The 72,089-nt window shown below is 41.9% G+C and overlaps 3 protein-coding genes across 8 annotated transcripts in view; all 3 read right to left on the reverse strand.

The window, feature by feature from the left end:
- Positions 1–6,248: 6,248 nt before the first annotated feature.
- ERICH2 (glutamate rich 2) lies at positions 6,249–44,569 on the reverse strand. Of its 6 annotated transcripts, none has more exons than XM_075070127.1 (8): positions 44,341–44,569; positions 44,205–44,253; positions 40,377–40,423; positions 36,945–36,981; positions 33,493–33,526; positions 33,161–33,209; positions 29,324–29,413; positions 28,963–29,210 (listed from the first exon to the last, which is right to left on the reverse strand). In XM_075070127.1, the coding sequence occupies exons 1-8, from the start codon at positions 44,346–44,348 to the stop codon at positions 29,012–29,014; spliced, it is 513 nt and encodes a 170-aa protein (XP_074926228.1). In that variant the 5' UTR covers positions 44,349–44,569; the 3' UTR covers positions 28,963–29,011. The 6 variants fall into 6 exon arrangements, with proteins under 6 accessions (XP_074926227.1, XP_074926226.1, XP_074926228.1 ...); XM_075070128.1 differs by having other exon boundaries at positions 29,107–29,210; positions 40,390–40,423; XM_032771066.2 differs by lacking the exon at positions 28,963–29,210 and having other exon boundaries at positions 29,220–29,413; positions 40,390–40,423.
- Positions 44,570–56,146: 11,577 nt separating this feature from the next.
- On the reverse strand, positions 56,147–59,911 carry SP5 (Sp5 transcription factor). The gene is made up of 2 exons (XM_032771081.2): positions 59,568–59,911; positions 56,147–58,849 (listed from the first exon to the last, which is right to left on the reverse strand). Exons 1-2 carry the CDS (start codon positions 59,616–59,618, stop codon positions 57,800–57,802), a joined length of 1,101 nt encoding a protein of 366 aa, XP_032626972.1. The 5' UTR covers positions 59,619–59,911; the 3' UTR covers positions 56,147–57,799.
- A 3,074-nt stretch (positions 59,912–62,985) lies between these two features.
- The window catches only part of MYO3B (myosin IIIB), a 297,957-nt gene continuing 288,853 nt past the window's right edge, over positions 62,986–72,089 (reverse strand). The window contains exon 34 of the mRNA XM_032771086.2: positions 62,986–63,550. The gene's annotated coding sequence lies outside the window, so the exon portion shown is untranslated. The remainder of the gene's footprint in view (positions 63,551–72,089) is intronic.

The raw sequence follows: 72,089 nt of genomic DNA on the forward strand, positions 1-72,089 counted from the left end.
GACTGACACAGGCTCCTGACTGACTCACCAAATCCATAGTAAGAATAGGATTGTTAGGGCTTAAATCAAATGATTAATATTTAATTAATGGCCCTTTAATTACATTTTTACTGCATCAACCCAAGATGATTTTTAGTGATGTGTAGTAAAATTTCCTCTGCACCAACATTAATTTATACTATGTGCCTATATGCATGTGTTATTATTGGTCACCTCCAACCCCTCTCTAACAGGATAGGACAAGTTTTTCCTGGCAAGTAGTCCTGCCCAGCTATTCTGTTAAAGAAAGAAAAAGAAAAAAATGACTTAGAAAAAGAAAAAAGACTTGTTGTTTGACTTGCTGGGTTTGTGGAGTTTTAGAGTGTCAGTCAGTCAGGAACTGCAGTTTGGCAAATCAGGTAATGTCTTCTGGCTCAGGTACCATCATACTAGCTGGTACTGTCTTTCAGTTAACTGGCTGTGTTTTTGTTTCCACTTCCTTGGGACCAGCCCAAGGGAAATAGAAGCATTAGACATCCAATTGTATTAGGGCCAGGGCATGGGCAGCCTGGCCTACGAGTTACAGCAGGAATGGGCTGAGGATCCAGGTGCCAATTACCATGAACCAGGCTGGGTCAGAACTACAGGAGATCAGAGACTAGTGACAAGCCAGAGGATCAGAACCATGAGACAGGTGTGAAGAGGCAGGCTGAGTCAGGTTAGCAGGAGGTCAGGATCACTCAAGATAGCAGGAACCAGGAGGCAGTTACCAAGAGTAGGGCTTAGGCAGGATACCAGGAAGTCAGGAACAGGAAAACGCCAGGGAGGAAGTTCATAGAAGGGTGAAGACCAACTGTTCAGACAACTTTTTGCCACCTCTTCTGGCATCAATATGGTCTGCAGCCCAATCAGGAGTCTTGGAGCTCTCCAAATCAGAGCACGGAGCAGAGCTTAGGTCCCATTTGGACTTTATGGACTGCAGTCCAAACTGCTGTCTGTGATCCGATGAATGGAGGATTGGGGTTTGATGACACCCTGGACCTGGGTTCAAGGCCTGTGGTGACCTCAAGAGGAACACATTTCTTCCTCATTTTTCTGGTCTTTTAAGGTTGTGATTAAAGTTGGTAACATCTCACAGGGCATTCCCACAGAGAACCTGTGAGCAAATCCGGGATTACAGCTTTCGCACCCCAGCTGCATTGTCCAATCCTGGTCAAGTGTGGTCAGTCTGACCCTTGGTCTATACTTCAGGCCCTCCTTTCCAGGGGACTGTTTCTTTGTCATGTCCATACATTCACATGTTTATCTCATGCAAGCAATAATAGGTGAATAACAGGAGTGGATGTTGTTAACCAAAATTGTTTCAACTCCCCTTATTTGGGGGAACATTTAGGGCTCATAAATGGCTTCTTAACCATTGGGGACTAGCAAGTCTCCTAGTCTTCACTTATGATCCATTGTCATTTGAAATAGAAAAGTTGTCATTGTTTCTTATTCATTAACACATCTGATGCTTACACTTTTTCAAGACCTGAGAGACCTCATGTGAGAGAGCATAGTAAGAAATTACAGAACTGTTAGTGCAGTTGGGAAACTGGAGAACTGTGTGCAAGGTTATTTCACTGTATCAAAGCCCAAAGCCAAGCTGCTTCAAGAATACTTGCTGAATCCCATTAACACAAACCTATTAAAATATGTACCTTATAGTGCTTAGTGTGGAAAACAATGCCACAGCTTTATAATACGGATTTAGGGCACCATTACTTCTCTCAGGCCAAGAGACAGCCTTGGGGATTCAGCTAGAATTACCTCTCCCAATGAGCAAGTCTGACCCTAAGCATTACGGGCATAACTGAGACACATTCAGATCTATTTGTGCAATTCAGGCCTAGTCTACATTATGTGTTTATACTGATTTTAGCAGCGTTAAATCGATTTAATGCTGCACCCGTCCACACGAGGCCCTTTATATCGATATAAAGGGCTCTTTAAACTGGTTTCTGTACTTCTCCCCGACGAGAGGAGTAGCACTGAAATTGGTATTACTATATCGGATTAGGGTTAGTGTGGCTGTAAATCGATGGTGTTGGCCTCTGGGCGGTATCCCACAGTGCACCACTGTGACCGCTCTGGAAAGCAATCTGAACTTGGATGCACTGGCCAGGTAGACAGGAAAAGCCCCGCGAACTTTTGAATTGGATTTCCTGTTTGCCCAGCGTGGAGTTTTGATCGGCACAGATGGTGATGCAGTCCCAAACCCAAAGAGAGCTCCAGCATGGACCATACGGGAGATACTGGATCTGATTGCTGGATTGGGGAGACAAATCTGTTCTATCAGAGCTCCGTTACAGAAGACGAAATGCCAAAGCATTTGAAAAAAATCTCTAGGCTATGAACAGAATCCACAGCACAGTGCTGTGTGACAAGTGAAGGGAAGCAAAGAATCAAATGGATAATCATGGAGGAAGGGAGGGGGACTGAGGACTCCAGCTATCCCACAGTCCCGCAGTCGCCGAAAAGCATTTGCATTCTTGGCTGAGCTCCAATGCCTGTAGGGTAAACACTTGTCCGGGGTGGTTCACGGCATATCTGTCAATTTACTCCCCCTCACCCCTGTGAAAGACAGGGAAAAAATCTGTTCTTGACTTTTTCAATGTCACCATTTCTACTACACTGCCTGTAGAGCATGGTGTGAGGCACTGAACAGCAGCATCCTCTCCCCCCTTCCCCGGTGCAGACAGTAGTGCAGGGACTGGTAGCCGTCCGTGTCATCATCCCGTGAGTGCTCTTGCTGGCCTCAGGTGAGGTCGGCCGGGGGCGCCTGGGTAAAATAGGAATGACTCCGGTATTCCCAGCATGGTACAGAACGCTGGTATGTCCTCGCATGCAACTGCAGCTGAACTCCATCACCCCTCCTTTCAGGTCAAGAAAGATTCTGTACTGCCTGGACTATCAATAGCAGCGGTGATGCTGGATCCTCTCCCCGCACCATTTAATGTCCTGTCTGGACTATCACAGCAGCTGGAGGCTGCCTCCTCTCATTTATCTCACTAAAAAGTCAGTGTTTCTTATCCTGCATTCTTTATTACTTCATCACACAAATGGGAGGACCCTGCAACAGTAGCCCAGGAGGGTTGTGGTGAGGAGGAAGCACGGGTGGGTGTTGCAGGGGCACCCCTAGAATGGCATGCAGCTCATCATTTCTGTGGGATTGACACGAGCAGCTGTGCTCTCGGTACACTGTCTCTAGTACATTGCCCCATATTCTAGGCAGGACTTCTATTTTAATATCCAATAAGGAGGAATGACCGGTGTCATCCCATTTTTGTCTTTGCACCCAGCCGACTTTATTGAGGTCAGCCAGGAGCACCCATAGACAGCAGCAGATGGTACAGAACGACTGATAACGCCTCATCTCATCGCCAAATTTACAATGGCACGCAGACGGTACAGAACAACTGGTAACGTTCTCTGCTACCTTGCAAAGGCAAATGAATGCTGCTGTGTAGCTGCTGCACGTACTGCCTCTGTCAGAGGCATCCAGTACACATATGGTGACAGTGACAAAAGGCAAAACGGGCTCCATGGTTGCCATGCTATAGTGTCTGCCAGTGTAATTCAGGGAAAAAGGCACGAAATGATTGTCTGCCGTTGCTTTCACGGAGGAAGGAATGAGTGACGATATTTACCCAGAATCACCCGCGACACTGTTTTTGCACCATCGTGCATTGGGATCTCAACCCAGAATTCCAATGGGCGGGGGTGACTGCGGGAACTATGGGATAGCTACCCACAGTGCAACGCTCCAGAATTCGATCCTAGCCTCGGTACATGGACGCACACCACCGAATTATTGTGCTTTGTGTGGCCGCGTGCACTCGATTTCATACAATCTGTTTTACAAAACCAGTTTATGTAAAATCGAAATAATCCTGTAGATGTACCCTCACTCTTGGTCCCTGCTTTGGTCTTTCAAAATAGCTGAGCAAACCCTCACTCATCCAAAACTACTGCATTCAGTTTATGTGAAGTTTTATGATACACAGACATCTAAGATATGAAAGCATGTTAGATGCATTAGAATAAGAAACACCCAGGAAAGAAAATAATCTCTTGATCGAAACTGGGACATTTAAGGACAAAGCTGGAAATGGTAGAAGGAATCACTTTATTCTCATTGAACACTTGTAAAGGAGATTAAATCCAGCCCAGTCATCTCCAACACTTGGCACGTCAACACCATAAGAAAGAATGTCTTCATATTTTAGAGACCCCCCCCCTGCAAAATTAGATTTAATCTCCATGTAACATGAGGAGCTTGGAGGGCCAGATTGCCTAGTGGTTAGTGTACCTGGCTTCCCGCCCCTGCCTCTGTACTTCAGAGTTCAATAAAAATGTACAATTAATTGACTTTGCCCTTGCCCTCCAGAATAGAGCAGCTACAGACCATATTTTAGGACTTCTCGTGCTGTATCTGGCCCTTCTGCCCTACCTCAGCATTAAGGAATGAACAGATTTCCTCTTCATGAAATATTCTTTGCTATACAATCAGGCCATACAAGCATGTTCTTAAGGAGAAACAATATCAAAACTCAGATCAACAAACATTTGATCAAAACCTTAAGTGCCTACTTCATCCTTGCTGGGGCGTGTACAGAGGCATCCTTCTCTTCCAAGGTTACCCCCTTTTTATGGTTATTAAGTAATATATGCAACTGAATGATAATGAGAGGTGGTAAACTGGGCAGTTGTAGTGCAAACTTCCTCATGTTACCCCATCAATAAGCTCCAAACCTAAATTAGGGAAAAACTTCTAGAGAAGAGAGGGTAGTTCAGACTTAATGTCCATTCAGTCTTTTACCTCCTTTTGAGTGGTCCAAAATGGGTGTGAAGTAGGGACACATGAGTTTTTGTGATATGGGCAACCTTATCCTGTTCACAAGGAATAACTGACACCACTACTTGATTTCACAAAGGCCAAGAAAGAATGTGATAATTTGCAATCAACATTTTCTACAAGGCTTTGATAACTAAAAACAACATGAAATTTTGTAGCTAGTTCTATCACAGCCTTAGGTAAAGATGACTAGGTCATGGTAGACAATCCAAGAGATCTTTGTAATATTAATTGTTCACCACTTTGAAATTTGGTTCTTCTCTGAAACACGACTGTAAAAATGGCATCATGGGGTTCCACATTTATTGTCTCTCAATAAATTCCTTATCACAAGTGTGCTCAAGGCAGTTTAAATGCCAAAAGTTTCCAAATAAAAATCTGTTCTGTCAGACATGCAGACTCAGCCTGGATTCTGAGAAACAAGCAGAATTCTCTTCTTCTGTATCAGCACCAATGAAAAGAAATAAAATAAAATTCCGCAGGACAAAACTTTACTCTAAATCAGTAGAGCTTAGTAAACAATTCTGTTGGTATACAAAGAATAGAATTCCACTCCCTTTCTCTTTGCTGCATTAGTTCTGCAAGGCTAACAGGAATACATAGTTATTTCAGCCACTGAAGTTAATGGATCTAATTCTCAACACATAGCAAGCAGATCTCCTGGGTAAGAAAGTGCCATTCTTAAAGTCATTTTTCAGAGTAAAACCCCACTTACAGGCTACGCCCTATGCTTTGCTGAACAGCTGATATGTGCTTGGCATCAGTCCAGACATGAGGACAAAGATGTCTAGTGACTTTCCAGGCCTGGGACCAGTGGGCACCAGTTCTGTCCAGAGTCTGAAGGCTGCTATCTTAGGCCAGCTACAAACAGACTCCAGGAGGTGTAGGGACACCCTGGCAATGCTCCCTCTCCCCTTGGTACTAGTAGCACCAAAAGCCGCGATGGGAGCGCTGTAGGAGCTGCTAAGCTATCCCTATGCCATGGGAAGGTTTTCCTATGCAGAGAAAATCCTCCCAGGTTCATTTAAGTTTGGGTTACAGCTCCTTTGTGCTTCCCCTTTGTGCTTTCAAATCAATACAAAACATCCAAAGAAGCCTACAAATATCTACAAGAATCACAAATATTTGACAAGTATCTTCTATATCTTATTTGCCAAAACATATTTTCATAAGGAAATGCTTAAGAAAAAGAACTTACAAAAGAAATAAAACAACACCAACAGTAACAGATATTATGCATGTATACTTATCTACATACACAGGTAAAATGTCTTACCCAACTGAGTTCTCTCACTTATCAGACATTACTTGTAAGAGGTGATGCTCCCATAATGATTTGAACACATGTACCAAAATAAACAAGCAAAACATTTATTCTGTTATATTTAATAACTTCATTAACCAACACATTTGTTACACTGAAGAGAAAGCAAGTAGCAATTAGGCACTACAACAAGAACCATGGTGTCATATAGCTACTGACATTAACAAGAGGTCCTGAAATGTTAGGAGTGAAAAAGCAACACTATATGTAAGTATACTGGTGCATGAAACAAAAGATGGTTACATGTTTACTGTGACATGTCTTCTGCACACCAGAATACTGTATTAAAAATATGAATGTTTTTCATGATTAGACTACAGAAAACATAAAATAGTGTTCAGTCCAAGTCTTGAATGCATTTTTTCACACCATGCTGTCTGCTTTTCCTGCTGCATTCCATGCCACTTGAATGTGTTTGTTATCCTCACTTTGCACACCCGCTCAATGCCAAATTGGTACAAGTAACTCTACTTTATTACTTACATACATTTTCTGGCTAACTTTATACCTGACAAATCTTAAACAGTAATATAAGTTTTGTCTCCAAATCTGGCCAAGAAACTTCCACTGAAGTTGCACCTCCCTTATGTCAGGGTTACTGTAATTATTTAAGTTAAATTGTGGGGGAGTGGAAGGGAAGTGAGGTGGGAGGAGACAGGCTGCATGAACAGAATTTTAGCAGGTATTTCCAAAGATATGGTTTAATGACAACATTTTGTAACACAAAACATTTGTTTGAAAACCTGTTTGTTTGATTTCTTCCAAGAAGCTGTATATTTATCTTTAAATTTTAAAGAGGCTTTTTACTCCATTCAGAGTTTTACCAGCATTGTATGAAATCATTTGCTCTGCACAATCATTTAGGAAGATTTTATTCCCCTGCTGAACTGGTGTCAATGAATTTTAAAAGCACCAGATTCCTCAATAAAAATTCATGTCTTTGCTCAACTGATGACAGGTACCCTAGCTTTTCATCTATCTTATTGCTCCAACAGGAACATTTTATAGGCGTTACGTCTAAGGAGATCAATTCTGTCTATACCATCAATTGGGCTATGGAACAAGGTTAGGCTGGTGCAGTGGTTCTCAACCTTTCCAGACTACTGTACCCTTTCAGGAGTCGGATTTGTCTTGCTTACCCTCACTTGTTTTACCTCACTTAAAAAACTATTTGCTAACATAATCACATAAAAATACAAAAGTGTCACAGCACACTATTACTGCAAAATTACTTGCTCTCTCATTTTGTCTTTATGAAATTTTACTTTGCACTGACTTCGCCAGTGCTTTTTATATAGCCTGTTGTAAAATTAAGCAAGTATCTAGATGAGTTGATGTACCCCGTAGAAAACCTCTGCGTACTCCCGGGGCTACATGTACCCTTGGTTGAGAACCACTGGTATGCTGGACTATGTGTGAGTGGGGAGGCAATCTAAATGCAAAAGAATGCAGCAGTTTAAGAGGGAGAAAAGTTATAATGATTAAACAGTACATTTTAATATGGTGTTTAAAAAGTGACTGTACAGAAGAATCAAAATAATCAACCTATAGGGAGTATAGAAGAATTACCAAACTGCTATAGGTTTTCATCAGAATCATCAGAACTTTCTTCTCCTTCATCGTCACTGCTATCTGAACTGCTAGTATCCTCTTCACTGTCCTCACTGCTTCCTTCATCCGTTTCTTCACCCTCTTCATCACCAAAATTCTGTGTACTTTCTAAGACATACATGTACAAAATATATATTTTAGGTAAGTCTTAAGTTTTGGTTAGTAAAAAACTGACTACTTCAGGCATATGATAAATACATAATATTTGATATTATATTCCAAATAAACTCAAATTACATATTCAAAATGAATAGGTTGTACAAGGTGTTTTGGGGTATTTTTCTGAAAAAATAATTGTATTCTAAATTGTCATTGTATTTTGCTTTGTACAGAGGGGGATTAATACTGTACAATTGTTTTGCTTACTAGTGCTAATTTTCAAAGAAACATCTAAACAAATATTTTCCCCTTTCTAGTACAGGAAGAAAATTATGCAATGGTTGTGTGTGTTTTTCCTGAGAATTTAGTAAACCGTCCATATATTCACAAATATTCCAAATATGTATCTTGTTTGAGATGTGCAGCTTTTGGAAACTTTCAGCAACTGTCTTATAGTAATAGAAGGAATATTTTTGTCAGTTACACCAATTTTTTGTCTATATAGTCAACACCCATTTTACAAACTTTTCCAAAATATTTATTTTATAAAATATGCAGTTTTTCAACAACATGAAGGTGAATGGGAGTTCTCATGTGAGTAAAACTACTCATATTTGTTTTTACAGGATTGATAGCCAGCTTGGAAGAGCAAGAGCATGTTAAATCATAAAAATGATACTGCTGAAATTGATCTCGTCTGCAAGGAAAACAAGAGTCTCCAACCTGTACTACTATGGGAAGATGGAACTTGACTGAAATTTCCCATTTCAAACCCAAATTTAAAAGTAAAGAAAAAATGAATATATGCTAGTAATATTTTAGGTTCTTAGCCACAGAAGAGTATTTTTAAAATAGGAATATTCTCATAATACAATAACATACTTAAATTAAACACTGACTTAAGGTAATTATCCATTTTGAAATAATAAGCTACAGGGCTAACGTTGTGAAGCTGGCCTAGATCTCTATGCTGTGATCACTTGGCTCTCAATACGGAAAACGGGAGAGATTCCAGAAGACTGGAAAAGGGCAAATACAGTGCCAGTCTGTAAAAAGGGAAATAAGGACAACCCAAGGAGTTACAGACCAGTCAGGTTAACTTCTGTACCCAGAATGATAATGGAGCTAATAATTAAGCAATCAATTTGCAAACATCTGAAAGATAATAAGCTGATAAGTAACAGCTTATTCAGGCCACTCAAACTAATGTTGGGGGCTGGCACAGCTGAATTAGCACTTGGGTAGGACAATGACAGGTTAAAGCAATCTCTGCAACTCCTTTCCTCCAAGTTCTTCTGTATTCTCCTATGCCTCGGCAGAGGATTTTGTACAATGGGGTTATCATTTTTCAGGCTAGTATGCATTTTCTGAGCAAATGTGATTCCCAGACATGACTCTAAGGCAACTCAAATGTCTACAGTAAGGATATCTTAATATACTGAAAGACGGGATTAGTGCTTGAAATTGAACATTGACGATTAGGAAATGTTTGCTTAAGGTGATTTTATAGCCTAAATGCAGGGGTTCTCAACCTTTTTATTTCTGACCACCCCCCCACACACCATGCTATAAAAACTCTACAGCTCATCTGTACCATAACAACTGTTTTTCTGCACATAAAAGCCAGGACACACATTAGTGGGCAGCAAGCAGGGCAATTCCCCAGGGCCCCATGTCACAGGAGGACCCACAAAGCTAAGTTGTTAAGGCTTTGGCTTCAGTCCCGGATGGTGGGGCTCGGGGCCCTGGGTTTCAGCCCCATGCAGTGAGGCTTCAGCTTTCTGCCCTGACTTCTATTGAGTCTAACACCAGCCATGCTTGGCAGACCCCCTGAAACCTGCTTGCAGCCCCCCCCAGAGGGCCCTGGACCCCTGTTTGAGAACCACTGGCCTAATGTATCATACTTAAAACACATTAAACACAAAAGTGATAAAACTATTTCTCACCCTATAGTTTTTAAAAATAAAATAGGATCCACATAGGTATATCAGTCCCAAATATTGTTCACTTCTTAAAAGCATGAACGCTTCTACAACATATAATAGTTACTGATCTCAAACTTACCTATCAGCAACTTTTCTTCAAGAAGTGGAAGAAACTGCTTAGCCTCAGTATTTTCTGGTTCATAGATTAGAACTGAAATTTGACAACAGGATATGTTGATAATTCTATATGGTGACAATAGCAACTCACAGACTGCAGAACAATTTCAAGGCATATTGTTAAAGTGCATGCTGTCAGATAGTGGCATAATTTTCATTTCAGAGACTTACAATGCAAATAATGATTTCTCAGTTATTTGTATTTATAGTTCCTCAATGTTAACTCTATATTAAGCTAGAGTTAACATTGAGAGTACATATCAGTAAATATGTAACTTACAAAAATTTATTAATGATACAAGACATAGGCATAACAAACCCAAGAAATTCAGATACAACGTTAAACATAAAATAAACCCAAACATGTTCAGGCATGAAGATGCTGAGTTAATGTTGTTTGGATGTTTGGATCTATTGAAAAATTAGTGAAATCTAATCTGGAACCACATATACACAGTTACTATATGGAAAACTACAGGAAACGTTTATTCACTGATCCCTGTTACAACTGCACTTTGACAAACTATACTACATTCAGTCATATCAGTACTATTAGCCCCTTACTTTTCTGGGCACTAAATTCATTCACAATTCAAAAATAAATAGGTAAACACAGGAAATCATTATTCAGTTGCCTTTTGCAGACAAAATAGTGGACGTGTGCACACTGCAATGCTCCTTCTGCCGACAAAACTCTCTTGCTTTGCAAACAAAATAAAACCACCTCAATGCGAGAGAGCTTTTGGGGGCAAAGTTATCTCGTCAGTGTAGACACCATGGTTGGTTATGTCACTATAACTGGCCTTCATGAGGTATCCCACAATGCCCATCCTGATGGCTCTGGTCAGCAGTTCAAACTCCGCTGCCTTGCACCCAGATATGCAGGCATCCGCTCCTACAGGCCCAGGAATTTTTGAAATTCCACTTCCTGTTTGCTCAGCGTGGACAGCTGACCATGGCGGTGCCACACAGCAAACGCTCTCCTGCTTGGACCACCTGAGTTGTTGGATTTGCTGGCAGTGTGGGGAAAAGAGGCTGTGCAGTCCAAACTCCACTCCAGCCATAGGACCTTCGATACCTATGGGCCAGATTTCTTGTGGCTTGTTGGAGAAGGGCTACAAACAGGACATGCAGCATTGCTGAGCGAAGATAAAGGAGATGAGGCAGGCATCCAAAAGGCAAGAGAGGCAAATTGTCGCTCTGGTGTTGCGCCGCAGTCCTGCTGCTTCTATAAGGAAATGGATACCATTCTCGGCGGTGACCCCCCCCCCCTCCACTGCCAACAGCCCTGTGGATACTTCAGTGAGGCTGGAGGCAGCGGACAGGGAACTCGACCCTGTGGACAAAGTTATGGACGAGGTGGTCGAGATGGAGGACGACGTGGAGCACACACCAGGGTTGTCCAGTGGTGTAGCACGTCAGGACGTCTTTTCCACTCCTGAGGGGTCTAGCCAGGGCCGTCTCCAGACACCAGCGCAAGCAGGTGCTTGCGGCGGCCAATGGGAAGGGGCAGCACGTCCGAGTCTTCGGTGGCAATTCAGTGGCGGGTCCCTCAGTCCTCTCCAAGTGAAGGACCTGCCACCGAATTGCTGCCAAGGAATGAAGCGGTGCAGCAGAGCTGCCACCAAAGTGTTGCCGATCACAGCTTTCCCCTGCTGCCCCCCCGCTTTGCTGCTTGGGGAGGCAAAAAAGCCTGAGCCGGTCCTGGGTCTAGCCAGTCCCAACAGCCAGTTTCTGGTGCGCATGGTGCAGTAGAGGATAGCCTTGGTAAGTGATCTTTTTGAGTTGATGCTGCTCAGTTATATGAGGTAGAGCTGTCCTTTGCTCTGAATATTATAAAAGTGCGTGAAGGGATAGAAATGTACAAGACTAGCTGTGTTTGCGTGTGCTCCACATAGCCTTGTGCAGCTAAGTAGTGCAGTGGAACAGTGTATGCACACTGAGATTTCATGGGAATCCTCCTGCGAGATCTCTAGGGGCTTGGCTACACTTGCGAGTTACAGCGCAATAAAGAAGCCTCGCATGCACTAGCTCACTCCCCATCCACACTGGCAAGGCACGTATTGCGCTCTGACTCTGCGGCTACAGCACTGCTGGTACTCCACCTCGGCAAGAGGAATAACGTTTGCTGCGCCCTGGCTACAATGTTTGGGCGTAAGTGTGAACGAGGCGTTGAGTTACTGCACTCTGATCGGCCTCCGGAAACATCCTATAATCCCCTTAAGACAAGTGGCCACTCTTGTCACTGTTTTGAACTCCTGTAGGAATGCGGAAATGCCCTTTAAAAGCTCTGTTTCTGACAGCTGGCGTGCAAGCCATTAGTGTGGAATGCTGTGAGTGAGAGAGAGAGAGGTGGGTGGGGAAATGGGGGGCTGCTGCTGTCCAAACTTACAAGACAGCATGCTGACATGATCTCAGCCCCCCAAAACCCCACTCTCTCTCCCCCCACAACACACAACACGCTCCTTGTCACACTCCACCGTCCCCCCTCCCCCATTTGAGAAGTACGTTGCAGTCACTTGCATGCTGGGATAGCTGCCCATAATGCAGCACCCCCTAATATTTCCCCATGGGTGCTCCAGCCACGGAGCACCCACGGAGTCAGTGCCTATGACTCTGCACCTGTTCAGCCTATTGTTGAAGCACTCCTTGTTGCTGTCCAGGTGTCCTGTGTAAGGTTTCATGAGCTATGGGAGTAAGGAGTACACTGGGTCTCACAGGATCACTATAGGCATCTCAACATCCCCCACTTGAATCTTCTGGTCTGGAAAGAAAGTCCTTGCTTGCAGCTTTCTGTATAGGCCAGTGTTCCTGAAGATGCGTGTATAATACGTCTTCCTGGACCACCCCGTGTTGACGTTAGTGAAACCCATTGTGCTCAGGGTGATTCACAAGCACCTGCAGAGAAGTACCCCTTTCTACTGGTGTACTCCATTGGCCTGGACCGTCTTGCAAAAACTGGAATATGCGTGCCATCTATTGCCCCTCCACAGTTAGAGAATCTCATTGCCGCAAAGCTATCCAATATGTCACGCACATTTCCACGAGTCACAGTCCTTCATAGGAGGATGCAATTAATGACCCTGCATACTTGAATTAACGCTGCCCCAGCAGTGGACTTTCCCACTCCAAACTAATTCACGACCAAGCGGTAGCAGTCCAGAGTCAAAAGCTTCCACACAGCCATTGTCACTCGTTTCTCTGCTGAGAAGGCGGCTCTCATTTTGGTGTGCTGAGGCGAGCTCTGCACAGTTCCAGAAAAGTGGCTTTCTGCATCCAAAAGTTGGCAGCCACTGCTTGTCATCCCAGACCTGCATAATTATGAAATCCCATCATCAATTAAAGCTTGTTTCCCAAGCCCAAAAGTGACAGTTCATCATGTTCAGCTACTCCATAAATGTCCAAAGTAATCTTGTGTTGTTTCTTTCCAGGACACACAACAGATTAGGCAACTTCGATTCCTGTTCAAATTGGGAGCTCATGATATAGTGCATGACCATCCTGAGGCGTTCATAGCAGTGACCACAACAGTAAAGAGCAGTGCGGGATACAAGCTTTCAACCAGAAATGGCAGGCGCACAGTAAACGGGCTGTTGACAAATGCTGTGAAATGCAGTTGGAAGCCCATGGAATGCTGGGATGGAAAGAACTGCATCATGGGATATTGAGCCCAAACCCATGATGCACTGCAATCCAATCTGCCTTCCCACAACTCCTAACTGCAGAAGGTGGTGAGTAGCTCAGTGAGGTAGCTAACTACAGTGCACTGTTCTCACTGTCAATGCTAGAGCACCAAGCGTGGATGCGCTCCGCCAGAAGAAGGAACGTTGTGTGAACATGCACAAATGATGTAATTATACCAGTTTCTGTCAGCATAACTTGCATCTACAAAACTATGTAGTGTAGACAAGGCCTGAATCTTTAACAAAGACATCCTTTCTCCAAAATGTGCACTAGATATTGAAGTTTAATGGGTGTTAACCAAAAAACCCAACCCCTCTCTCAATTATTTGACTATTAAGCAACTGTCAACTGTAGTGTCATAATTTCACTATTTGGTAATTTATTACTGGTCTTGTCTATACTAGACTTAGTTTCCTAAAATTTCACACCACTTGGTCTGCAGTAACTTGCAATGCTATCTTCTGCATTTTGGTTGGAGAAGTGTATAGTCGGCTAGAAGTTAAAATAGGGAACTGGAAGTCAAGATTCCTAGGTTCTATAAATGGTTCTGGCACTGACTCACTGTGTCCTCAAGTGAGTCATTTAATCTCTCTATGCATCAGTTTACTCATCTCTAGAACAGCACTACCTGTCTACTACATAGGGATGCTGTGTGGCAGAATTAATTAATACTTAGAAAAAAAAATCTTTGCCATCCCCATACAAAAAGTGCTACTATGCTTCCATACATATTATGGTCTCTATGCTTCAGACAGCTTTCACAAGCCTGCAGCTACAGATCCAGGTGGAAGGGAGAGTGCTACCTTTGTAGCATGTTCCTTCCTTCATTCCACTATGTGGAAATCCCTCTGTGGGAATTCCACAAAGTTACAGTTTCATAGGTAGGGAGAGGATGCAGCAGGGTAGGAATGCTCTGAGGTTTAATCAGCATTCTCTCTTGCATGGAGAAGAAGAATTATTTTCCATAGAGGAAGCTGGCACATGTTACTGAAAACAGAGCAACTTTATATAAGCCAAATCCAAATGAAAGCCACCTGAGCAATTAAGAAATGTATTTATCAGCACCAGGCACGATGGTGCGTGCCTGTAATCCCAGCTACTGGGGAGGCTGATGCTGCCAGATCACTTGAGCTCAAGGGTTCTGGGCTGCAGTGCACTGTACTGATCAGGTGTCTGGTGCCACTGACAGCCTGGCCAGCGGGTGGCTGAAGGAATGGGTAGAATAACACAAATGATGTATTGTGATTGGCTCTCTATCTGTTAAGGCTGATGGACTGATTGATCAAGGTCACCAAGTATTTATCAGCAATTAAGAAAATGGACATGAGGGGAAATAATAAAATGAAACAGGTAAAATGTAAAGAAGTTTTATATATATATATATATATATATAGTACTTACTCATCTGACAAAGTTTTTTTGAGAGATTGTAGTCTTGATCCATAATTGCTTTCAGGAACTAAAAGAACAATATGGTTTAGTATGAAAGTTAATATAGAGAATTGTTGATGTGCACACTTTGAGAATTAGTTCCAAGTTTGGTCAGTTTTTATATAAAAATACTTTAGTGAGAACTTTGACCAATTTTCCCAACAGCTATAAAGTGCAGAATTTTTCTATTGTTCTAAGTAGATCCACCAGGGGACAGTGGACAACTGCTAGTCCCACCATGATTTGTACAAACTCCATCTCAGCTACTACATCTTAGAACTGAGGATTATATTTCTGTGTAATTGTATTACTCTGAGCACGCAGCCAAGTTTCTCTGGAAACACCTAGGTACGTGTGTTGTTCTATAAATGAGTAGTCCAATTGACTCCAGTGGAACTACTCACATGACTAAAGTCATGCACCCTCTTAAGTGTCTTCAGGATTGTGGCCTAAGTTTGATGTGAGAACTGATTTTTTTTTTTTTACAGCAGGTATTCTAAATAACACCTGTGCTCACATAATAAGGTAAAAATCAATAGCCCTGAGAGATGTATTTGACAAGAGTAAATAACACAAAGCTTCACTGTCAGTATGGCACAGTGTGGACAAGGGACTTGAATCAAGCCCTGACAACACCTGTTGGGTCCACAGTTTATTTTTGGCATCAGATGGAACAGTCTTGGATCTCAAACGTGCTATCACTCATTGCTATCAAGTAAGGAGGGGAAAAACTCCAGACCCAAAACATAAATCCACAAAGATCTCAATGATCTAAAAGCAGTAATATTAAATTAACAAATGGAAATCCACAACAGACCCATTTAACTGATGTTTGAGGTGGCATTATCAGAATAGCGAGACAATGGTTAAAAGCAGTATAAGAATCTACTTATATAGTTCTTAATATCCTGTTAGTTATTTACCAAACATGATATATACAGTTGTCACCACTAAAAAATAAAAAAAATTTAAAAAAATCAACATTGGCAAAAAGTTATCTGAGGTATCATCATTTTCTCTTCTTAGACAACAGAGTATCTCAGACAGCACTGTGTGGTAACTGCTGGATGTTGTTTTAATAATGAATATTATTACTGTTCTTTCGTTTGAAGTCAAGTAGACAGTTTGACAGTTGCTGAAGTCAACAGTTCTCTTTAAATTCTCAGAGCTATGTTCATAATTGGCAGAGCCTAAACCTACACTACTTTAAATTTTGCCCATGCCTCTCATACAGCATAGGATCTAGTTTTAAGTCTCTGACCCTTCCCACCTTTTGTACTCTCAACAGCAACTAATAAGGCTTTGTCAGATACTGCAAAGATAGTCAGTCCCCACAAAAGAGGAGCTGAATAAGGTTTTCTTCAGCTTGCCATGCAAAAATCGTATTCCAGAGCGTTTCTTACTGCACTGTCATTTTACCTGTAAGCATATTAGTATCACAATGTCAGCAAGGTCTTAACTTGAAAACACATACTTAACTTTTAATGAAATCAATGGGACATAAGCATATGCTTAAGTACTTTGCTCCACTGGGGCATTTGACAGCAACACTACACATCTCATGTTTTGTTTAAAAAAAAAAAAAAAAAAGGAACTGGATGTTGAGCAAACACAACCAATTAGCTGAAAAAAAACATACTGTACCATCTACCACTTCCCAAACATTTTGATATTCAAGTCTAGGTAACAGGAAAGAAAAAACCAAAATTCTTCTCCATATACACTGCGTACTCCAAATGAGTATTAAACACACCGTGGGCACTCAGGATCTTTTGTAGCACTTAGAACAGAAGCTGTCATACAAACTGACTGAACTGTTTTCCCTCATCAAACAATTAAATACAGGCACATCTTTTACACAGGAATATTTTTTGAAAAATTGTTTTTGATAGTATCAGCAGGGATTTTGTTTGCATAGTACATGCATAAAGAACTAGTTTTCAACAGAGTATTTATCATTACAGGGCCAGTCGCAGAACCCCAAGTATTCCACAACTGCAGAACTTGCCACAATTCACCCCTTGCTGCACAACTGTGGTTTAAAATTAAAAAATTAATTTTCTAACCCTTATGGGTATGCAAACCTAAAAAATGTAAGCCAAGTGTGAATTGTGGTCATCTCAGTCTACAAGCCTAAAACAATACTTCTGAGAGATTTGAATGGCTCCAGTCATTTCATTCTGGGCTCCAGGGATTCTGATTGTGCAACTGTGGGCTTTGGCATTTTTACAAGATACCAAGAATTCAGTAAACTGCAACAAAAATACTATTTTGCTGTAGCCAGATGCCTAGCATCTTGGGTTTTTTGCTATCTTGTCCTGCTGGGACCTGTCTGAAGCTGCCTCTTACTCTGCATCTTTATCCACAAAGGGGAATTAATTGATTATAGTGCATCACTATTCTACAGAAAAGACAAGACAGGTTCAGGGAGCAAGGGCTAGAGACCAGTTTGCGGTAAGGTGACCACATGTCCCGATTTTGTAGGTACCGTCCCAATTTTTGGGTCTTTTTCTTATATAGGCTTCTATTACCTCCCACCCCCGTCCCAATTTTTCACACTTGCTGTCTGGTCACCCTAATTTGCAGCCAGGGAACACAGGGAAAACCAGAAATGCAGGCTGGGCAGCTAGACTGCCTAAAGAATAGAGGCCTGTGGAACTCAGATGAACCACTGAATCGGACTATAAGCTCCCCATTTTTGATGGCATGCATGATGAAGGGAAAAGAGATTCGGAGCTGAGATGCCCGGACAACACTGTAACCACTGAAGCCCACAGACTTGGGTCATCTGGAGGACAAAACAAAAAATATATTAAAAAAAATGAATTGTGCATCAACGAGTATTTTCAATTTTGAAACATGGTCACAAGCATGTTTACATGACAGATACAATAAATCAACACTGATGAAGAATTTGGAAAAATTATGGAGTGTTTGCTACAGAATTGGGTTCCACTGTGCTGCAGAATACATGGGTCTCTCAGTCTATGTTCACACTGCTCAGTGGTGGGGGATGGGGGAAGGTGAAATTTACCTCTCCCAGCAACTCTATTGGTGCATTTGTTTTTCTATCTTCATTTTCACTATTTTCACTGCTGTTTTCATCGTCATCTGTAGTTTCTGACAGCTGCTCATCAGTATTATGGTCCTCAATACTATTCGTCTGAAATTCAGTGCTGAGTTCATTATTCGCTGGCTTTCCTACATTTTTGGAATTTTTTTCTTTATCATCTAAATTCAAAATCAATATTATATCAGCGATAAAAACAAATAATACTTAGCAGGTACAGAGCATTTTATGTGTTCAAAGTGATTCATAAGCATTAACTAGTTAATGAGGATCACTGACAAGGTACTTTTACATACAGTTGAAAAATATTTTCTGTTTATCTTCTTACATCAAAAGCTTAATGCTTACATTACTGAGCTCAATTGTGCCCTCTGATAGACTAGGATAATTACCACTGAAGAAAATAAGAATTGTATGGTGCACCTCTTAGGGAAGAATTAGGCCCGCTGAATGTAACATGTCATGCCTGGAACTCCATTTTAAAACGTTCTATACTACAGAAACTCAGCTGTAATACCATTCTTTCTGCTAAATGTTCTGAAAGAAGAGTAATTGTACTGATGGTACTTATAACAATGTTTGATCTGCTGGGAGCCAAAAGACAGTATATTTTTGTTTTACAGAAAGAGAGTTTTACATGTCTTCAAAAGCACTAAAAATAACCACCTGAAAAAGAATGCAAAATTTGAGAAAGTAATAGTTGCTTTGGGAACCATAACTCTCACCTTCCTAAATTTTGTTGCATTTATCTTCTCAATCCTAACAGTGCATTATGTATTTATTGTTTCTTTCATTCAATTTCTTCTTCATTATATTTGTAAAGATTTTCCCATGAGTACATTTTGGATATTTTAAATTGCTGCCATGTCATATATGAGTAATACCTAATACTACAAACTGCAGACTAGCATTTCTTGGACTTGCCTAACAAAACAAAACCAACCTCATCTGTCACTTTTAAGTATTATAAAGCATTAGTAAGTTACACTATTCCTCTAGGGAAGAGGAATATACAGCCTGGCAATTTTGAAAAAGCTGCTGTCTTGGCCTGAAACACCATGGTGTGGAGGGTGTTTTTATTATTATTAAAGATAAAAGCTCTCTTCCAGCACAAACATAATGGAACAGTCCACAGAGGCTTAAGTGCATGAGATGATATCTCTTTTCCCCAAGAGGTATTAGAATGTCCAGTTAATCAAATGATCTACTGGCTGAACACATAGGTGCTTTAGAATGAAAAGAAATATGAATTGTGATTGAATGCACATTCAAATAAGCACATCTACATGTATGTGCAATGTGAATGAAATTATTTTACAAGGACTTATTCACTAATGAGGGAATTCAGTTCTCAGGTCTCATATATAGACTCTATACGTTGAAATGAACACACAAATTAGTGCCTAATCTTTTGAGTTTAAAATCAGTGAGGGGTAAATAAAGGTTGCTGTTCTTGGCTGAGTCCTAATGGGTATTTGTTCACATCACTGAACCATGATCTAATGGAGTTCAGCTGACAGCCTTTCCTGCAAAGTCCTAAGATTGAAATAAGGAGGCATGAGCTACTGGCAGACTAGGTGGCAAAGCTTAGATTGTGCCTGCTTGCAATATATGCCCTTCTTTAGCCAAATCTCTCAGCTTAAATATATAAACTACAAGCTAATGTGTTTGAGGAAAAGTACTATGAAACTGTGGTAACAGGTCTGATAAAGTTTTCTGAGATTTCAAATTAACAAAGTGCAGAAACATATACAACCACATGTCCTGTTGAAGTCAATGCAAAGACTCTAATTGACTTCAGCGGGTTCTGAATCAGGATCATAAAAGCAGTATGGGCTCTGGTGAGAAAATTTTACCTCAGCTGTAATACATTTCTTTCAGCTAAATATTCCGAAAGAAGAGTCATTGTACTGATGGTGCTTATAACAACGTCTGATCTGCTAGAAGCCAAAAATGCAGTATATTTTTGTTTTAAAGAAGAAGAGTCTTATAGGGACATCAATTGTACCAATGTTATCCTTAAGAGGTTCGCCTAAAGAGCAAACTAGCTAACAGCAGGTGTCACAAAATGAAGTAATAAGGAAGAAAAATGAAAGCTGAAGAAAAGACAACTTCTAATTAGGAAAAAAAAACCCATGGAATTCATAAAGTTAATGAATACCAATAGTTTGTTATGGGGGGCGGGGGCAGTTGCAGCTCCATTATTAAGGCTGAGCTGTTTTGCACTTAAATCAGAGATTCAACTGCTTATGTATATAAAAAAATTGTGTATCCTAACCAAATTTACCAGCACTTACTCTTTGATTATAGAATTAATTTACATTCCTTTGATAATTAATTTAGGAATTAAAATTAAATTTAAAGATAAGAAATTCAGCACCTGCTGCCAGACTTTTTGTCCCAAATGATCTTATGAACAGAATGATGCATATTTTTCAAAATTTCCCCTATGGTTTACTTACTGAAATCTTCAGTGTGTGTAGGCTACATTTGAAAAAATGTTTTTTTTTTTTTAATATTAATGGTCATTTCCCCCTGTGATACACTGTTCCTCAAACTAGCACCCTGTAATCCCCATGTTCATCATTCATATTTGGTTGTGATATTTCATACAAAGCATGCCATGTAAGATATCATATTAAAGGTCACGATCTCCTGAAACTCATGGTTCTGTCAAAATATGTATATTGTTAGTGTGTATGAAGTCATGAGACTTTGCTGTATGGTTGTCATTAAAATATATTGTAAGTTTGGGAGTCCTCCACTGCTAGTTCTCCAGTGACAACAAAGGAGATGATCCACAGCCCGGTGGCTGTTAAATGACATTAATCAGCAAGGGGAATGTAAACAAGGGATTTACAATGATGTAAGAGAGTTGCACAAGCACCACAAGCAATGGGGGATTGCTCAACACTGTGACTCAGCAAGGCCCACCAGGACATGTCTGGGCTAGTATTTTCCAGGCACATGGACTGAGGGTATAAAATAAAGGACAGTGGCATCTTGCTTTTTACGTTTTCTTCTCTCCGACCTAGGCTGGAAGCAACAAGAATACTGAGAAGAAAAAGACTTGAACTGAGGAGACTGGTCCCAGGCTTAAATGGAAAGTCTGTGTATTAAGAACTGTAATCTGCGACATCAAGTGGGGTGAGAAAAACTGCTTGATCCAAATACTGCTCAGTCTAATAAGATTCAAAATTTAGACTGCATGCTTACCTTTTATTGTCTTTGGTAATTATCTCTGACCTTTCATGCCTACCACTTATAATCACTTAAAATCTATCTTTCTGTAGTTAACAAATCTGTTTTATATTTTACCTAAAACTGTGTTTTGGTAGAAGTGCTTGGGAAATCTCAGCTCAGTTTACAAAAGCTAGCGTGTGGCCTCTCCATATCGAGGGAGGGGCAGACTGGATAATGAACTTACTCTAGTCAGGCTTCTGACCAGGGCTGGATGGTACAATCCTGGGTAAAAGGCTGGAGGCTTGGGAGATCTGCTGGTGCCTTTCTCTGTGTGATTCCTGAATGGCTTATGGAGCAATCATGCAATTTAGCAGGGTGTCAGGCTCCACAAGCTGTTGTACTGAGTGATAACAGCGCCTGGAGGAGTTTGTGGTTTGTCACTAGCAAAGCACTGTGAGAAAGAGCCCAGACTGGAGAGTTAAGGGGGCACAGCAGTACCCCAGTTCCAGGCTGCACCCCAGGGATCCCATCACACACCCCAATTATTCCTCATAACAGGAAGTTTCTTCTTCAGCGCTGTGGAAGAAAAATATTCTTCTACAGAGAATTCCATAAACTGCACTCTTTCAAAATGGCTGCACTATTCTCAATGGGATTGAAGCCATAGGCTGCCCTCAGGTGGCCATTTTGACACAGGCATCTATCTCCTATTATTCTCAAATGGCGCTGAGACTGTATTTATACAGGACTGAGGCTGTGTCTACACTGCCCTGCAGTTTGGACGAAAAGGAGTATGACCAGCCAAAAGTGCTGCAATGTAACTCCCCCATGTGGACACTGTGGGTGCAAACTAAAAGATTCCTAATTTGTATTAATGTAGTCCTCTTTGAAAAGTCCAAACTCTGAGGCAGCATACCCAAGCTCTAAGTGTTCCTCTCCACCTCCTAGCAGCTCAGGGCCACCAGCTGAAGGCAAGATGGTTTTACTCTCACTCAGCATAAGAGGATGCACTATTTTGAAAGAGAGCAATTTTTTAGGTATTTCTCTGAAGGACAAAATATTATGCACAAGCCTCTGCTGACAAATGAATATTCAGTTATGAAATACAATGGCAAAAAGTGACCTTTAATGCTAAATATTTATTTTCCAGATCTACTCAGCAAGAGGGCAGGAGTGAAAAGGGAACCATGTTTGTGTGCAAGTAGGCACACACGTAAGCAGAGCGAGGGAGAAATGGGGTGTATGCACATGTGCAGAGGAACGTAGAGAAGTAGAAGAGGAGGGGGAATTTGGAGGATAGGAAGGAGGAGGAAACTGTGATGTAATTCCCCATTTGCTTTTAGTTATTCTGGTGAAACAAAGTGGCTATAGACACTGTTTAACTGGCCAGGATGCTCTGGCTGCATCATACTACTGCAGACTAGAGTAAAGCAATCAGGACATACTAGTGCATCTGGCTATAAAAAGTTAAAATTGTTTAAAAAAATATTTAAAAGCTGGTAATTCTAATGATTTGAAGACATGAAGTATCACACAGTTTTATCTTTGAGTTTTTTGGTTAGAGTTAATGTATTGAATTTAAAAAACAAAACCAGATATTCCAGAAAAAATTATATTAAGTAGGTTAAGAGTATATATCAGTAATGTAGGGTCAGTTATATTAAAGGATGTTGTAATTATTCCCAACCAAATTGTTGTAAATCCAGGAAATTCAGAGTTAAAAGTTAAATTTAACAGAAAGCCAAACATGTTAAGTTATGGAAATGCAGTTAGGGCACCTCAATTCTGCCCTGTAGTGACACCGAGAAAGAGAGAGAGAGAGAAATCTAGAATGTCTTTAAAAGTCAGTTTAATATAATCTAAGATCACTGACACTAAAATGCCTTAATAGCATGCATATAGTTGTTGCACAGAGCCACTGAAGGGCAGAACTAGCTTGTCTGGGAATGCTGTTAGGGTCTGATCCAAAGCCTATTGAAGCTAATGGGAATCTGTTGACTTCAGAGGACTTTGGCTCAGGCCCCACGACAGAACAAGATCTCAAACTTTATCCTAGGGTTAGCTCACCAACCATCCCAGTTTCTGTTGCTGACTGCAGCTCCATAGAATCTTTCAGTAGTCTTCTCGCCAAGTTTTAGAGAGTTTCAAGTTTGCATCAACTTAGTTCTTTATTAACTAGCCTTGACTTAACTATGACATCATATGTTAACTCATAAAAGGGAGGATAAGTGCTGGCAGAGCAACTGTATATTAATCACCAAGATTCCCTTAAAGGGAAGTAAAACTGTGCTAAATACTATGTCAATTATTAATATTTGATATGGAATTGAAATGCTGGTAAAAAGCAACTTTAACACTAAGAACTCTAACAAGTAAATAGTGAGCAGCTTTCAAGGTTAACACTTTCTGTCAGGCACCTTTGAAAAAAGTCAATTTATTATGCCAAAATGGCTTCTTCCAACAACAATCATGTGAGAGCTGATGAGGATGCAAATGTAGGCTGAGTCATGTGTTGTGTGGCTATACCTTCAAAGGAACATTTGGAAAAATAAGTGTAACAGTAGCATAAACAGAAACCCAAACTTGTTTACACAAGGGAAACTATTGCAATAGTGAATATCTTTAAAATATATAGGTCATTCTATATGAATGTGTCATATGCTCTCAAAAGGGATGTCTGTAAACATCTTCGTTTGCTTGCCTGGGATTGATGAACAGGCTAACACCTTGGAACATCAAAAGGATCACTGACTAAAACTTGGGGATTGGAGATACCTGAGGAGGAAGGATGGATAGATGACAGTTATCTGGAGCGGAAAGACTGTTTCACTGCCAACCTGCTCAGTAAAAGCAGCAGAGGAGAAAGAGAGAAGCTCACCAGAGAGGATGTGTTCTTCATAAATTGTAATGTCCTTAATTGTACCTACCTATGTTGTTTAGAAATTAAGAATAAGTATGTTATGCAGGCTGTTTCTTTGGAGTTAAACTGGATTTTCTCTCTCTCTCTACTTCATATATTTTATTTTTGATCAGACCAATTAAGTCATGTTTTACAGTATGTCTTTGAAAGGAAGGCAACATTCTGACAAAGTGCCACCCAATGACCGGTTGGCTGATGACAAGAAACGGCAGGAACAGGTTACACTTACTAGTAACTGATTTCACTTTGTTTAGTTTTTATATTACAGCAGTTGCACTGGTAGGAACAGCTATAGTTAATATTATAAAACAATTCCCATTATAAACTAGGGATTTCTACTCTTGGTTTCTGATTTTACTCCTTTACAATGTTTATTTCAGGCTACTTTAGTGCCTTGTAACTTTCTACAAAAAATATCTTTTATAGGTCTGTAGTGGGGCAGACTGCCCCACTCCCTGTGAGGGTGGGCTGTGGCAGGCCAGGGCGCCTCGCAGACGGGGAGCCAATCAGGGCCCAGTTTGGAGACAGCCAATCAGGGCCAGGCTCAGATGCATATAAAGGCTGCCCAGAGCAGGCATAGTCAGTCTGTCCCAGGCTTTTGACAGGGGAAGGTCAGTCTCCAAGGGAGGAGACTAGCACTGTGGACAGTGCAGGCTGGCCAGGCTCAGGGAGGCTAGGGAGCTTGAGCCTGCAACCTGCCAGGCTGCAGGCTCTGAAGGAAGGGCCTAGCAGGTGCAAGGGGCCGTAGAGGAAGTGGCTCAGGGGAATAGATAGAGGAGGGGAAAGAAAGAGGACAGTGAGGCTGATACCAGAGGGTCCCTGGGCTGGGACCCAGAGTAGCAGGTGGGCCTGGGTCCCCCCTTCCTCGTTGCAGTACATCCAGCCATTGGCTGTAGGGAGCAGCCATTATAGACTACGCCCGATCCCTGACAAGTGGGATTAGACATTGGGGTGTGTGGTTGCACACGGTGGCTAGAGTGGAGGACTGCTGATCCCCAATCCCCGGAAGGGGGTCCAGATGGACTAAGGGACACTGCCGGAGGGCAGTGGCCTCAAAGAGGATGCCGCTGAGCAGGGAGCAACGCGGGTCCAGCGACAGCAGCGGAGAGCAGAGGGCAGAACAACGGACGGGACACCACCAGGAGGGGGCGCTCCACTGGAATCGAGCTAATTCCCAAAATCACCAGCAGGAGTGCCGCGGGTGGTGAGTCCCAACCCGTTTACAAGGTCTATTTAAACTAACTGCATACATCTGAGCAGACATTATTTCAATAGAAATAGAAATTAGAACTGAAGTTTTTTAAAGTCTATTTTTTGAATCCTATGTTCCCATTCTGTGTAACCACACTATAAAAGGCTGCTTACTGTGCTGCCACTGCAGCCAAGAAATGAGGCTTGCAGAACCTGAGCAGAAAGTGAAACAGCTTGTAATTTCCAGAGGACAATTGGAGCAGGATATCACCTCCACTAAAAGAATCATTAAAAGAATTTTGCTATTTTGTACGGTTTACTTTATATTTTTAAAAATAGACTTACAATTATAATACGTATTTCTTGGTTGATTCTGGATTATACCAAAAACCTGAATTGCTAGCTTAGAATTTAGCGAACAGCACAATGGATCTATTTTTAATGGCCCATATACCCTACAAGCATAGTGCTGGCACATAATTCTCTGCCGCAGTTAGTGGTGTCTGTGTTATAACACTGTTTTTTACTGCTAGAGTGGAGCTAAAGTAGATCTGTAACCATGCTGAGAAACAGTATTTTATATTCCCTACTGACCTTAAACATTTCCCTTTATTTAAAAAAAACAAAAAACAGTGTAAGTTATGGGTCCCAACAGCAATATTAATACAGTCACATTGCTGGAATCTTAACTTTTGCATAATTGACTCCTTGTATTTCTAACTATGCAACCTTAACAGCACTTTAACATTATATGGTATTTTATTAAATGTTATTTTGATTAATTTATTTTGTTTTCTTAGTGCCTGATGTGTCTGTAGAGGATTGGAAGCAATTTATCAACCTTGGGCCAAATTGTGCCTGGCCCTGATATGAGTGTAAAGCATGTGCAATTGCGCATATGCATAACCCCCCTGCCCACCCTAAATCAAGACTTGTCTACAGTTACAGTGCTGCAGCAGCAGGTGCAGCTGTAGCACTTAGTGAACATGCTACCTATGCCAACGGGAGACCTTCTTCCACTGGCACAGGTACTTCACCTCCCAAAGAGGCAGCTGCTATGTTGATGCGAGAAGCCCTCCTGTTGACATACTATCTACACTGAGAGTTAGGTCGGTAAAATCCACATCCCTGAGTGACAATTATGCCAACATAAATTTGTAGTGTAGACCAGCGCTAAAGACAAAGCAGAAATCAGTCCCTTTCTTCACAGCTCTGACCTCAAAACACAGAGTAGCTGGCTGCAGGAGGAAAAGACAGATGCACCCAAAGAAGAAGAGCAATAGCAAGAGGTGCAGCCTCTGCATTCCCCAAAGACAGAAGGTCACCAGTGCTCCTTTCGGGGTAGTGTGGCTGAGATCTACCCCTTATTGTAGGCTGTGTCTAAAAGGTACAAACTAAGCCTCAGACTACTACACTTTCCCCATACCAATCTCCTAAGCAAAAAACACTTTTTGAAATAATAAAAGGCAACTCTTAATAGAAAATATTTGCGTGGAGAATTGTCAGGGATTCAGAGATACGTTTCACTTGAACCAGCCAATCAATGACTTCTGATTTGATACTATCTGTCCTAGCTTCACTGATCGTTGTTTCATGATGTAGTTTGTGTAAATCAACTTTTAATTACTCATCTTTATAAAATTAAAACAAACAAGGGATTAAAAAATGCAGTCTGTTGTGCAATTAATGTTATTTCCAAAAGAGAGAGGATAATATATGGTATTCTGTGAAGACATTTATTAAACAAAAGAAAAATCTACACAACCTAATGTGGAGTTTCCTTTGTAGAACCACTTTATATGTGGTCAAGTCTTCTTGTATGCAATACAATATTACTGAAGTAAACAGAGTTCTAGAAGTTCAGAACCTCCAACGTCAGATAATATATTGTACATGCTCTATGATGGCACGTGATGTTCTGTTGTGTCATAGCCATGAAACTATAGCCCTTTTCAATCTAACTGAGAACAGTGTCTTCCATGAACACTGTAGATATTCTTTAGAGTCTTCTTAGATAAAACTAAAATTTTCTTTTGCCATTTTATAATGTATTATCTTCCACCGCTCCTGAATCAGGAGAGATCAGACTAAAAAAGATAGTTTCCACAGTGTGATGTATAAGCTATAGGCAAGCACTTCAGACAGTTAACCACAGCAATGTCTCCATCAAACCAGATACACATAAGGCCTCAGATATCATATTCAGTCCTTACAAGAAAATCCTATTCTTTCCACAATCATGCAGCACAGAAACTAATATCACTTTATAATCTCTACTCCTTACACATTTGTTACTCATTTTTGGGGCGGGGGGGGGGGAAGGGGGATGTGGCTGGTTGAATAAGAGACCTATCTGTAACTCAGCGAAGAAAGTGCAAATCTTACCTGTAGTTTCTTGTATGTAGTGGGGTGATCTTAAATTAGTCTCTTGAATCCTAGATGAATTTTTCTTTTTTACAGTTTTTGCAGAAGCATCCCATCTACATGTTGGATATTTTTTACAGTAAAAAAAAAAGGAAAAGCATCATAAAAAGACTAAAAATAACATCTCCAGGTTAAGCCAATTTTTAGAGATGTAACACCAGCAGCACCAAAATAATAAGCCAGATATGATAACCCTGTCATAATTGATAACTGCTTCTTATGGAAAAGTGATTTGCCTGCAGGATGACTGTACTTTTTGAAGGACATATGGATGTTTCTAGACATATGATTTATTCCTTAATTGATGGTGAGATTAAGAATTCTCCAAATCAAAATGATAAATTAACAAAAGAGAGCAAAGTAAATTTAGTTACTATTTCTCTTCTGCCATGGCTTCCCCACAGCAGCAGGAGCTTCAGCTGTCATCCCAAGAAGTAGTCTTTCACTGCCTTAGATTTCCAGGGACTTTACTACAGCCATTTTGTTTTAAGATAATTAATCCAAGGACAACCTGGAGCTCAGTTTGGTTCTCCAACAAAAAAATATAAGGTCGATTCAGGTTTGGTATAGTAGGGCTTTTTGGTAGCCATGTCAGTAGCTTGTCCAGTGCTGTGTTTTTACATTGCTTAGTGTATACACTGCACTGTTTAATGTTTTCTGATTATTCTCTGGCATCGCAGGATACTATTTGTCCAGCTCACTCTTATTCACTCTAGGCACTGACAATCCACGCTGGCTGCAGTCATCTGAGCTGCCTAACCAATGCCCGTACTCAGGGCCGGCGCTACCATTTAGACAGCCTAGGCCATCACCTAGGGCACCAGGATTATTGAGGGGGCGGCATTTTGCTGGGGGGGCAGCAGGCGGCTCTGGTTGACCTGCCGCAGTCATGCCTGCGGATGGTCGGCTGCTCCACCGGAGCCACGGACCAACGGACCCTCTGCAGGAATGCCTGCGGCAGCTCCACTGGAGCAGCGGGATCAGTGTAGGGGTGGCAAAATGGCCGTGCGCATAGGGGGCAAGAAACCCTGGCGCCAGTCCTGCCCGTACTATCAGCATGCTTTTGTCTTGCCTATACACAAAACCAACCTAGGCTTCATATTAGAATTTTTGTCCCTCTGATGTGCATCCCCCCAAATCTTGCTAGTTCCCAGCCCAACGAAGCGGTCATTAACTTGTGGTGGGGGACACAGGGCCATGTGATACTCATTTTAGCAAGATTTCCAGCCCAGCATTTCCTCCCAGTGACCATAAATCCATCCTCCTCTGTCAGAGTGCTCCTGACTGGCCAGTACCTGAAGCATTAATCAAAAGGGTTAAATTATTTATTTAAAAAGCACAAAGTTAATATTTTAATAGCCCATTTTTCTGAAATGCACCTAGTGAGCTACAAAGATATCAAACTTACTTTTCAAAAGTTGATTTAGCTGCACATAATGAGATTTGTTTTGTTGGAGTATAAACTTTGTTTGTAGATTCTGGTCCACATCCATGCTGCCTTGGTTTAAATTAAAATGGTTTTTCACATAAAGAAACACAAATCAAATATTGCCATTAACTGCAGTATAATTATGTTCATTCCACTGATACTTGTGGCTATCCAAGATTAGTACCATCTGCCCTTTGCCCCACTAAAAATCAAAACAAACAAAAAGGCTGTGATCTGTACAATGGCCTCAATACATGATTCTATTTTTTCTCTTTCATTTAAATGTATATTGTGATATTAAAAACCCAGTGCTGAATTTAGCCCCCACTGGAGGCAAGTCATTAACCTGAATATCTACATCTTTCTTTATATAGATTATACACAACAGAGAACTGTATTTCTGTTTATGTATAAGATATGCTGAATAAGGTGCAGCTGTTTCAAACTTTGACATCCCTAGTTTACAGCTCACAAACATTTACTGTATCTTTTTAATAACTCTCTCAGGATGATAACGACAACTGAGTTAAGCAACTGAACATGCTTCCCAAAAAGAGTTTATGTAGCTTTCTACATTAAAGCACAAAAATATAAAGTTGGGATCATAGAGAATTTCATTTTCAACATTGATTTCCACATCTTGAATCTTCAAATCCCCCAAACGTGTCATTTGAAGTCTTGAAAGTAAATCAGTAACATCAATAGTCTCCACAAATAATCATGCTGATGATGATTTGGTTAAGTCAGTGAACATATGAAGCTGCCAGCCGACTGAGTGCTAACTTCATTATTTATCTTCATTTTTATTTCAGAAAATAGAAACTCCAGTAGACACCATTTAACAAATAATGACAGATTGTTCATTGGAAAAAAGTATTTTCTCCAGTTACAAAGTCTGAGGGAATGTTTGTCTAGTACCTCCTATTATCTTTCAAAAGCTCTCCGATTACCTTTTCAAAATCCCAAACACTTTTAAAATCCAATAACATTAGCTCACATAGGTGATAAAGCTACTCAGACACGGAACACAACAAAAAAATCCATGGACAGATGGAGTTTAGTATCTATTCCTCAACAATATTGATATAGACAGTTTGCAGCTAAAAACAAGAATTAAACTGATAAGGCGCTCTTGGATTTAAATATTACAGTATTACTTAGTTTTGAGAAAATGAGAGTAGATGCATGCAAATGGAGAAAATACAACATATGTTGTCTGTACAAACTATATATTGGCATATTTTATATATGATAACTCTTATATACCTTGGATCATTAGCCTGAAGTTGTCTTTAACTAATGCTTTTGCTTAAGAATCTAGACCAAATTTCCAAATGTGATTTTGAGTGCCTAACTTGAACCACTTTAAAAGGTGTCTGATATTCAAAGGGCAGGTGCTTAATACTTTCTGAAAAATCAGACTCCTTTAAAGTGGGCATCAAAAATCACTTCTGCAAATTCATACCATACAAAACGTAAGAAGGCCTATACATAATTGATTAGGAATAGGCCTTTCTAGTGAGTGGGAATGAATCAAATGCAATACAGCAGCTAACTCCTATTTTCTCCTTTTAATTAAATATTAAAGTAAGTTCTATGCCTGTGATGACTACTACAGGTACTAACCAGTTTACACTGATTGTTCAAGACCATTATAATTTAGTATTTCTATTAATTTAAGATGACTTTTCAACAAGAACTCTTTGGAAGATTCACCAGATAAAGTCTACATGGAACTGAATGAAAAGAAATAAATAGATCGCATCTGGATGTTCTCAATCTCTTATACCTATTTTCCAACACAGGAAACAAGGAGCTGTGAACTGACTTTTGAAAATGTACAGGTAATTCTTCCACCTGTGTTGGGTGCTACAGAATACTCTTAACTGAATAAGAGTTTTCAAACTTCCATAAAAATATGGAGACAGTCTCAACATACTTATACAAACTAGGGGTTACATACTCATATAATAAATACCTCCATTCAATTAACTGCCTGTAATAAAGCTCAGGGCTAGAAAAAGAAACAATACCCATTCTTATAACATAATTACTCTTTTACAAGAGATGAATATTCTAAATTTTTTATATTGATTTAGTGATTTATTTACACGTTGTAATGAATTGCAGTTATATTTTACATAATGATTGTTCCGGGGGTGGGGGGAGTCACTAATGGAATTTATTCCAATTCCAGCAATGAAAAAAACCTAGTAACTAAAGCAATTTTATAGAGTCATATGGTAAGAGAAGTATCATAACATCCAGAGTAGTCCACTTGGCAAGAATTTTAAGACCAAGTATTAAAAAGTGGCTTTAAAAAATTGCATCTACAAGCTTTTCCATACCCAGGCAAAATTTACTCGTTTATTTCTATTTTTATTATTTTACAATTTCCAGGTAAACTATATTTGTGTGAAAACTGAGAGGTCAAAAGTCCAGCTACTTACTACCTACCAGATTACACATGCAAATACAGTTTGCAAGCACACAAATATTTGTGAAAATGCATATAACCAGGAACAAGAGTTTCCTTTTAGCAATTTGACCCATTTAGTCTTTGGAGTTACTCCAAGTTTACATTTGTGTAAAAGAGATAAAAAACTGGCACCCCAAGCTGAGTTTTACTGACATGACAGGTAAAGCAAGGAAGGATATTTTGGAGCAATCTTGGATAATCACCAGGGGCCAAATTTTCAGACAGCCTTTAACAAGAATATTCACATTTTTTCATGCATACCCTTTCATGTGTACAAAATTTACACTCCAAATTTACAAACCACTTCTAAAAAAATGTAACCTTAGATCATTTACTGTACTGCAACACCTGCCTTTTGATTGCTTACATGGATGAAGGGATCTTGTCATGATGCATGATCCTGTTCCATTGAAGTTGATGGGATGTTTCTATGGACTTTTATAGAAGCAGTCTAAGAGCCAGGGTAACTTATTTTGGGAAAAATTTCACATTTTTCACTTAACCTCATAAGTATCTTAAATATAGTGGTTGATATTTTCAAAACAATTCAGATCATTCAGGGCCTGAACTTGCACTCATTAAGGCTAATGGCAAAGCTCTTGTTGACTTATCTAAGGGCCAGATCCTGTATCACAGAAATCTTCCATTAATTTTAATCAATATTTCTAATTTTAGTTTATACATGAATTCTATTATTTTCAAACAAAGATTATGCACAACAAATGTTTTCATAGTTTCTGAAAATTTTATGTAAGTACATTCTACAACAGGAAAAACATCAAACTGAAAGAAAATAACTATTCAATAACTCAAAATGTAAAGGCCTTAATTTAAAAATATGTACTTCTACAATATCATTAAGGTTTAAATTCTATTTTAAATACCCCATCTAAATAGCAATGGTGCCAACTGAACCAAAGGTTAAAGTGTTAATCCATGCATTTCCAGGCTTTCAAAATTAATTGGGTAACAAATGATTTCATTATCTAGCTCTAATTGCTTAAAAAGGCATGTAATAGATCAGCTGCAAAACCAAAGAGATCATCTTACCGTGGCATTGTTTGAATTGGTTCAATAACCACTTTTTCTAAAAAAGGAATGAACAACAGCTGTTTAAAGTTCTGATGTACTTAGTACAAATTCTGATTTTCAATTCTAAACTTTCTTTGACTGTCACAGATGTAAATTGTTTCAAAGTTGCAATTAAAATTTGCTCTCCTAAATAACTCAAACTTGCTTACTGGATTTTTTTAAATCAGGGAAAGCTAGCATATAATAATAAAAAAAAAAAAAGGTGGTTCCCCCTCCAAATACTAAATCATTATTAGGTCACTTACCTTTTGGCCCAAACACATGTAATCTGCCATTTTGTCCATTCTTTTGGTCCTAAAATAAAAACAATAGTAACATTAAAAATGAAAACCACTGTAATTACTTAAGATACCCATCTCACATTAATGAGGGTTCTTGCAGTGATGCAAATTCCCAGTAACTTCAACAGAATTCCACATCAGGATTCAGAATTGGAGGTTTGAAATTTCTTCACCACACATACGAAAACTTCAAACAGCAGTAGCTATTGTTTTTCAACAACAATAGTGAAATAAAGAACAAAACACATCAATTGCCCATGGAAGAAATGCTGATCCTATGGAAAACTAAATCTTACCTTTATGGCATCTGTTGTTTCTAAACAGTTCTGCCTAGTAGAAAACACAGACATTTGTATGAACACATACTCCTTGAACACTGGAATTTCAGTTTGTTCAAGTGGACACATGGTAACAAAATAAAATAAATCCAGAAGGCAACGAATTCTTACACAGCTGCAATTACTGCAAACAATTACTTAATCTGAACTCTTAAGGTCTGACACAACAAAAAATACCCAGGCCTTTTCCCGGGGTTTGGACAAGCCCTGGATCCTGGCTTTGGCATTAGGGCCCACACTAGAAAGAATTATAACCAGATTTACGATCTGATTCAGCAAAGCACTTAAGCACATGCTGAAGTCCATCCCCTATTCTGTAAATCCCTCATGTTTTTACTATTGAGCTCACTAGGACTTAAATATGTATTTAAGAGCTTTGCTGAATTGGAATATTAGTAGGTACAATGACTTTCAGCTGCAATGGTATTACTAATATTGTAAATAAGCTATTTAGTGTAGACAGGGAACAGCTGTTTTCAATATGATTTCAGAAAACCTTGTTTCTCCAATGTGAGCTAACTTTCCTCAGTATAGGTTAGCCCTTTTATCTAAGCTAGGACTTTTTACACTGTGTAGCACCAGTACACCACCATACAGTAATGATGTAGCCAGGTTCAGGCATTTTAATCCACAGAGTGATTTTTTTAAAGCGTCCAATTTACACTAGTCTTTTCACCATTAGAGATTCATTAAAATAAACTTGCCATGCCCTGCACTCTGACATAGGTGCCAACTTTCCCCAGCACCAGTGAGTGCTTGTGTCCCCTTGCCCCCGGCCCCAACTCCACCCTTTCCCTCTCCTGCTCTGCTCCCATTCCAACCCCTTCCCGCCCCTATTGGACCCCTTCTCCAAATCCCTGCCCCGGCCCCGCCTCTTCCCCGAGGGCACCGCATTCCCCCTCCTCCCCTGTCTCTCCCAGCTGCGCGAAATAGCTGTTTCACGGTGCAAGGGCTGGGAGCTAGGGGGAAAAAAACGGGCATGCGGCACGCTCAGGGAAGAAGGTGGAGTGGAGGCGGAGGTGAGGGGGCGTGGGTGGGGAACTGCCAATGGGTGCAGAGCACACACCAATTTTTCCCCGTGGGTGCTACAGCCCCAGAGTTGGCACCTATGCTCTACGACTCCCTATTCTGGGTCCATGTAGTCATCTTTTTACTCCTTTCCTATTAAAGCCACGTGGTTGGACCTACACATGAAAACTACTCCAGAACTAGCTGGGGAGACATATCTTTGGTCTCTATTAATGGCTAAGAATATTTCTTCAAGCTTCTTTACATTTCTAAAACTTATCTAAGAGACAACAGGTGGCAGACAGCTCTTGTTCATTACACTACCAGGGATGGGGCAGGAGGGAGCAAAAGGAGTCAAATAATGCTCCTTCTGTCTGGCATCAAGAACAAATATATGCAAACACTCTATTCCCATGAAAGCTGGCATGGCATTCTATTGCTGACAAATAGAGGAGATAGCTCACAGATTCAGGAGCAGCCTCTGGAGCCATGCAACACAGAAAGGTCAGAGAATTATTGTGGGCCAGAAGCAGGGTGGATTTGATTTAAATCAATTTGTCAGGAAGACTCAATTTAATCATTGTTTTCTACATAAAAATGCATTCTTGTTGTTGCTATAACCTTAACACACATTCTTCACAACTCAGAGGTAGATGTAGGTTTCATTTTTAGAAGGCACACACTATACATTTTTAAATAGTGATTTATTTTGAAAACTTTTCAGATTAGTTTTACAGCTATATCAGAAAATGAATGATTGTTTGATTATTTCATATGCCAAAGGTAACCAAAGAGATATTTAGGAAGTCATTCAGAGGTGAACTATCTCCAGTTCAACAGGTTAATCATTAATATTGGGAGGATTTTCTTGCCATGCTGTATTAGGAGAACATCACCAGACAGACATTTAAATTATTTTATTTGACTAAAACAACGTTAAGTATTCTGGATTTTCTTCCTTCAACAGTAAACATATAATATTTTAACAAAACAAGCATATATCTCTCGCTTCTCACATTTATCTCCAGACTTCTCCTTGTTCAGATCTATTCCGCCCCCAACAATCTTCTATTCATTGAACTTTTTGAAACTCTGCACTTTTAGAGAGAGGTAAGGGATCGACTCTGTGTACACAAATTTTGCAGAAGGACACTAGAGTTGAGATCTGTTGTTTCTCACCTTTATATATTTATTTATTTTAAAACATTTTTGCTGCTAACAAGCATGTTACCTCTGGAGTCACAAATCCACAGTTTGAGAACTGCAAAACTAAGTATCTCTGATGGTATTTCTAGACTGAGGACTGAGTCCCATTGAGCAGATACAAAGATTACCGGTAACCTAAATAATCTATACAGAAGCCTGTGGAACCCCATAAAATTGGGCCCCTAATCCATGAACTGTTAGAAGTCATTTACAAAACTTTTCTTAAGCATTAAGTGAATATATTGTCTCATACTATAGAATTAGAATTTATAATCTCTATTCCATGATGCCGTATCTTTGTGCTATAATGTATCTTAATTAAAACTATCTTTAGATAGATTTTTTCTCAGAAAGCATTTTATCAAAAAAATCCAATTTAAATATTTTTTTTTAAAAAAAGCATTGCTTTTTATCCATCCTGGCCAGAAGCCACCTTGATAAGGACTTAATGAATATGGGACAGTCTCAAAATGTTTTAAAAAATAGAAGAAAAATGTCTCCTTTGGGCCAGGAACAAGCATGAGTTAACTGAAAAGATGCTTACTGGTAGTTCTGGTTGAGAAAAATGTATCACTAGCACAAATCTATAACATTCAAAGTACAATATGTGAATTTAACTGTTAAGGAAGTGCTTGAAAATATGACATTTTACAGTCATATCACAACCATTATAATAAATGCTATATTTAACCTTTTTTATCTTTCACAATGTGCCCTTTTTGTATTAAAATTTTGATTTGACCACTAGGCATGACTCCTCTTGTGCGTGATCAATTTAATGCAATAGAAGAACCTTTAATATATGAAGTGATAGTTGAATGTAACACTTCGCATTGTATCATTGTTTTACTTGTTTACTGTGATTTGCAATTTATTTTTTATATATCATGGTTTTGGTATAAACTTCCAAAACCTAAAGAAGGAAGCTTTTTAGCCCCAAAGATTGCATATTATTATATACTGATACAATGAAAACTCATTTCACTTACTTTTAAATACATATAAAGGAAAGAATAGATCAACAAATGGTGGATGTGGGAGGCCATCAGCCGATCGCCTTGACTGTTCCTCCACCACCAGGTCTCCCCAAATTCACACAACTCACATTCCTTTACAGCTTGCCTCACACAACACAAAACTTCTTCTGGAAATTTTTTGGGGCCAAGACTGTGTCTTTCTTTTCTGTATTTTCTTACCTTGACATTGTCAAGCAGGCTTCTAGAATAAATCCATCTAAACAGAAAGATGCACATGATGTATTAAGCACAACACAGAACAGACCATGTTTTCTTAAACTGCATATTTTTTTATTCACAGTTAGTTCATTATCAAAGTATACAGTTAATGTTGGGCTGTCAAAGTTTCTATATATTTACCAAAGTAGATTGCACTTAAGAATTATTAGCGAGCTTATGAGAAAATGGCTTATAAAACCAGACAACAGAAAATTTTTGAAGCACTGAATATTTCAAAACACTGAGCTATTAATGGATGGCTAAGATGTCAGTTTATAAATTACATTAGTATTTTTCACTTTAGATATTAATTTTCTTCTTGACATTACCTGGTTGTTCAAAAATCTCTGATACTATGGCATTTTTAAAATGTTTCTGTATTATCTGTCTTCTCTGCCTCTATATATGGAGGACTTGTAAATGTTATATAGAATAGACTTAGTGTTGTTGATGTGAGAGTAACTCTAGAAAAGGGGTTCTCAGACTTCTGTAGTGGTGACCCCTTTCACACAGCAAGCCTCTGAGTGCAAACCCCCTTATACATTAAAAACATTTTTTCATATATTTAACACCATTATAAATGCTGGAGGCTGACAGCTCACGACCCCCCATGTAATAACCTCATGGCCCCTTGAGGAGTCCTGACCCCCTGCTCTAGAATCTTCTCTTTGTACGTTCCCTTTTTGATATCAAACTATTGTAAAATATAATTTTAAAAAATTAAATTACAATTTTCTTAGTTTCATTATAATTCAGTTGGTAGCACTCATCCTTGGACCAGAAGACTGTGGGCCCAAATTTCATACTAGAATTAGGGCTTATAACCACTGCTGAAAATGCAATTAAGGATACTGCAGCTCTGATGATACATAAAACCGAGGTCCATATTGTCTGTATTACATGGCTATCCAAGTGGAAATTAATCATTCACATAAAACATTTAGAGTCGAGGATAAATCCCATGGTCTTGTCAACATTCCCTTCCTCAGTTATAAAACAGTCTAAGTGTACAGTATAAGGTAATATGAATCTTTGAGTGCATAATGGTCACTAATTTTTCTTGTTCTGCATAATGTTATTTGTAAAACAATTTGGGTGCGTAAAGCCAATTTATATTCAGTTTTTCTGGAAAGTTTAAAGACCAAATCCTGCTACTATATAATCAATGCCAAATTCCCATTGACATCACTCAGAGGAGACCTGAAGTATTTTTCACAAGGTACATTTATTCAGTAGACTAAAGGGGATTTTTAAAATCTTGAAGTCCTGTTATTCTGTATGGTCTTCCTTCCTTTCTAAAGATTTTAGAACGATTCGTTCTTTAACACTCTCCTGTGAATGAATGTAGATCAAATTTAGAAAACAGCCAGGAAGAGAGAGAGATATTTGAAACGTGAAATACTGCAGTATTTTAGAGTAACATCTATCTAAGCATACTCAATGGAGTACCTGGTCATCAATTGCATTTGCTCAATGGCTTTCTCTATATTCCATATATATTATACTGAACCACTGACTCTGTACTGGAAGGATAGAGCATGCATGGTATAGACTATCTAACATTGTATTCAGCAACTGCCAAAAGAGGATATTTTAACAATCTCTTTTCCTTCTGAATAATTATAAGCCAGAAATAGGGCATTTTCTTTATTTATATAACGATACACACAATTTTTATAAATACAGATTGTTAGACAATTAATTTCCAGAGTTTGCATATGGTATATGGAGTTTCAGTTTTATGACACAGCCAGTTGTGCAATACAGTTTCAAAGGCCCAGACGGAGGAAGGGACTGAGGTGCTACAATGCTCAGCATTGCAACACCTAAATTCTAGGCTTCTAGAAACAACACAAAAATAGCACTGTGATCCACAAAGCCTGAGGTAGGCGCCTAAGCTCCTATACAATGAATGGGGAGAGATAGCAACCTTAGACTGCGATCTACAAAGCCAGCATACTAGCTGGGGAGCCACCGAAGCTAGCCTAGGCAACATCAACCTGATGTGTGCTAAAACCTGTCCCGATTATGGAGATACGTGGCTAAGTCTAGGGTGCAGGGAGGTGCCTATCTCTGCTTGCAATCCACAAACCAGGGAAGACAGGCATTCGGATGCCTAAATCACATGGAGGGGCCCAATCTGGTAGACTTACTTAGATACTACCTGCTGGATCGGACCCTTCAGGCGAGGAGGAGGAGAAAGAGGACCACCTCCCTTACACCCCTCTGCCTAGTGGATAGGATACTCACCCAGGATGTGGGAGGCCCTCAGTTCAAGTCCACCCTCCTTCTGAGTAGAAGTGATTTGAACAGATGTGTGTTATGAAATATTCCAATGTGGATCTCCCTCAAATCTTGCCTGTTGAAGTTGTGCCACTTAAATAATTAATTTAATCCAATTAAATAATTGAATAATTAAATATTAATTGGGCCAGTGAAAGAATTACAATGCCTCGCGGTTAGGGCAGTCACCTGAGAGAGAGAGAGACAATCCCTGTTCAAATCTGCTGTCCCCCTCAGCAGGAGAGAAGACTATGTGAATAGTCTATCCACTAGGCTAAAGTTTATGAGAGGCCAGATCTGTTAGGCGGCCTCTGACCATGCCTACTGGATCAGGTCCCCACACGCAACTTAGGCAGCTGAATGACTATCTTCCCCGGTTTGTGACTTGCTCTGGGACTTAGGCAGGAGATATACACCCAAGTAACTGAAGCATGTGCACTGAAGCCTGACTCAAGGAGGAAATGGGCGCCCAGCTAACTAGTGAGACTGCAGCACACATGCCCACTGATAAAAGCTTAGGTGCTGAATGAGTTGAGGCACCTACAAGGTTAGAAGGCAATTGAGCAGGAGTTTTATGGATAATAGTGGTGTCTGAAAATGTGACTTAACTGCCTAAGTACCATCATGGATCACATCTAAATTCATGATCTGAATTTATGTTTTTACCGTGAGGAGAGGTGTTGAAAAGATTTCCCTTCATTTTTAATTTGGAACTTGGGAACAGGACTGGGAATTCTCATATGTATTTCCATACTAGGTCTCTAAGCTTGTCAGCAGATTCTTACTCCTTGGTGTGTGTAACTTCCTGGAAAGTAGAGATGTGAACTACATAATTCACAGGGTAACACCACTAGGTAGATCCATATCGCTACACTGTTATTAGCTTTGAAAAAGTGTGACTGTGGCCACTCTGAAAGACAAGCTGCAAATATGAGGGACATTTCTTAAAAAAAATGAAAAATAAAGCTTAAATTTGAGAAATTAAAAACAGATGGATGAAAAAATATGCTTACTTATCACTTTATAATCAAATATAACAGCTACAGATTTTTATTCAAATGTTGGAAGAAATAATTCTTCACTTTAAAAAAAACTGTACTAATTGATAACTTATAACAAGTACCATCTGGTCCAACCACTTCCAGCATTCCAGAGACCTGAAAAAATTGACAGGAAAATAATTAAAGTTATCATTAAGAATTTTTTTATGGGGACGGTAAACAAATTTGTTAGCTGCATCTCAATATCTGTTGGATGAATAATTCTTCAAAATGCTCTTAAATGGAATCAGTTAGTCTGTTATGATATAAACTTTCTATATGCTACAAATTGTCTGATTGCATACCATGGATAGATGTTTGCAACTCTTCTTCTGACTCAAAAATATAACTATTTGCGAAAGGGATTGACATTAAGTATAAAAAAATATACTCCTGTGACATACAACACAGAATAACGACAAAAACCAGAAGAGCTATTTCCTAACTGTACATTAAGCAGCTACAAAAATCCCAATTCTATAAATGACAGTAAAAAAGATCAGCTCTCCAACTCCTTAACTGGTAGTGTTTGTGGATCCCTGGTAGCCCAATGCCTCTCTCCCCTACTTATTAGTATGGGTTTTTGTGCTCCTCATTTTGAAGAAGGGTTCTACTTGGCCAGTTGTATTTCTATTGTATTTGGTCACTCGTGTAACAGAGTGGAGAATCATACACAGTGAAAGAAATCACAGGGAAAAAAATCTGACAGACTTCTTGACATTTTTATACACACCCTTTTGAGAGGAGAATTTAGCACTAAATTCATCAGATAATTACATGACTGTACATCTGTTTTTCTAAACAAAATCATGTGAATTCAGTGCTCATCAAAACCAGTGAAAGAGGACTTCAGTCTCCAGGGCTGTCAGTCTGGGACAACGTCAATAAAAGATTTCCTACATTGCCCTGCCAATCTGCCACTAATCTGATTTGAATGAACCATCTCTCTGGGTTGGAGGGTAATGAGTCTTCATGCCCATTTAGTCCTTGGCTTTATGGCTGAAACTAATAGCAATTATGGTGATAATTTTTTGAATATGGATACTTTTTCACTAGAAGCCAGACTGAGAACATCAAACTCATCTCATGCAGCCATCAGATGGTAACTTCTCAACCACTAAGAACATGAGCTGTAACGGACTGACGCTGTAGACATGAACATTTCTGTACCTCAGTACCACTGACCAGTGCCAGCCAAAATGTTTTAAATATGCATACTATGGAACTTACCAAATCCTATAGTCTACAGTGTAAATATGTACTTAGGTTCATAAAAAATCACTAAATTTTTTTCTTATAGAAATTAAGCATCTTTACAAAGGTTACCACTCACATTAACAACTTTTACCTTTGTTTTAATATACAAAAGAGGGATTGCAGTGAAATCGAGACTATTCACATGTCAGATTATATTTTAAACTAAATTAGCTTTCAAGTTATACAAGCATATTTTTATATGCTTTGGAAACCAGCAAACCCATATATTTTATTCTCAGTTTTTAAAAGTTTTCTGTTAACAAAGGAAAAAACAGCTTTTTTAGACTTGGAATACCAAATTACAGAAAATTTATGAAGTCCTGAAAAATAGGGTTTATAATGGAAGTGCTGACACAATCTTAACTCTCAACAACCTGAACTGTGATGATATAATACGGATACTAACAACAAAATTAGGCCTAACAAGACACTGAAATAAAAATGTCTTGATGTCAAGAGGCTTTCACCAAAGAGATCCTGAGTAACTATGTGTAGGATTTACAACTGTGCAGGATGCATTCCTGAGATCCTGATTGCTATATGCACATCTGAGATATGAAGGATATTTGCATTGTGTCTTGTGCTGAATTCTTGAAAATCCTGCCTATCAAAAATATGGGAACTTAACGTTTGAAAATAAAACAGCCGGCAGGTAGTTTCAATGCATGCCACAAGAGTAGATGAAATTTGACCATTTACTTTTCAAAGTACCATAAATTATTGGAGTATGACCAAGACTACATTTAAGGTGTGGGGGGAGACTTTAAAGAACAGAAAACAATAAATGATTCATATAATAAAGTACATAGTGCCTTACACAACCAGGAAGATCCAAGTAAAAGACAAATTTTACTCTCAATTAGAACAGCAATTACTAATGCCCTTAATGTGCATGCATTAGAAGGCAGAATTTGACAGTAATTAAGCCACAAATCACTCCTATGAGTAGGGACCTACCAAATTCATGGTCCATTTTGGTCAATTTCATGGTCACAGGATTTAAAAACTGCAAATTTTATGATTTCAGCTATTTAAATCTGAAATTTCATGGTGCTGTAACTGTAGTGGTCCTGACCCAAACAAGTAAGGGTTCCCAAAGTTATGGTTGTGGTACTGGTACCCTTACTGCTGCTGGTGGCGGTACTGCCTTCATGGCTGAACAACTGGAGAGCAGCGGCTGTTGGTCAGGAGCCCAGTTCTGAAGGCAGAGGTGCCACCAGCAGCAGCACAGAAGTAAGGGTGGCAATTATATGATATTGCCACCCCTTCCTTCTGCGCTGCTACTGGGGGGGTGCTACCCTCAGAGCTGGATGCCCAGCCAATAGCTGCCATTCTCTGCCCGCCCAGCTCTGAAAGCAGCACAGAAATATGCGTGGCAATACTGTGACCCCCTTAAAATAACCTTGTGACACCCCCCCCTGCAACTCCCTTTTGGGTCAGGACCCCCAATTTGAGAAATGTCAGTCTCCCCTGTGAAACCTGTATAGTATAGGGTAAATGCACACAAAAGACCAGATTTCACAGGGGGGCTGGGGAGGGAGGACCAGATTTCATGGTTCATGAGGTGCTTTTCACAACCTATGAGGCTGAGCAATTATATTAGACCTGTTAACAGATGAATAAATTGAGTCATAGAGACTAGATTTAGAGGTAGATTTTTAAAGGTATTAAGGGGCCTATTGGGTTTTCAAAAGCATCTCAGTAGGTTAGGCACCAAACTCCCCAGTTCTCTTACCCTGGTGTCTGCAGTGGGAGGTGTGTGTGTGTGGAAGGGAAAACGCTTACCTAGGGGGCTGCAGTGGGAGGCCGGGGGACAGGGCCGGCTCTACAGTTTTCACTGCCCCAAGCAGCGCTGAATAGCCACTGCAGGCTGCGGGGGCAGTCCGAGTGTGCCCTTAGGGCGGCAGGCACGTTTCCGCGGCTGCGGCAATTCAGCGGCAGCATCTATGTTTAGCTGAAGCCGCCCCGGACAGCTAAACATAGAAGCTGATGCTGAATTGCCCTCACCGTGAAAACGCGCCTACCGCCCTAAGGGCGCACGGACTGCCTCCCCACCCCCGCCCGCGGCGGCAATTTGGCGTGCTGCTTGGGGGCAAAACAACAGGGATTGTCTTCCCTTGCAGAATGCCGCCCCAAGCACCAGCTTGGAATGCTGGTGCCTGGAACCGGCCCTGCCGGGGGAGGGGGAAATCTCTTACCTAGGGGGCTGCAGTGGGCGGCCTGGTTCGGGGGGAGGGGGCAATCTCTTACCTAGGGGGATGCAGTGGGTGGCCAGGGGGAGGGGGAAATCTCTTACCTAGGGGGCTGCAGTGGGCGGCCTGGTTCAGGGGGAGGGGGAAATCTCTTACCTAGGGGGCTGCAGTGGGTGGCCAGGGGGAGGGGGAAATCTCTTACCTAGGGGGCTGCAGTGGGCGGCCTGGTTGCGGGGGGAGGAGGGGATCTCTTACCTAGGGGGATGCAGTGACCGGCCTGGTTGGGGGGACAGGAAATCTCTTACCTACGGGGCGGCAGTGGGCAGGGCGGAGAGGGAGAATTTCTTACCTAGTGGGCTGCAGTGGGCAGCTTAGGTGGGGCAAGGGGGAATCTCTTACCTAGGAGGCTGCAGTGGGCAGCCTGGGTGCAGGGAGGGGGAATCTCTTACCTTGGGGGTTGTCGTCCTGGGAGTCCCGGGGCCCCAGCCCACCTCACACCTGGAGACAAAAGCAGGGTGTTTAGAAGCAGGGGCCGCACGCCCCCGTCACGGAAAGGCGCCAGGGAAGAAGCAGCGGACCCGCTACCTGTTCATGTCGCTGGCGGGGCGACGGGCTCTCTCCTGCTAGAACCAGAGCGCGGGAGCCAGGCCGGGCTGCCGGAGCGTGACCATGGCAACAGCAGCGCCAAGGCAAAGAACAGCCAAAAACAGGGCCCGGCCTGCAACGCTCCGGCAGAACGAAGGGGCCCAGGCCGGTGTTGCTCCACCCGCAGCCTCCGAACGGCCGGCGAGCGCCCTCTGGGGGCGGGGACCGATAGCAGCCAGTCCCCCAGACAGACAGGCCCGGATTGTCGCAGGGCGGCAAAGCGGAGAGGGTGCCCCGCAGAAGGCAGGCGGGAGGGAGGCAGGCGCGCGGTTCCTCTCTCGAAAGCGCGCTCGCCGCCCGACCGCCAGCAGTGAATAGGTGCAGGGGGCGGCTTGGTTCCCAACCCTCTAGGACTGGCCTGGAGTCTCCAGGAATCAAAGATGGATTTTTAAGTAAAGGTTATGTCACGTGTTAAAGCCAGTAACAGTGTAAGCAATGGGGTCTCTACACTGGCGCTGCTGTAGATCTAACTACGGCAGCATTGACTTTGTGCGTCTCCCGAAGATGGAGTTGTTCATTCAGCATAGCATGGCAGTTATTTCAGCGGGAGCAAAATTTTCGTGTAGAAACATACATAGGGCGAGCTAAGGTGCCCTGCATTGCCCTGATGCTCTAGTGTAGAGGCCTAAGGCCTTGCCTTCAAAAGGAAGTTAGAGCAGTTTAACTTAATCAGTTTGTAAACTAATTTAGTTAAACTGCAGCTAACACCAGTTTCAGGTTGAGTAGATTTCTTCAGTTTAGTTTAAATTGCTTCTGTATTGACTTAGGCCATGTCTGCATTCCCAGTTATGTCGCAAAACGTAGGTTGCTCAGGGATATGAAAAAACCACACCCCCGAGTAAGGAGGGTTGCCAGCTGTCTATCTGCCAGACCCAATGCTCCCTTGCCCCACTCCCTGCCCCAAGGCCCTCCCACTTCTCTGTGGCCCTGCCCCTGCTCACTCCATCCCCTCCCTCCATCACTCGCTTTCCCCCACCCTCACTCACTTTCTCCAGGTTGGGGTAGGGGTTTGGTTGCAGGAGAGGGCTCCTGTCTGAGACAGGATCTAGGAGGGAGTTTGGGTGCAGGAGAGGGCTCAGGGGTTGGGGTGCGGTGTGCAAGCTCTGGAAGGAAGTTTGGGTGCAGGAGGAGGCTCAGGGTTGGGACAGGGGGATGGGGTGTGGGCTCTGAGAGAGAGTTTGGGTGCAGGAGGGAATGTATAGGATGCTGATCAGGTGGTTCCTCAGTTTCTCTGATAAAGTATGGCATAATCTCTCACTGTGGTCTGTGTAGTATGTAGATAGCAGTGGATTTTTTACCTTTAGTCCATTTGGTATGATGTCCATCCGTTTGCATTTGGAAAGGAAGATGATATCTGTCTGTAGTTGGAGTTATCTTCATGAGGTTGATGAGGAAACTGAGGAACCACTGATCAGCATCCTATACAGCAAACAGGAAAACATCAAAAAGGCTCTCCAACCTGGAGACTCTCATTAATAACCAAAATCTTCCATAAAAACGGCTTTCACTAATAAGACCAGGAGATCTATTTACTCACTTTACCTCATGTACAAAGGAAAAAGACTGTAAGCTGTCTAAACTCCTGCTGCCACATGGGACCCACAACCGGGTACCCCTAACCCCACCCAGCAATATCGTCAATTATCTCAACTACACACTCCCAGAAGAAAAATCTGTCTCATACTCAGGGACTCTCTTTCTGCGCCTGCCACCCCCACCACTGATACAGTTCTGTGGCAATCTGGAAGCCTATTTTCGCCATCTCCGATTCGGAAGAATACTTCCAGGCAACACTGAACAGTTACGCTGATACACAGGTATCCTCCCACCAGCAGCACAAAGAAGAAGAACTCCACATGGACTTCCTCACTGAGGATCGAAATGACAGCCTGGACCTACATACATTGAATGCTTCGCCGACGCACACAGCAGAAAATCTGGAAAAACAACATCGCTTGCCTCATAACTAAGTCGTGCTAGAACGCAATGCCATCCACAGCTCAGAAACCACCCTGACATTATCATTCAAGAGGCTGATAAGGAAGCGTTGCTGTTGTCATCATGAACAGTCCTGACTACCAAAAGGAGGCTGCCAGATCAACTCTCCAATACCAAATTCTAGCAGGCCACTTCCCTCAGCATCCCACTGAGATACACTAAGAAACTGCACCATCTACTCAGGACACTCCCTACACTAACACCGAAACAAATCACATACCCTCAGAGCCGACCAGGCTTATTCTATCTACTACCCCAGATCACAAACGGAAATTCCTGGATGCCCCATCATCTCGGGCATTGGCACTCTCACTGAAGGGCTGTCTGGATATGTGGACTCTCTACTCAGACCCTATGCCACCAGCACTCCCAGCTATCTCCGTGACACCACTGATTTCTGCAGGAAACTACAATGCATTGGTCACCTCCCAGAAAACACCATCCTAGCCACCATGGTGTAGAGGCTCTCTACACAAACATCCCACACACAGATGGAATACAAGCTGTCAGGACAGTTATCCCTGATGATGCCACAGCACAACTGGCTGCTGAGCTCTGTGCCTTTATACTCACACACAACTATTTTCAATTTTGATGACGATATATATCTCCAGATCAGTGGCACTGCTATGGCACCCGCATGGCCCCACATATGCCATATTTTTATGGCTGACCTGGAACAACGCTTCCTCAGCTCTCGTCCACTCACGCCGCTTCTCATACCTATGCTACATTGATGACATCTTATCATCGGACCATGGAAAGAAGCTCTGGAAAATTCCACCACGATTTCAACGCCTCACCCACCATCAACCTCAGCCTGGACCAATCTACATGGAGGTCCACTTTCTAGACACCACGGTGCAAATAAGGATGGTCACATTAACACCACCCTATATCGAAAACCTACGACCGCTATGCCACCTTCATGCTCCAGCTTCCATCAGGCAATCACACGATCCATTGTTCTACAGAAGCACTGAGGTACAACCGCATCTGCTCTAACCCTCAGACAGAGACCAACACTACAAAATCTCCACCAAGCATTCTCAAAACTACAATACCCGCATGGGGAATAAGGGAGCAGATCACGAGCCAGACATGTACCCAGAAGCCTCCTACTGCAAGCACAACCAAAGAAGGAACAACAGGACTCCACTGGCCATCACATACACCCCCAGCTAAAACCCCTCCAACGCTCAATCAGGGATCTACAACCCACTGGACAACTGATCCCACACTTTTCACAGGCCTTGTCGGTGGAGGCCAATCCTCGCCCACAGCAACCTGCCACCTGAACGTATTCTCACCCAGCAACTGCAAACCAACCATAGTAATCCAGCTCAGGAACCAATCCATGCAACAAACTCTCCAATGCCAACTCTGCCCACATATCTACACAGCGACACCATCACAGGACCTAACCAGATCAGCCACACCATCACCGGTCATTCACCTGCACTCCACCAATGTAATAACGCCATACTATGCCACAATGTTCCTCTGCATGTACAATCGCCAACTGGACAGTCTCTCGGAAAAGACTATGGAACACAATCAGACATAGGAATGGCATATATACAAAAACTGTAGGAGAGCACTTCAACCTCCTGGCACACTATTAGCAGACCTTAAGGTGGCCATCCTGCAGAAAAAAACTTCAGGACCAGACTTCAAAGAGAAACTGCTGAGCTTCAGTTCATCTGCAAATTGAACACCATCAGCTCAGGATTAAACAAAGACTGTGAATGGCTTGCCAACTACAAAACCTGATTCTCCTCCCTTGGTTTTCACACCTCAGCTGCTAGAACAGGGCCTCATCCTCCCTGATTGAACTAACCTCGTTATCTCTAGCTTGCTTGCTAGCATATGTATACCTGTCCCTGGGAATTTCCACTACATGCATCTGACGAAGTGGGTATTCACCCACGAAAGCTCATGCTCCAAAACGTCTGTTAGTCTATAAGGTGCTACAGGATTCTCTTTTCTATAAGTTGCTTCCTCTGCCAAGGTAGAGCTTCTTCAAGGTCCCATAGAATAGCTAGTTCTAGGCTGCATCCTCCCATTGTAGATTCTAGCAACAGGTTGCATGGCCAGAACATGTTGTGCTGTATTCTAGCTATTCTTGACTACCCAGAGGCATGAGAAGCATGAGTGTAAATTGGGCCTTGTCTGCACAAGAGAGTTACACTGCATATGAAAATTACAGATGTGATTTTAAACAGATTTAATTTAAACCAGTATAAACCCATCTGTGGACACTTATTTCACTAAGATTACCTTTCAGATTTTGGGATCTGTCTTCTCAAGATGTATCTATAACTCACAATAGCATAAAAGCATAATGTTTTGCATTCTTTGGGAGCGCATAAGCCCTACAAAAAAACATAAGCCAGCTGCACACTGGTGAGTTTTATTGAATGGAATCCTACCTAAAATTCACCTGGTTTCGGAAAGGGAACAAGTAATTCATACAAATTAGCTTTCTTATTCCAGTCAGACCTCCTGCATTTTCTTGGTTGTGTTCTCTTTCTCATGCTAAGAGCTATACAAGGGACTGGGAATTACTACAGATGTATGGTTTTTGCCTTTTGTGAGATCCAAGGGGATGGGAGAGAAGAGAACTGAAATTCTTCATTCTGTACTGTTTATTAAGAACCATACTTGTGAATATATGGGCTGAGGGATTATTTTATTCATCTCTACTGGATCCTGCAGGGAGCTAGGTGGAGGGATTCTTGTTCAAAGGTGAATGCTCCCCAGTGAAAACTATTTCCTTCTCTTTTCCATCACCCTCTGGATTATTAGAGGGGTGATAATCTTCAGGCTCCTGCCTTTCTTATCTCTCTTCTTGAGGTATGTGATCCTTTTCAAGAAATTTCTTCAGCTGACAGGGCTGGGGGAGGGAAGAACCTACAGTCCTCCATGTCATTTCCAAGAACTGATTGGGGTAGAGCCACATATTAGCATAGCAATTTTAGAGTTTGCATATATTAATAGTGTTGCTCCAAAGTCAGTTTTACTTATAGTATCTCATGGTATCAGTCAGTCTAATTACTCTGATGACACTTCTCACAGTTCTGTCTGATTGTTACCTCTCTTAACTATTCAAACATTGAATATACCCTCTACTACCTTTCCTTTGCAAATACTGTAGATTTAATAAGCTGTATAATGACCCTGACAGTCTTTCTATTAAAAAGCTCATAAGATTTGGTCTCATTAGGCACATATAAGATTTGATTAATATTTGGGAAAAATTGAAAAGATGATCACCTTTGACTACTGAAAGATGTTAAGAACTGGGAGGAGAATCAGGACAAGGGTGTTATCATGTACGTGAAGAGTAACTCCAATGAAGTCAATGGAGTTACACTGTTGTAAAATAATGTATAATAATCAAGCCAACGTGCAATTTTTTTTAAAGTGTAAAGTAATCAGGTGTCAAGATTCTGATTGACCCTTGCTGCACTCTGCAGTGCAGCACTCTGCTGCACTCTGCACTCCCTAGAGGGAGCAAATCACCCAGAAGGGGATGGGAGAAGATGGCCATTGCCTCCCTTCCCTGAGAAATGGCAAAGAATGCCCACTGGACAGGCTCAGGCTGCCTTAGATTTACATCAATTTTTATAAAGGGGTCCAGAGGCAATCCTCACTAGTGAGCCTAACTTCAGTACTGGGCAAACTGGTAGAAATTATAGTAAAGAATGGGGTTATCAGATATATATAGATGTACGTTATTTGTTGGGGAAGAATCAATATGCTTTTGTAAAGGGAAGTTATACCTCACCAATCTATTAGAATTCATTCAGGGTATCAACAAGCATGTGGATAAGGGTGATCCAGTCACTAACTAGTTTCCTTAGTTACCCAAGAATCGGTACTGGGACATATGCTGTTCAGCAGATTCATTAATGATCTGGAAAAGTGTCAAAGTTTGCAAATATTACAGAGTTATTTAAGATAGTTAAGTCCAAAGCTGACTGAGAAGAATTGCAGGGGACCTCACAAAACTGAGTAGTGAGCAGCAAAATGGTAGATGAAATTCAACATTGGAAAGTGCAAAGTAATGCTGTAAAATGGGAATGCTCACCACCAGTGCCGCTTAGGGCTCAAGTAGGGGTGCAGCAGGTGGTTACTCCTTCTCACTTATAGTCCTGTCCTTCAGCTTCCCCTAGGACTTTTGGTGGGCAGCTGTGTTCTGCACCTTAGGGTGCTATGCAGCTGCCTACCCCCAGAACCATTTACTACCCTTTTTCCTATGGAGTAAATTATAGAATAACAAACACAGTCTCTAACCTTCCCATCTCTCCTTTGTAGGTCCTATAAGGTCTATTCATCCAGGTCTCAGGCTACGAGAACTCCTGGGACAGTACTTCCCCAGAGCTCAGAGCAGAGATCTACTTCCTTCCACTGCCTGCTCTCCTCTGACCAGCTCTGCTTCCCCTTTTAAACACCGTCTCCAACTTGTGCAGGCTTTGCAGGTGTGGCTTGTTGGAGGCACCTGGGCCTAGAGTTGCTCCTTAACTCCTTGTTCTCTAGTGTGGGGTTTGTCCACCCAATCACAAAAACATAGTGGAAAAAATAATCCCAACTACACACATATAATGGGTTTTAAATGAGCTGTTACCTCTCAAGAAAGAGACCTTGAAGTCATTGTGGATAGTTCCCTGAAAACTTCAGCTCAATGTGTAGCTATGGTAAAAAAGGCTAACAGTATGTTAAGAACTATTAGGAAAGGGATAGAAAATAAGGCAGATAATATAATTCCAGTATATAAAGCCATGGTTCACCTGCACTTTGACTATTGTGTCCAGTTCTGGTCATCCCATCTCAAAAAGGATATCGTGAAACTGGAAAAGGTTCACAAAAGGCAACAAAGAGGATCAAGGATAGGAATGGCTTCTATTCAAGGAGAAACTAAAAAGATTAGGGCTGTTCATCTTAAAAAAGAGACTATTGAGGGGGCATAATAGAAATCTATAAAATCATGAATGGTGTGGAAAACGTGAATAGAGAAGTGTTATTCACCCTTTCCCAACAGCCGTGTGTGTGTGTGTGTGTGTGTGTGTGTGTGTGTGAGAGAGAGAGACCCAATGAATTAATAGGCATCAGGTTTAATACAAACAAGAAGAAATACTTTTTCACATAATGCACAATTAACTTGTGGAACTCATTGTCATGGGATGTTGTGATGGCCAGAAGTATAACTGGGTTAAAAAAAAACTATATAATTTTATGGAGGATAGGTCCTTCGACAGCTATTAGCCAAGATGGTTAGGGATGTAACCCCATGCTAAGGGCAATTCTGAATCGCAGACTGCCAGAAGCCAGGAGGGGAAGATAGAGTGGATTTCTCTTACAGTAGATGCATGACGTATTTTTCTCAAGTTTGGCATGAAAATCTACAAGACCTGTGGGTTAGCAGGTAAATCCATCATCTGCTGAGGTAACTGAAATCTACAAATCTTTAAATAAGAATTCAGATGAACTTCACTAAAATGGGTATATAATTAATGAGTAAACTTACATCTTTTAAAATAGTTGGAAGAATAAAAAAAAGAATAGGGGATCTATTCTGAAATCATAAACATTCTTTTCAATAAACTGGATACTCTATGTGTGTACTTCACTACATATAGAGTGAAACTCACCCAGATGAGGACCAGCACAATGCCTATGCACTGCTTAATACTCACTTAAAGGTGCATAGGTACTGTGCTGGTCCTCTGCATAGAGTGAATATAATGAATAATATCTAAGCTACAAGTGGATTGCCACATGTCTAATGATTATACCAAAGCCTGAAATACTATTGGGGATAATGTTTCAGCATAATAAAGGAAGTGAAGGGTAGAATGTACATCATGTCCAATAAATAAAGCTATCAAGATGTCAGCAAGTATATAATATTGCCTGTTTCTTCCATATTCAACAGTCTATGAGATGAGATATTAGTAATGACAATGTTCAAATTTATAATATGTGAGCTAGAGTTACTCTAAAATTAATGTAACCTATAGATATCTGCAAACATCCCAGTATGCCCCAACTATGTGATTAAATCTTTAACAAATTACATCTATTTGTTTTCTGTCATAGAGGGAAGAATAATACATGTGGACATTATTTTACTGGATACCTCAATCAAGTAAGAGACTTTTAAAAAGATGCAAGACAGTATAACTAGCAAATGTATCAGAGAAATTTGCAAAGGAAAAAATGGATATTATGCTTAGAAAAAAGGTGTCTGGGTAATAAAATGTTAACCTTCATAAGATAAAATCCATCTGAAACACCAACAAAAAATGCCCAGGAATAATTTATAATACAGGATCTATTCTGACACTGATTTTTATGCAGAACTTCCTGTTGTGGGTTGAATTTGTCAGTCATGCTATTAATAAATCATAAACTGTTAGATTAGCTACATCACCTTCAATGGTTTTACAACTTTGTAAGTATCACTTTAACTTGAATGATTTTAAAAATATATCTTTTACCTTCCATTTTTAAAAAAGATTTCATTGTCACTGTTGTTTTTTTTACCCAAAGATGTGTGTTTAAAGAAGAGATTTCCCTTCACAATTTACATTCTCCTTCTACTCAGTTCAGAAGTGAAGTTATGCAGCTGAAATTGTGATATTATATTTACTTCTACAATAACAGACTGAGATCCTCGTAAACCCAAGATCATGGTTTTGTTGGATTATCAAGCAGAGAGGGAATGTGAAGACTAAAATTCTCATTTTGAAATCCTCACTTAGGCATGAGTCCTACTGAAGTCATATGAGTCGTGTCTGGCTCAAGGCCTGAGTCAGGATTGCAGGTTTTGACTCTATAGCTAATAATAGTAATGGAGAATAGATCTTTTTCTTTTAATACAGAACGTTCTCTTTTTTCCAAGTTTCCCCAGGTGTGAAAGTCACCTTTCAACACTGTACAGAAAACATTTCAAGATTTCATTTTTGAGACCATATAATGTATTTTTCTTATAAATTAATTTGAATTAACTGTGAGATAAATTAGCCTACATGAGGTGTCTGTTATAGCAACTAACCTAGATTTAAAATTCAGAGCTGAACTGACCTTAAATAGCACACATACTCAACATTTATAATTAAAGATATTCAGCATTTAATTTTATAAAACTAACTGCTAGTTGATTGCAAGCAATTATAGGTGCACAATGTATTTTAGGAATGCAAAGTTAATACAGTTACTTTTATTGTAGTGTACAATTTGAGGTAGAAGTAAATTCTAGAAATCTATGCAATATGTTACTGCAATGTGTTGTTCCTTATATCACAAAATTCATTTGACTGTTAAATTCTACATAACTTTTCAGGCTTCATTATTTACGTTTGTCACTGATTCCAGATTTTGGATTGGTTTTTTTGACTACCACACAGATTAAGATTTTAGGTAGCATTGACATAAAGTTTTAAATTAGTGAATATTTTCTCCTGACAAACATTCAGTTAAAGTTGACTTTCTATATTTTTAATTTGCGCATTTTCCTGTTTTACATGTGAGTACCATGTAAAATGTATGGACTACATCAAGCCTTCAGGGTTTTTGTTTTGGGGTTTTTTAGCAGAAATCCCCAATGACATAGTGATAGGACTATCTGGCCCTGTTCTACCTAGGGTGACCAGATAGCAAGGGTGAAAAATTGGGACGGGGTGGGGGTAATTGGCATGTATACAAGACAAAGCCCAAAATATCGGGACTGTCCATATAAAATCGAAACATCTGGTCACCCTACCACTTGAAAGTCCTACGGCCTGATCCTGCTAGCAATTAAGCCAATAGAGAAGCTTTATCTACTTCAACAGTTTTGTCTTCAGGAACCAGCCAAAACAGAACATGCCACTTTACTATGAGCTTGATCCTGGAACACCAAAGTCAATGGGAGGTTTGCCATTGACTTCACTGGAAGCAAAATCGGGCCCGAAGTATATTATACCAAATGAAATAATGCGTCCCACCCACTCTGAGTAATATATCTGATTAGTAGCCACAAATATAAGAACAGCAGCTAACTAAAGACCAATTTAGTTATAAAAAAAGAAGTATACTTTTAAAAATGAACAGTTACAAATAGCAAGGCTTTTGATTAGCTAGATACAGATCAAATCCATGCTGTAATTCAATTAGAATACAGTTTTATCTATAATGACCTAGTTTAGAAACTGCCACTCTGCTGCATCAGTGATCATCAGGCTATTTATGTTAACCTTGTTTACTATAATAGGATAAAGGCATTGGAATGGGACACTGTCATAGATGGGAGCCCTTCTCTGCATTTGTTACAGACCAAACTCCTGCTATAAAACAACAAATATCTTGATTCACCTCATATTTGTGCTTCACTTTGGTCTTGCCATTTTTTTAGCAGCAAAAGGCCATTGTACTGTGGCAACATCAAAGTCCTTTATATTATATTTGAGTGGAGCTTTCACACTGTAAAACTTTACGTCCTTTCTCCCCATTGCTCTCAACAACAGCACTGTCCATTTCCATTGCAAATAGAATTGAATTGTACATGGAATTGAATAATTTTTTAAAAATTGGTAATTTCCCTGTTTTGTGAAACAAATTCCTATTTAAACCAGTGTTAATTTGAGGCTTTCTATATCTTGTTGAGTTAATTGTACTAATCACTTAATATGACTCAATCCCAAAGAAAGGAAGGCTAGAAGAAGCCATTTCACACTAGAAAATCTTTTAAAATTGAAAATCATTACATAGTTAACATATTCAGGGCCTTATCTTGTCTCAGTGAAAGTGTTACCTGAGTGAGGACCTCTGGATCTGGACCCTCTATATGCCTATCATTTTCCCTGTTATTGTTGCTTTCTTCTTTACAATATAAATAATGTCATGAAGTAGTATCAGCAGCCTAAAGTTATATCTGATATATAATATAGTATATTTTGCAACAGGATTTCATTCATTCATTAAAACTAAACTATTTCTGTCATATAAGATATTATAGAGTAGATATGCAAGAATCTTTAATAGCCAATAGCTCATTATATCCTGTTAATTTAATACTTTAACCCTGAAATTATTGCTGCAGAAATTATTTTAGGATCATACAAATGAATATATTCTCCTATAGATGTAATATGCAGTTTTGGAGAATTACAAATTAGACAGGAACTCCTAAGTGTTTCAGATGTTAAGGTTCACTGGAGTACTTTTGAATTGGGTTCTTTTTATAGAGAGATAAAATCTTAACAAATATATAACACCACCAATTTTACATTTGCTATCATTAAACATTATAAATATTTTTAAAACTGCTAACTCCAACACTTGATTAAAAGCTGTCTGGCAACCAATATCTGTATTTATAATTAAGGTTGTCCCAGAACTTCTATTACAATAGCCACTTTGCAGGTCTATTTGAGCCTGAAATTTGACATGTAATATTCAACCAAAAAACAAGTTTTGATCAATTTGTTAAAAGAACCTTTGACTATTTTACTGATAATTAATGGAGGTTTATGTTTATATCCAGTAGAGAATTGTTAATATATTAGTTCCTATTTTTAAAAGTGAAATTTAGCAAGTGACTAGTCAAAGATCCTGATGGGTTTGATTTTTTTTTATAATGACTTGAATTTTTTATTAGCAAACTGCCTAATGTAAAATACAGTAACTACAGTACTTTTAAAAGACATTTGGTAACAGTATACAGTGGTTAAATACATACATACATGATTGATAATGCCTCAATGGGAACTGTATTAGTTTATTGGTAAATACTATTTTTCAAATGTATAACTGTGTAAAAAAATCCTTAGATCTTGACTTACTCAAGTTACTTGACAATCATTTTGGCCTCTTGGATAGGAGAGGGAGCATTGTAAATACCCTACCCCCAAAATAGTGCAATGGTTAAACAAAAAGAAAATTAAAATATCAAAAGTATTTTTAATCGTGCTGTGACATAGCCCAACAAAAGGCAGGAAATGGCTAGTTAAAGCTGACGACAATATCATGCTGTCATGCATTTCTTTTCATATAAGAAGGGTATATTAACTGTGACTATTCCCAGCTGTACTCGGATTCAGAATATAGTTTGTACATGAGCTCTGTGAAGATTTAATTCTTTTTCATCTTTTGTTTCCCCTTTATGCATATGGCTTGGCTATACCAGAAGGAGTGAAGGCAGCATCAGCCCAAAGGACCCCAGTTTTAGATCATTCACAAAGTTCTCAATCGGTATTCCTAAATCAATGTGAATTCGTACTCTGTTGTTAAAGTTTAGTGTTAAACGTTTGGACCGTATTATAGGTAAAGTGCACTCAGCGGAAGTTAGTCTTTCTTCTATTACTGTAGAATACCATGGAATACTATGAAAATTTTGTCTTATCTTGGCAAAGATATCTGGGAGCATGAAATGTCGGGAACAGATTGTGGCTTAAGCTATTGCAACAGTTGGGTGTTTACCAAATAAATGTGGCCGGTGCATTTGTTCAGACCAAATAAACGATAAAATAGTTCTTCAAACTGCGGCGTTTTGTAAAGCCTTCAGAAGGAAGAAAAGATCAAATGAAACCGACTCAGTGGGATCTTCCCAATGTGACCCCGGTGTTAATGTATTTATTTTCACGCTGCAATTGCAGGTCGCTTTACAGAAACATCTCATGCTGGAGCCCCCGCGTGGAGCCAAGGACAAGAAAAACACTTTTATTCAAACAACGCTATTAAATAACCTGTACACAAAAGTTCAGTCTCTTCCCCTGAAAGAAACGAGGACCCAAGAGCCAGGTCCCCAGACTAAAGCTGCTGCTCTTGTTTACTGGCTTAGAGCAGACCGTTGTAAGTAACCCCGTTTCCAAAGTGGGGGAGTGATCCTGTGGCCCAGCCTGCGTCCAGAGCTCCCCTTGGAAGGGAGCGAGACAGAGCGCTGGAAACAGCTGGCACTTCACTCCTACTGAGCAACAACCAGAAAGATCCCGATGCTAGTAGCAAGGCGGAAAGAAGCCACGTATTTCCCGCATCTTTGCCCTGGGCCCAGAGAAGGGGACTTGTCCAAGGGCTTCTTAGGACAATGGGACATATACAGGGCAGTGCCGCCGGGGGCCCCCATAAGCCTCCAGGGCAGGACTCCAATTCCTAGAGCCCCACCGGAGCGCAGAGCTTGGACCCTCCCGGGCCGGGAGCAGGTCCTCGGGCGCCCTCCCAGGGCTAGAGACCCCCTGCGGGAGAAGGCAGCAAAGCCCAGCGCTCTCCCGGACCAGGGCTCAGCTCCTGCCCCTCCCAGGGCTGCGGGGCCCGCATCGCAGGTCCTCCAGTCTCCCGGGCCAGGGCTCCGGGCGCGGGGGCCCCTCAGGCCGGGCAGTGGTCCCGAATCTCTCCGGCCGGGCCGGGCGGCGGACCCGGGTCACAGGCCCCGCGTGTCCTCCCGCTTCACGCCGTCGCCCGCGGCTTTGAGCTTCTTGTTCTGGTGGGTCTTCACGTGCTTGGCCAGGTGGTCGCTGCGCATGAAGCGCTTGTTGCACACGGGGCAGGCGAAGCGCTTCTCGCCCGTGTGAGTCCGCAGGTGCCGCTGCAGCTCGTCCGAGCGCGTGAAGCTCTTCCCGCATAAGAGCCAGTTGCAGACGAAGGGCCGCTCGCCCGTGTGCCAGCGCAGATGCGCCTTCAGGTGCGAGGTCTTGCCGTAGACCTTGCCGCAGCCCGGGATGTGGCAGATGTGCTGCTTCTTCCGGCCCGGCTCCGCCTCCGGGGCGCTGCCCGCCGCAGCCTGGCAGTTGGGGCAGCGGCAGCGGCGGCACCGCCGGGCCGTGGCCGCCAGGGGTGACTTGGTCTGCAGCAGGGCGGCGATCTGCGTCTGGTACTGGGCCAGGTCCGAGGGGCCCAGCACCAGGCTCCTGGGCAGGGCGGCGGCAGGGAAGCGGTGGCTGCAGCCGCCCGGCGCCCCCGCCTGCTGGAGACTCCACCAGGGGATGTCCTCAGGGGCCGGGGTGGGGGAGAGCTGCCTGCAGGGCTGCGGCGGGGGCAGCAGGTTGGAGTAGCCGGGAGGCAGGGCGGCCTGGGCGGCGTAGGGGACGTAGGCCGGGGGGCAGCTGGAGGGTAAGGTGGCCATGGAGGAGGGGAGCATCTTGACTGGGGAGAACTCATAGGGGTAGGAAGGGTCAGCCGGGGGGGTGAGGGGCAGCTCGTGAGCGCCCCCGAAGGAAGGCTGCAGGTGGCTCTTCTGGGGGGTGAGCCCCAGGCTGGGATGCGGAGGGGGGAGCCCCCCGGGGGAATGGGCTGGCATCTCGCTACTCCACGGGTGGAAGATCCTGGATGGGGATCCCAGAGCTGGGTCGTAGGAGACCTGCAGGAAATCCGAAGGGGCGGTGCCCGGCTGTCCGATCCGGCTACAGGTGGCGGCCAAGAGCGCCAGGGGCGAGTGCTTTGCCAAGTCTGGAGAGGCGCTGGGGGTGCGATCCTGCATGTGGGGGAGGGAGGAAAAAGACTAGGTCACTAACCGCTGCCTACCCCGCGATCATCTCCCCTTTCCCTCCACCGCAGACGCTGCAGCTCAAGGAACAGGAAAGTTTCTGTGCGTTCTCCAGGGAACCGGAGAGCTCTGCTCGCTCATCACATGGGCAGAAACTTTCCCCAAACAATACTGAGATGTCTGTAAAGAGAAGCCTGAGTCAGCAACGGGACAGGCACAACAAGCGGCTCTCCCGCTCTCTAAACACACGCCCGCTTTGTGCTGTGTGATCTTTCAAGTAACTCTAGGTCCTGCATGCAAAAGTGTATGCCCATCACTCAACCACCCGACGCTGCTCCGTAGCCCGGGAGTGATTGTTTACAGCACCCGTTGCAAGCGAATGGTTTAAGCCCCCAAGGAACTTCTTCATCTAGTGGCCAGCCGGACTCTAGAGTGGGGAGTTATTAAGCCAAGGAGATTTCTTTAGTTTACTTGAGACCTGTCCTTTCAACTGGAGCAAGCCTCTTAGGGGTAGGGGCTGACACTGCCTTCGCGATCCCCAGATCAAAGTAGCCTGGCTGCTCCCTGCTTTAGCCTTACTTGGAGCGCTGTCTCCCCCATAACTTCAGACTTAGGTCCGTCTTTGTCAGAGTGAGAGACACACAGCGATTCCCCACCTCCCCCACCCCCCAGGGCTGGGCTCTCCTTGGGCGGCGCCGGTACTGACCTGGAGGAAAGCCTGAAGGGAGTCGTTCCGGAGGACGGCCACTGCGGCCATGGTTACTGCTCCCGGAGCGAGGGGAGGACACCGGGGCAGTGCCGAGGCATGGAGACGCCAAGGGGAAGACGAGGAGCTGCCCAGCTTCCTTCTCTCTCCTTCTCTCTGATCTCTTTTTTCTGCGTCCGGCCCACCCCCCCGCGCTGCCTCTGCGCGGACTGTCTGACTGCACCAGGATCACCTCCAAGAATTTGATAAGGACTTTGCTGGGCCGCCAGCCAGTCAGAGGGAAGATTTATGGCTTTGAAGTTTGCCGCTACCCAATCATCAAAGAATAGCGGCTCTTTCAGAAGCGAAAGCAAATCCTTTGAATCCACAAAGCTCCTATGGTGTGTTTGTTGGTCTGGATAAAAGAACTGATTATTAGGGGGGATGGGAAGGGAGGAGATAAAGGCGGGACAATTAATGAAGTAATCACTATGTGGGAAATGTATATACACAAATAATTGGATTTTCTTGATCAAAGGGCCCCTTACCGCCTGGGGAGACCCACGCATTGGATGCTCATGACACTGGATCTCCCCACCCCTTGCTTTTTTTTTTGTTTTTTTTTGTTTTTTTGCAGTTAAGGATTTGTAGCAGAGCCCTAAAGTGACAGTGTCTCTGTTATCCCCAGAGAAATCTGCCTGCGGATTCCGCCGTTAGAGTTTGATGACTCAAAGTAACAATACAAACACAGCGAGTTCACCTGAGCGGGGTTGGTAGATCCCAGCCGGAAAACTTCGCTGCAGTTTTTTTCTCTCTCTTCTGAAGCTGAGAAAAGCGAATTCCATTGATATTGCTTAGCTACCAAACGCACACTTTTCCCGCTCTGGTGCTGGTTTCAGGAAGAGCAATCTGTGCTCTGTGTTTTCTGTAATTACTGTGGCGCTGGGCTCAAGCAAGAGGTTGATGTAGTGGAGTTAAAATGGGTTCTTTCGTCACGTGCAATCGGTATTAAAACTTAAAGCCTGCGAAAATAACAGAGAAAGTATTATTTTCCTGGGGGGGGGAGGGTGATATAAAGGTGTGTAAAAGACGTGACTTTTTTAAATGAAGGTGAGCATCTCTCTTGGTTGTGTGTGTGTTAAACTGAACGGGTGTGTGTAAAACGCCTCCCCGTTTGGCTGGCTCGGCTAAACTGTTTGAACTATAGTACGGGTGGCAACATTGGGAAACTGGAAACTATTACTCAGATCTCCTCTTAAGCCGCTTGTTGATCTCCCGCAGCTGGCCGCAGCGTCACTGGATCTGCTCTTCCCAGCTCTGGGCTCCGCCTGTGTTTTAACATCGAATTGGCTTTAGCCCACGTGGGCGAGAAAACTTTCCGTAGCAAACGCGCCAGTGTTTTCCGAGCCCCTCGCGGCCCCGCGTTCGGATCTCAGCGGCGCCACCACTTCTCCCAGCTGCGCGCAGGCTGCAGGCAGGGCGCCAGGTGAACCCGAGCGCCGCGCGCTCGCAGTTCGGGACTCGCGAGAGTCACGCTCGCGCGCCTTCTCCTCCGGCTCTGCCCAGCGCTTTGGCTCGCCGGTGCAATCCCTTCGCTGCCCGCAGAACTAGCCCCTCTGATGCGGTCTCATCCCCGGGGTACACAGCGGCCGATCCGGACACGTGACAGACAGGACGTTCATGACTATCTTGGCCAAACTTTAGAGCAGATAATGCCCTGCCCCTCTCTTCGCTCACATTTGTGTCACTGTTTCCCCAGGTAACTCGAGCCTCCTAGTAGCCGTCTGGGGTTCGATTGTATTCACGTTGCCAGGGAAGCCTTTTTAAACGGCAGAACACAGAGATCTTTATCTGGCTTTCCTACAGAAACAATCACTGGCCTCTCAACGACTTCCAAGAGTGGTAGGGCTTGAGTTAGATCGGTTTCTTTGAAGGGATTAAAGTGCCAAGTCCTCTCCCACGGCTCCATATTGAGTCCTGGGGAGAAGTATGGGCTCCCGCTGCTCCCCCCCTCCGTGACACTGACCCCCTAAGGCAGGAGTCACTTGAGGCTCTCCTCTGTCACTCGTAAATGCGTCATCAGATCGATACTCAACAGTCCCAAGCCTTTAAATCGATTCAGCCCCTTTGCTGATGTTCAAGACTTCTCTGCCGTGTATAACCTAGAGATAAAGACGCGTCCAACTTGGTGAATTATTCGGGGAAGCTGACATCTGGGTCTGTTTGTCATGTATAGTTTTAGGGCGGTCATTTCTTGTTGTCCTCACTTGATAGCAGAGGGCGAGGAGGAGCTGGTAATTACTAGTTTCCAGCACCCCTGGTTAGAATGGTAACAGCTATGACAAACACTCGAAGAGCGCCGTAGTGGGACACACGAATTCCAAAGTAAACTTAAAACCAAATGCTGGCGGTGCCTTGCGTGTGATCTTTCCTCCCAGAGAGTTGCGAAATGTTTACATCTGATTGGAACCATGCGAGTGAATGCAGCAGCTCCAGCTCTCCAACAATAGAGGCATCGAATCGCTGGAGATCAGAGGCAAGGCGCTCACTCCGGGCCGTCCCGCTGGTCCTTTGGGGGCTCCGGGATATTTCAGAGACGGCTTTTTCCGGGTGATTTGAACACACACATGCTACATGTCAGTGCCCGGGGCTCCTTGGACTCAGCCAGGGTAAGCCTACTTCCCGTTTTGTTTAGGCAAGGGACAGAAACGCACGTACATCCCGTTTTACTCCAGAAGCAACACTCAGGGCAGAACAAGAGATTACAGTCGCAATGTGTCCACAACACACAATGGAAAGGATCCCCATTCCTGCCCGTTCTGATAACACGTACCTTTCCTGGAGATGTAATAAGCGAACTACCCATGCCAAGCTATGTCACTTTCACCGTCCCTAAACTTTTACAAGTTTGATCTGATTTCTATCGAGATCTTTTTCACGGGTGAATTGTATCTTTGATTGAGGGGTAATTTGAATAATAAAATTCAGAAACGAAATGGAAGTCATAGGTACAATTTTTAAAGCAATTGAACGCGCCGGTGTTTCTCTTTCCCCTTCACATAAATTATTCCTCCACGTATTTTGAACATCTAGAATGATTTGTTACATTGCAAAACAGTTAGTAGAAAGTTGGATTAAGTTCTTATACGGAATCCATACCTCAGATGCCATAAGCTCCGCATGGATGGAAGCAATTGACTTAAAAATCGAGGGGGAATTTCTATTTTCCGGAACAAACAATGGGCCGAATAATGAAATGTGCCTCAGTAATTTTCTGTACAAATAATTAGCGTTCAAACTCGCAGCATTTCGGTCTCCTGAAATGTATTCTTTATGAAGTGATATTCAGAGCTGTCATTAAAAACGCAGGACTGGAAGATCAAAGTACAATATTTATTTTAGAAATTTGTTTCAGTTATCAGGAGATACAGGTATCAAGGCCAAATGTCAATTGAGTTACACAAAGCACTATTTTCACGAGAAATGGGCTGCTGCTACATCCTAATGTAAAGAGACATCAAAGATCAGGAACAATACATGAACCAGCCCTTAAAAGACGCAGAATTGACTAGGATTCCACAGCCACAAAAAAACCAAAACCCACCTATCAATGTGCGGGTAGAAGAGGGTCAGTCCAATCCGTTATGATCTGGGTTACAGAGCTAATACGTACGCTGCGGTGTATACGCAAATGAAACATGATACTTCTATGTAAACTCAAATTCCACCGCATAAGGACGAGGGTGTAATAGTGGAACGGAGTTTTAAAGCAGCAAGGGCTAAGGCCAGACCCAGCTGGGAGACGGCAGCTGTAACTTGTCCCAGTATGGGTGTATTTCTCTCCCTGTGGATGGCTGCAGCCTGGTGTAGGGACACAAAGAGCAGCGGCAAAGCGAGCCCTGCAGGAGGCGATCTGCCGGACCAGCAGAAGAGTGGAGCCGTGGGGGTAGTGCGCATTCACACATCTTCCCCAGTGAGCAGAGAGAACCGTGAACCAAGGCGATCTGTGGAAAGAGAGGAGAGGTGGGGGAATGTCCTGCAGCACACCCAGAGATCAGACACACTAGCAGTGAGTTAGCTTCAAACAGTGCATTGGGGGCAGGTATTTCCATGGAGTGAGACTCCATATGTCAACAATACACCCCGCGTACTTCATAAATAACCTAAGTGGCGGCCCGTGCACTGCCCTGTCCAGGCAGGCTGGTAGGGCTCTAGCAGCCTCTTCCAAAGACAGCCTCACCCTCACTCCACAAAACCCCTCCTGTCTTGTCTGAAATGCTCGCATTTCCCACCTCTGTCTTACACCGTGTTCCTGCTTTGTTAAAGGTGCTTCAGGCTACTGGGCACTGGAACTATGACAACAGCACACAATGCTAGTGAAGGGCATCTGCCAATATCCTCAGTGATCTACAACAAAGTATTCTTCAGCGGGCCTTTGAAATCCTGCTCCAGCAGAAAGCTCCCATTGTTCCCAACCTTCAGTGTGGAAGAGATCAAACTTTATCCTCTCCAGCTGGAAGGATTACTCCCCCCTCCCTCTGCAATCCGATATCCTCTGCCTTACCTTTGAGGTTTGAGGAGGTTTGTGGATTTAAGGAAAAGTCCCAGGGTACAAGAAGCAGTTGCTGTTTAACTCCTGAACACCTGACCCAAGAACATACTGCCTGTGGTAAGTCAAGCCCAGTGACAGAGCTCAGAGGGTTTGGAGAAACTGCTCCAGAAAGCAAGTTCTGCCCTAAACAAAAAGCTTTTCTAAATAAAAGGAGCGTTTAGTAAAAGTTACTTTCCTTTGTCTACTGCTAGTGCCCTGTCTCTCAGGCTAGTGCCAGTCAGGAGTGTGGGAAGGAAGGTTCAGAGCAGTGTACTCTGATTGGCACAGTAGCTGGAGTCACTCCCATACTTTAATATTATGTTTACAACACAGGCTCCATTTCATAATCAGGCCTGTCACTTTAACAGATACTGCTTCAAGAAGACCTGAGGATGCACTGAAAGAGGAGCAGGAGGATTCAAAAGTGCTGAATCTACAATGGTCAAAATACCACTCTTTGGAGGACTGAACCTAACAAAGTGGCAATTATAGTTTAAAAAAATCAGAAAATTATGCATGCATAATATTGCCAGCAATGGAGGCTGCAACCCTCGGAACAAAGCATAGTCAGCAGCTGCAACCTTGAGCTGCAGAGAAAGTGAATAGGGAAGCATTATTTATCCCTTCACAAGAACCAGGGGTCAGACAATGAAATTAATAGGTAGCAAGTTTAAAACAAAACAAAAACAAACAGGAAGTACTTCTTCACACAGCACACCATCAACTTGTGGAACTCATTGCCAGGGGATGCAGTGAAGGCCAAAAGTGTGACTGGGTCCAAAAAAGAATTTGCTAATTCACAGAGGATAGGATATTAACCAAGATGGTCAGAGATGCAACCCCATGCTCTGAGTGCCCCTAAACCTCTGACTGCCAGAGTTGGAAATGGGTATCAAGGGATGGATCACAGTCCTGTTCTGTTCACTCCCTTTGAAGTGTCTGGCACTGGCTGCTGTCGGAAGACAGGATACTGGGCTAGATGGACCATTGGTCTGACCTAGTATTGCCTTTCTTATGTTCTTAAACTATTCCAGAATAGCTCCCTGTGTGCACATCCTATTCAGGGACAAAAGTCACTTTTTTCTGGATAATTACTTTTTTAGAAAGAGCCTCCACCTTTTCCCCAGTAGGGTAGGCTCTGCTTCTCAGTCAGCCCACCAGGGTGAAATATCCACCCCCCATGTCTGACTCAGGCACAACATAGTAATGACAGACCCAGACAAACTATTAATAATTGTGAAAAGCATCCCCCACAATTGTTATGCTAGGATACAGTATGGATTGGAGCAAGTCTAATGAGGAAATGAAGTCCTCTGTTCACATGTTTTTGGTACATTAGCCTACAGGGCTTGTTTACAAGATCTGGCTATCTGGGAAACAGGTTTGATGCAGTTGTACCTCTAGAGCCTTAACTGTGCGCAATTTGCATCTTGCGATGGGACAAAAATAAAAGCAAGACTAAAGTTTTCTATAAAGTCTCTTGAGTCCACTTAAACATGACACATTTTTCCTTCAAACAAAGGAAAAGTGCTAAAACATATCGAGACTGACACAGAGCAGAAATATACTGAGGATTTTGAGGCTTGCATTATCATTTTCCAACCACGGTTTGAATTTCACATAGTTTAATGTAGTGTTTCCCAAACCTTTTAAAGCTAATCTGCCATTCAAGAAAATAAAACCATTTGTACCCCTGCTACAGCCTTGCTATATGTTGTTAATGACCTAAACATTTTAATATATACATCTTCTGCACAATCTCTGGCTAGTCTTTTACTCTCCCTCTCCTTGCCTTTTGGAAACATTGGTATAGATTTTCATAATATGATACTTCCTCTGATTTTTTCCAGGCTTTAATGAGCAGTGCAAGAGTTAACATTTAAAGTATCATCACTAGCATCCAAGTTAGAGCCCAATGAAATTTATGAGAGTCTCTTCTCAAAGCTATTGTTTCAAGCTCTCTGGAAACTCAGGTCAACCTTGCTACATCAGTTATACCTGCTTCACATTTTAAAGATTTTCTTCACAACCATAACAGCTAGAAATTTATTGAAAGAAAGAAAGAAGCAAGCAAGCATGTTGAGACTCTAGACAACAATCAAGAGATATGTCTGTTGATGTCCTTCTTGTCCTCACATTTGAGGAAACACTGGATAAAAAACATGATTTTTTTAGCTGCATGATTAGTTTGGGTGAGATTGATAGGGATCATTTCATTTTACAGGCACAGATAAACAAACACTAACCATCTACTTATATTTAATTATTCACTATGTAATGTGGCTATATCTTAACTAGACAGCAAATGTAAGATCTAAAAACTGGATCTGCATGGTCATTCATTTTGGTTACTTAGTACATTTATTAACAGATTACACAGCTGTTTATGCTGTGTCTCAAAACTGGAAATAACAAAGTTTAAATGGAAATAACATATGATCAGTCAGCACTTTAATATCAGGTGGATCATCTAGTTGTCAAACTGTATCAATTTGACTGAATCAGTTATTCAAACTTAATAATAAAACATACAATTGTTAATGGATGACCAAGTTATATTACAAATGCCGAATGCTTGCTGTACCAAATCTGTTCTAATGACAACAGAGCTACTTTCCAAATAGCTTGTTCTTCAAAGACTACTGAAGAAGAGAGCATATCAAATCCATGTTTTTTCTTGCAAGGTACAATAGCTATGTAACTTTAGCTACTGTACCTTGCATGAAATAAAACATGGTTTTGGTATGATATAATTGCAGCAACTATCTCTCTCCCCTCCCTGATCTCTGCCCACCTCCCAAACAAAAACCAAACTAAACCAAAAAACCCTGCAGGACTGTGAGGGACAGATCAGGCGAAAAGACGAATGGGAATCTGGTCGGGACCAGAAATGTGGTGGGAGGGAACCACTGTCTGAGAACAAAGGCAAAATCATTTGAAGGGCTACTTTTATACGTCTCTCTTTTGTACCAGAGGTGAAAGTAAGCCAGTGTGATGTACCAGACAGGCTTCCCCAGGCAGCGATTTAAAGGGCCTGGGGCTCCCAGCAGTGGCCCTTTAAATTGCTACCCGATCCCCGCTGCCAGAGCCCCAGGGTAGCAGCAGTGGGGCTCTGGCGGCACTTTAAAGGGCCTGGGACGGTAGCAGCAGCCGGCACCCCAGGCCCTTTAAATCGCTGCGGGCTGCAGCAGTGGGGCTTTGGTGGCGATTTAAAGGGCCCGGAGCTCTAGCCACCACTATCACCCCAGACCCTTTAAATTGCCACCAGAGCCCCAATGCTGGAGCCTGTGGAGATTTAAAGGGCTCAGGATGGTAGTAGCAGCTAGATACCCAGACCCTTTAAATGGCCCCCAAACCCTGGGGCTTCCAGCCGCCTCTGCAGCTGGTAGCTCTGGCAGTGATTTAAAGGGCCGCCACTACTGCAGCTGGAGCCCGGGGCCCTTTAAATCAAGATTTAAAGGGCCTGGGGCTCCAAAGGCCTTGTCTCTTCTGGTTGAGGGCCCCCTGCTCAGGACTCTGGCTTACCAGTAAGTCTTTTAAGTTACTTTTACCCCGATCTACACACATACTTACTTTCCAGGTAGCCTATTCTTTGGCTATATATATATATAAAGTGCAACACTAAGGCAATCATGCACCTGAATGTTGGCAGTTTTAAAGCTGGCATGCTCCTTTCCACACCAGTCAGTCAGGACACAGGAAAGCTCTCCTTATCAACCAACAAAGAATTCTATAATTTACAAAAATGTACAAATTATTCCCAGAATCTGGGAGTCAGAGTAATTTAAGAAAATAAAAGAGCCCATCACGACCATGACTCCAAATCAGACCCACAACTGCTGGAACATCCAGCAGTGCAGCCAGCCACAGGGCCATAAGAAGTCAGCTAGGAAGCATATTCACATACCCAGATGTTACCAGAGAACACATTCTAGTGCTCGGTATATGGGTACTGCAGCTGTCAAGCAATCTGTGTGTGTAGCCACTGGTACTAACTAATATTGGGGCATTTGTGATTACCACCATTTGTATGGTTAATGACAGGGGATTGTAAAAAGTACTAGTCCCTTCAAACCTCTCCCAGCCAGCATTTCAGTTCAGGGCCCCCAAGAAGGTTTTTGTGAAATATCAGTCAGATTTATGAAATGGACTGAACTTCTCTTCTCCAACTGGACAGCTCTTTGTAATGTTTGATTTTTAAAACCGCTCCATTTAGAAAATCTCTTACAAAGTATGTGGTGGGTCTTCTGAATCACATCATGTTCTGAAGTCTTATTCATTCGATGTAACACATAACTCAATACATAAGGAATGTGAAAAATTAAATTATTCAATGTGCTGTAATGATAATTTTTAAAATTATTTTTCTATAAACAAAACAACAAAATTTATATAATGGTGAAGACTTATATAACACCTTTCATCTTCAAAGTGCTTTACAAACATTAACTAAGTTTCACAGCCCCCCCCCTTGACACAGGATTAGCTGTCATCTCCCATTTAATGGATGGAGCAATCAGGGCAAAGGATTTAAGTGACTTGACCTAAGACACAGAGGGAGTCAGTTACAGAGTTGGAACTAGAACTCAGGAATTCCTTGGTTTCTAGTCTGTATTCAGGTTACTAGATTGTACAACTCTTCTAACCCATTTTTCTTGATACAAGATTTCCACTATGTTTGAAACATGGAACTCCAGAATTAATTAACAATGATAAGGAAGCATTTATTGAGAAATTTACCTATTACTACACCTGGCCTGCCATTCACAGGCTGAAGCAAGCAGGATCATCCTACATTTCACTTAGCTCTTAAACTAGTCCCTATTGCTCAACCCCAAACTGGGTTGGACGTTGGGAACTTCATAGGAAGAAACAGGCCATGGAGCAGCCAGCATAGCCAAGACATGACAACTACTCCAGTCTAATGGCTGGGGTGGTTTCCATTGCCTAATAGTCCCTCTCTGTCAGAAGGAGTGGTGGGCCTTCTGGCCTTCACCCGTTAGTCTAGTCCTGCACCACCCCCAAATCCCCTGTATGACAATATGCATCGAGTCCCAAATCCTATCCCCCTTGAGCAATAGGAACCAGGCATGTTTTATGGCAAGAGTGCCTTCTGCACCCAGAGAGCAGAGGACAGGCTCTGCTTTTACAGGAACATGTTTATTAACAAGATATACTTGTGTAGTCCTCAGAACAGAGAATCAAGGCTAAACTGCGACTTTGAGACCCAGGTGCACGGGGAGGTGCAAAAGGCAGAAGGGCAGCATCAGAGTGGCAGTGACTGGTGACATTCTGATTATGGTGGGCAGATGCATTTAGGGCACTGGGAGAGCACGCCCCAGTGCAACAGCTACATTTAGTCTGCCTGCTAAAATCACCCAGTGTGGTCATTTTAATTTCTATCCATGGGGATTTCTAGGGTGTATCTGAGAGCTGAATTTAACCCACTCTTTGGGTACAACAGTAGAACCTCATTAATTTACAATGAATGGGTGACCCATTGCAAATTACTGATGTTTGTTTGCAAATGATCAAGTAAACAAATAACAAAAAAGGAAGGGATACTGCCTCAGTAAGATAGTGTATATCAACAAACTATCAAATATTATTTTAATTGCTTATAATACTACACAGTGTAGCAGTAAACTTATCATAGTACATTTAATAACATAATGAAAGCGTAGCAATATGAGACCTGGCAATAGCCTTGTAATTGTAATAGGTGTTGAGTCTGCTGTAGTTGAATGCCATCAATATATCTGGATTGTATTGTCAGTTCTAATCTCCTAGTCCTTAGGCCTTGTCTACGCTGCATAGGCCTTGTTGAACCAGCTGTACCAGTATAGGTATACTAGCAAAGCCCCATACTGTAGACTCAGTATATGCCAACAAGAGTTCTTCTGCTGGCATAGTAACACCACCTCCCTGAACAACATTAGCTATGTTGACAGAAGCACTTTTATGTTGGCATAGTTGCATTTACATTGGGGTTTTTCCTGGCATAGCTATGTTGGGTAGAGGATGTGGTTTTTCACATCCCTGACCAACATAGCTATGTTAACCAAACTTTGTAGTGCAGACCTGGCCTTTATCTGGAAGGGGCTAGGAAAACTACCAAGTATCTTGTGATGCAGTGCAGTGACTCTAATACCAGAATGGCTCAGCTCTTTCTACAGTAGCACTCAAACAATTTTTAACACCAGTTGAGGGGAGCCAGGAAGAATTGGTGGTTGACAACCTTTGTCAGCTTAAGGGGGATGGGGGGGAATATTAAAGCACAAGGAGTCACTCACCACAAAATTTACCTTAAAATGAAGAAGTAGGAGAGGAGACAATGGAGTAGAGAATTAGAGTTCTGTGGTCATTTACATGCTAACACCTAAACTTAACAATGAAAATTCTTCTCTTATTCAAAATGTCAGAATACAGGGTCAAACGCTGCAGTCTTATACAATCAACATTCTCGCTGAAGCAAATGGGAGTGTTGCCTGAATAAAAGCAGAGCAGGGACCTCATGCTTTGCTGCTTTTTTTTATAGCCATTGCTACACATGCTAAGTATATTTGGTACATTGAGTGATTCAGGAAGAAGCTCTTCTGTAGTGTCAATGATTCTTTTTAATGAGATATAGTTATCGGCTGATTTATGAAGTTCTCTTGCCAGTTTTCATTTAGTTGTTTCTAATTTAAGAATAAGATAATTTGCCTTCTAGAAGCAAAACAATGTTTATAAGGGAACAGAGTAAACACAAAATCCCTCCTAAATCAGAGGTTCAGAAATGCACATAGTGCATTTTGGGGTGGTTCTTCCTAACATCAACAGAGAAATTGGTTCCAGCAATGTTCACAGCCCCATCTATTAAATTCTACTGCAGACACCCAAGAGAAAGCATTACATTTACAGTTTTATCTAGTTTTCCATATTAGGCTAGTGTTACCTTATCTGAAGACTTTAATATAGCGAGAGACAAATGAAAATTTCTGCCTCAGTTTTCCAATATCCTTGTGACCTCCTACTGGGCAATCCTATGCTCTCTGTTAATTGAGATACCACTGCTGCTCCCTACTTTATAGTCCTAGCTGGGATTCTGATCACAGTGTCTATAAAACTAGCCCCTTCCTCTGTGCACTGGTGCCATTCCAATCAGATAATCCTCAGATGACCAGTATTTTCTCTCACACACTGAGAGTAGTACCCTTTATAAGGCAGTGCATGTGTATAAGTAGAGATGCTACAGCCCATTTGCAGTGCACAAAGCACCAGACAGGAAGGGCTGGAGCAGGCAGGGAACCTGGGATACGGATAGAACTTAAACTGGCAGAAGACCCAGGATTAGGGTTGGGGCTGACAATAAACCAGAATCCCTGGCAAGAAGCATGGAATGGGATGTGTTGGCTGGTTGGGCAGTACTTATCAGCTATACATAGCAGAAGCCCAGCTCCCTTGTAGTTAAGGTTGCACATCACTTTCTGTTTAAAGATGGGCTCTTCTAAGTGATCTAAAATCTGCTTGCTTAACTGGATTATCTTGAAATGCAATGTATCTCATGGGGGTGCTGGGTAATCCAAGTCTGAGGTCGTTTGAACATGGAGTTCCTGAGATATAGCCCTCCTTAAAAACCCAGAATTTTACAAAATCACATTTCTTATGTTTTTCTGCCCATATCTGGGCCTTAAACTGTGGCTGTGATCCTCCCCAAACTGATCTCAGTACTTTGGGATTTTTCTCCATTACTGCCTGGCACTCCTACTTTGGGGAGAGGGGGTTATATTAAAGAAGTTATTCTGGGGGGCACATCTCCCTGGGTCCCCATGTGAGATGGGACCTAGGGGCCCTGCTCCTCTGAGGGGATCTGAGCTCTTCTCCCTCTCCCCCAGCGGCAGTCTGAGCCCCTCTACTTGCCCCTTCCGGGAGTGGTGGTGTCTGAGCTCCTCTTTCTGGATCTTGTGTGT

Source organism: Chelonoidis abingdonii, chromosome 10, assembly GCF_003597395.2.
Source record: "Chelonoidis abingdonii isolate Lonesome George chromosome 10, CheloAbing_2.0, whole genome shotgun sequence".
Classification (NCBI taxonomy): domain Eukaryota; kingdom Metazoa; phylum Chordata; order Testudines; family Testudinidae; genus Chelonoidis; species Chelonoidis abingdonii.

Coding starts and splice junctions, on each gene's coding strand:
- ERICH2 (XM_075070125.1), bottom strand. Junction 15,156..18,161: donor CAATAGAGTTGCTGGGAGAG/GTAAATTTCACC, acceptor TTGTTCTTTTAG/TTCCTGAAAGCAATTATGGA. Junction 10,047..15,097: donor AAAAAAACTTTGTCAGATGA/GTAAGTACTATA, acceptor GTCAAATTTCAG/TTCTAATCTATGAACCAGAA.
- SP5 (XM_032771081.2), bottom strand. CDS start 59,618: ATGGCCGCAGTGGCCGTCCTCCGGAACGACTCCCTTCAGGCTTTCCTC. Junction 58,850..59,567: donor CCCTTCAGGCTTTCCTCCAG/GTCAGTACCGGC, acceptor CCCCACATGCAG/GATCGCACCCCCAGCGCCTC.